The 68,038-nt window shown below is 31.0% G+C and overlaps 11 protein-coding genes, 1 long non-coding RNA gene and 5 other non-coding genes across 20 annotated transcripts in view; 9 read left to right on the top strand and 8 right to left on the bottom strand.

The window, feature by feature from the left end:
* Nucleotides 1–4,032, bottom strand: part of LOC114196326 (CTD small phosphatase-like protein 2) — a 4,376-nt gene extending 344 nt beyond the window's left edge. Inside the window, exons 1-7 of one of the 3 annotated variants that reach the window (XM_028086940.1) lie at nt 3,838–4,032; nt 2,882–3,052; nt 2,475–2,611; nt 2,048–2,144; nt 1,431–1,928; nt 480–817; nt 1–125 (exon numbers count right to left, since the gene is read on the bottom strand). The exon at nt 1–125 is cut by the window's left edge and continues 344 nt beyond it. In XM_028086940.1, the coding sequence (XP_027942741.1) occupies nt 1–125; nt 480–817; nt 1,431–1,928; nt 2,048–2,144; nt 2,475–2,611; nt 2,882–3,047 (1,361 nt within the window). In that variant the 5' untranslated portion in view covers nt 3,048–3,052; nt 3,838–4,032. Of the gene's footprint in view, nt 126–479; nt 818–1,430; nt 1,929–2,047; nt 2,145–2,474; nt 2,612–2,881; nt 3,076–3,837 lie in introns of all 3 variants that reach the window. The other 2 variants (XM_028086947.1, XM_028086954.1) reach the window with 2 other exon arrangements.
* A 3,613-nt stretch (nt 4,033–7,645) lies between these two features.
* LOC114193880 (cytochrome P450 78A5-like) lies at nt 7,646–9,676 on the bottom strand. The gene is made up of 2 exons (XM_028083851.1): nt 8,670–9,676; nt 7,646–8,583 (listed from the first exon to the last, which is right to left on the bottom strand). The coding sequence occupies exons 1-2, from the start codon at nt 9,630–9,632 to the stop codon at nt 7,975–7,977; spliced, it is 1,572 nt and encodes a 523-aa protein (XP_027939652.1). The 5' UTR covers nt 9,633–9,676; the 3' UTR covers nt 7,646–7,974.
* A 6,330-nt stretch (nt 9,677–16,006) lies between these two features.
* Nucleotides 16,007–19,572, bottom strand: LOC114178223 (mitochondrial import receptor subunit TOM20-like). Its single transcript, XM_028064012.1, has 6 exons — nt 19,376–19,572; nt 18,862–18,940; nt 18,574–18,743; nt 18,433–18,480; nt 16,704–16,787; nt 16,007–16,365 (listed from the first exon to the last, which is right to left on the bottom strand). The coding sequence occupies exons 1-6, from the start codon at nt 19,472–19,474 to the stop codon at nt 16,240–16,242; spliced, it is 606 nt and encodes a 201-aa protein (XP_027919813.1). The 5' UTR covers nt 19,475–19,572; the 3' UTR covers nt 16,007–16,239.
* A 141-nt stretch (nt 19,573–19,713) lies between these two features.
* On the top strand, nt 19,714–20,406 carry LOC114164970 (dr1-associated corepressor). Its single transcript, XM_028049657.1, has one exon. The coding sequence runs from the start codon at nt 19,752–19,754 to the stop codon at nt 20,325–20,327; it is 576 nt and encodes a 191-aa protein (XP_027905458.1). The 5' UTR covers nt 19,714–19,751; the 3' UTR covers nt 20,328–20,406.
* Nucleotides 20,407–20,800: 394 nt separating this feature from the next.
* Nucleotides 20,801–25,096, bottom strand: LOC114164835 (65-kDa microtubule-associated protein 8). The gene is made up of 11 exons (XM_028049641.1): nt 24,671–25,096; nt 24,377–24,580; nt 23,747–23,998; nt 23,431–23,643; nt 23,094–23,249; nt 22,860–23,019; nt 22,603–22,754; nt 22,422–22,509; nt 22,258–22,331; nt 21,431–21,505; nt 20,801–21,282 (listed from the first exon to the last, which is right to left on the bottom strand). The coding sequence occupies exons 1-11, from the start codon at nt 24,752–24,754 to the stop codon at nt 21,004–21,006; spliced, it is 1,737 nt and encodes a 578-aa protein (XP_027905442.1). The 5' UTR covers nt 24,755–25,096; the 3' UTR covers nt 20,801–21,003.
* A 3,031-nt stretch (nt 25,097–28,127) lies between these two features.
* LOC114175541 lies at nt 28,128–31,817 on the top strand. The gene is made up of 6 exons (XR_003602862.1): nt 28,128–28,243; nt 28,576–29,035; nt 29,118–29,929; nt 30,002–30,108; nt 30,549–30,622; nt 31,173–31,817. It is a non-coding gene; the product is annotated as an uncharacterized LOC114175541 (long non-coding RNA).
* Nucleotides 28,451–32,392, bottom strand: LOC114175533 (ELMO domain-containing protein A). The gene is made up of 9 exons (XM_028060289.1): nt 32,212–32,392; nt 30,926–31,035; nt 30,082–30,150; nt 29,752–29,867; nt 29,598–29,652; nt 29,328–29,448; nt 29,102–29,149; nt 28,908–29,002; nt 28,451–28,768 (listed from the first exon to the last, which is right to left on the bottom strand). Exons 1-9 carry the CDS (start codon nt 32,285–32,287, stop codon nt 28,670–28,672), a joined length of 789 nt encoding a protein of 262 aa, XP_027916090.1. The 5' UTR covers nt 32,288–32,392; the 3' UTR covers nt 28,451–28,669.
* A 3,159-nt stretch (nt 32,393–35,551) lies between these two features.
* Nucleotides 35,552–38,131, top strand: LOC114165152 (60S ribosomal protein L17-2). Its single transcript, XM_028049836.1, has 7 exons — nt 35,552–35,646; nt 35,738–35,774; nt 35,961–36,001; nt 37,215–37,445; nt 37,530–37,632; nt 37,702–37,769; nt 37,850–38,131. The coding sequence occupies exons 1-7, from the start codon at nt 35,644–35,646 to the stop codon at nt 37,910–37,912; spliced, it is 546 nt and encodes a 181-aa protein (XP_027905637.1). The 5' UTR covers nt 35,552–35,643; the 3' UTR covers nt 37,913–38,131.
* On the top strand, nt 36,107–36,238 carry LOC114165393. Its single transcript, XR_003599700.1, has one exon. It is a non-coding gene; the product is annotated as a small nucleolar RNA snoR74 (small nucleolar RNA).
* LOC114165388 lies at nt 36,336–36,469 on the top strand. The gene has a single exon (XR_003599699.1). It is a non-coding gene; the product is annotated as a small nucleolar RNA snoR74 (small nucleolar RNA).
* LOC114165403 lies at nt 36,567–36,699 on the top strand. The gene has a single exon (XR_003599702.1). It is a non-coding gene; the product is annotated as a small nucleolar RNA snoR74 (small nucleolar RNA).
* LOC114165396 lies at nt 36,797–36,928 on the top strand. Its single transcript, XR_003599701.1, has one exon. It is a non-coding gene; the product is annotated as a small nucleolar RNA snoR74 (small nucleolar RNA).
* A 1,310-nt stretch (nt 38,132–39,441) lies between the features above and the next one.
* On the bottom strand, nt 39,442–42,408 carry LOC114162472 (small ribosomal subunit biogenesis GTPase RsgA 1, mitochondrial). The gene is made up of 5 exons (XM_028046385.1): nt 41,483–42,408; nt 40,674–40,889; nt 40,389–40,583; nt 40,105–40,298; nt 39,442–39,732 (listed from the first exon to the last, which is right to left on the bottom strand). Exons 1-5 carry the CDS (start codon nt 42,116–42,118, stop codon nt 39,549–39,551), a joined length of 1,425 nt encoding a protein of 474 aa, XP_027902186.1. The 5' UTR covers nt 42,119–42,408; the 3' UTR covers nt 39,442–39,548.
* Nucleotides 42,409–47,688: 5,280 nt separating this feature from the next.
* On the top strand, nt 47,689–50,769 carry LOC114191658 (F-box/kelch-repeat protein At1g67480-like). 2 transcript variants are annotated; one of them, XM_028080974.1, is made up of 4 exons: nt 47,689–47,773; nt 48,662–48,730; nt 48,817–49,686; nt 49,847–50,474. In XM_028080974.1, exons 3-4 carry the CDS (start codon nt 49,157–49,159, stop codon nt 50,472–50,474), a joined length of 1,158 nt encoding a protein of 385 aa, XP_027936775.1. In that variant the 5' UTR covers nt 47,689–47,773; nt 48,662–48,730; nt 48,817–49,156. The 2 variants fall into 2 exon arrangements, with proteins under 2 accessions (XP_027936775.1, XP_027936782.1); XM_028080981.1 differs by lacking the exons at nt 47,689–47,773; nt 48,662–48,730 and having other exon boundaries at nt 49,157–49,686; nt 49,847–50,769.
* Nucleotides 50,770–52,951: 2,182 nt separating this feature from the next.
* Nucleotides 52,952–56,446, top strand: LOC114175020 (nuclear pore complex protein NUP54). The gene is made up of 9 exons (XM_028059780.1): nt 52,952–53,552; nt 53,652–53,705; nt 53,992–54,051; nt 54,146–54,256; nt 55,097–55,162; nt 55,273–55,359; nt 55,623–55,724; nt 55,816–55,965; nt 56,122–56,446. The coding sequence occupies exons 1-9, from the start codon at nt 53,121–53,123 to the stop codon at nt 56,242–56,244; spliced, it is 1,185 nt and encodes a 394-aa protein (XP_027915581.1). The 5' UTR covers nt 52,952–53,120; the 3' UTR covers nt 56,245–56,446.
* A 543-nt stretch (nt 56,447–56,989) lies between these two features.
* On the bottom strand, nt 56,990–59,880 carry LOC114177308 (protein kish-like). Its single transcript, XM_028062596.1, has 6 exons — nt 59,708–59,880; nt 59,326–59,373; nt 59,142–59,248; nt 58,497–58,531; nt 57,493–57,577; nt 56,990–57,292 (listed from the first exon to the last, which is right to left on the bottom strand). The coding sequence occupies exons 2-5, from the start codon at nt 59,326–59,328 to the stop codon at nt 57,510–57,512; spliced, it is 213 nt and encodes a 70-aa protein (XP_027918397.1). The 5' UTR covers nt 59,329–59,373; nt 59,708–59,880; the 3' UTR covers nt 56,990–57,292; nt 57,493–57,509.
* Nucleotides 59,881–60,875: 995 nt separating this feature from the next.
* On the bottom strand, nt 60,876–60,958 carry TRNAL-UAA. The gene has a single exon. It is a non-coding gene; the product is annotated as a tRNA-Leu (tRNA).
* Nucleotides 60,959–68,038: the final 7,080 nt, after the last annotated feature.

Here is a 68,038-nt window from a genome sequence, read left to right as displayed (position 1 = left end):
GGCCGGACATCATCAACACCAACCAAGCTCTCCAAAAACGGAAGTAATGAAAGCAATTCTCGATCTGAACGATCTTCAAACCAACTCTCAATCGGTATTCCATTATCCACCTGGAATCCAAATGCCTAGGTGGAAAAAAATTAACAGCAGAAGAAGTAGTAAGTAACCTTTAACATGGTATTTTCAACAACTATGTTCATTACCTTTTTCCTATAAATAAAAGGGTAACAATTTATATTACAAGTCATTACCAAATTTCATGCCATGTTAACAGATATATAAGATATATTAGTGTTTTAAATGATATATAGCGCTACTAAACTAAAAGTTATAACCATTAGTCAGGAGATAATTCTTTTCTATTGAGGTGTTTTAGCATGATTTCACAACAAAGATATATCCGTATGCAACTACCACATTACAAATGTTGATCATAAGAAGAGCAAGTTGGTCTTAGGCAATAGAACGTATAGGCATACCTGTGGGGAATTGTCAATTATTATAACGTGTGCCAAATCACGACCCAGAACTGTTAAATCTTTGAGATAATTCCCCTCGACATAAACACAGGACTCACGGTATACACGGTGACGAAATATCTTCCGCTTTGGATCAAGAACGTTTAGAAGTTGTTCAGCATAAATACTTTGACTGGCTGTAAATATAATAATCTCAAAAAGACCAGAAACTCTCTCAAGGAAATCTTTGAGATGAGGGCGGCAGCGAACATAGACAATGTGCTCCTCACAATTGAAATTAACAGGAAAAGTGAAGTCAACATCCTCACATGGTTCCAGGGTAGAATGCACCAAAGTTTCTGCAGAGTAAAAAATATGGTATTAAATGAGCTTTGACAACAAGTTCTTTTTGCACAACAGAAAAGGAAAATGAAAATAGTTAAATAAACCTGGTACATGGTAGAAGAATAAACCACTTTTAGAATTTCCACTATAAAAAGCATGTTTCTACCTACAGACCCCAGCAAACTTATCAAATAGAATGATAATTTGAGGACAAAAGACTGCTTTAACTGAGGGGAGGACAGTCAGCCAAGAGCAAGAACCAACAAAAAAGTCACTAAACAGCAACCTTAATATGGCACCAAGATGGATGATTCACCCCCACATAACCACTTTAATATAGGTCCAATGAAACTATACTTGCAGATGTTTAGTGTTGACATTAAATTAAAGAATCTGAGTAACAAAACAACATAAAAAAATGAATGATAGTAAAATAAGAAAGCAAAGCCAAAATTAATGACAGACAACCCCAAAAAAGGATAAGAAAAAGGACATTGGAATGGAGGACATCAAAACAGAAATGGACGGAACACTAGCATAGGTTCTGTTGCAACGGACAAACCATCCATAATATATAAACCCAAAAAAAAGGAAGAAGAAAAACTTCTGAAGCACACTTTTTCTTACCATCCAAATCCAGAACAAGAGTAGTAGAAGGGCAACTACGTGTCTGCTTAGGTAACAACAATCGTCTAAAAGTTGGAACCACTGTTGACAGGTCCGGTAAGGTCTTTATGAATAAGTATGGGTCAAAATCATCAAAATCCTCGAACTCATCCTCCTCTGTACATATTTCAGAAGACATGGGATCCTGACCATGCTCATCAACACATTCTAGCTTTGAGTTTTTCATGGCAAGATATATGGCAGAAACCTCCATGGAAAGACCATTTCCATCAAAATCAGAATTGCAACCGTTCACCTTTTCTGTGCCTAAAGCATGCATCTGATTGCCACAGCTCCCTGAATTAGAGAAGTTGGATGAATTGTTCATATCTATTTCCATTGCAGTGTCAAAGTCTTCACTGCCAGGACCATTTACTGTATCTTCCTGTGGTGACTTTATTTCTTGGCATGGAGAAATTCTCTTGTGGTCTTCATTCTGAAAAATTTTGATAAAATCAACTAGATAGAAACAAAAAAAAGGGGATTAAAAATTAATTTCAAAATATAGGAAAATTTCATGGAAAATAGAAAAAGAAATCCAAAGCTAAGAATGATTAAAATGATACAATGCCATTTACCTCTATCAACAACTTTTCCTCCAGGATTTTTCGATAAGTGAAAACCAGGAGAAAATATAGTTCCAGACTCAAGATGTGCAGCTTCATTGTTACAACCCTGAAGCATTATTGCAAAACATTTAGAAAAAGAAAAACAATAATTCACTAACAATACCCAGGTGTACATGAAATCAAATCCCTTCAAATCATCACTTCAATTGTCGGAAAGGATCTATATTAAACATGCTCAGTGTACATGAGAACCTTAAATTCACTATATTTGAGATACATTGCCAAATGACTGAGTCATTGTGCAGTTGAAGTCTAAGAGATTAAAACCAACTATCAAACAAAGAGAGACTTATGTAGTAGTAGCATGCGCACCCAAACACACACAAAGTAAAACAGCAAGACCAAGACAAGTAGAAAGACAGTATAGTTAAAATACCATAAAATCCAGTGAAACACCATCAACTGTATCATTTTCCAAACAAAGATTGGAAGTCCCACTGTCCATAAACTCGTATTCATGATTCAAATCTGTTGAGGGGACAGGTTCTCTAGCTTTATTCTCGAGATTGTTATCTGAAGTTACACCATGAAGATGAGAAGTAAAATCAGATAATTTCACAGTTTCTTAATGCTCAAAGACATATCGTCTTGGACATAACATAATATATTTATACCTGATATTTCAAATTATAAATAAATAAAAAAAGCAACATGGTTATTAGTCATGTATTGCAGAAATCATAGCAAACAAATTAAAAGATAAATTAGACATAAGAAAAAAAAAATTGATGTAGATTATCTTAAAAAACTGAACAGATCTGTCAGACAATCAATGGCACTTACAAGATTTATTCTTTCTAACAGATGATGTAATTAGGTCTGTCACTTTCTTTTCAGCAGCTCGTCCATTTTCAGAAACCTTCCTCTGTGATCTAGAAACCTTAGGACTGCTGCGATCTTGACTGGCATTTCTGGCATTTCGCCTAGAAGTTTTTTTCTTAGTTTGCATATCCACTTCAACAAGAATATGTGGTGAGCTAATTAATTTTTGTGAAAACAATCAAAGCATCAAAAACAGGTTCAGAAAGACTACCCTAATACAGTGCATTTAGGAACCAAATTTCAAAGATCCTTTTTTAGATCCAAAATTCAACACCAAAAAATACTTTTTGTAAGTTTCTTCTGAAAACCAGGATGAATCTTCATAATGACTTAAAAACTTCAGAGCTGCAATTTCAAAATTCACACTCCTAATGGCAAGGGACTATAATTCATCACATTTATATCAGGCAGAATTAAAAGCAGAAAAGAAAAAGCATGATCACACTCAAAATCCGTTCCAATGCAACCAAACCAATTTTCAACAGCTATTGATACATCATCACAATAAATGAATGAATTAGTTATTCTTTATTGAAGTCCCCAGAACTCCATTAAACTATCAAGAAGAAATGACTGGAACCAGTAACATCTACAAGCATATCAAATCCACTACCCAACACAAATTGGATTTTTAGTATCCAAATTCCGAGCATGGAACAGAACAAGGGGCAGATAATTGTGAAGCTTTCCATTGAAATCGCACAAAACCCTAAAAACGCAACAGACCCAAAAACATAACAGTTATGGCAACAGGCATGTGATAACCCAATAAGCTCCAGCTCACACCATATAAACCTGGTACCGAGATCAAATGCTATGAACTCTCGCAGTAAGCAGCCCATGCATTAACAGTGATTTTCCCTTTAACAGGAAAAAACAGATGAAAGAACAAAAAGAAAGAGAAAGAATCAACTCACAGAAAATGAGCTCAAGGAAATGGCTAAAACCCTAGATTTGTTCAGTGGTTGAAGGAGAAGCTATATCCTTCCCTGTCTGAAATTTTCTTTTGGATGTTTTCCCTCCAATGAGAAAGTGAGAGGGAAAACAATCAAGGATGGAAAATTATTTTTTGCAGCACAAAGGGATGTGTTGATAAATAATAATGCAGAACAAAAATGATTAAACAAGGTAATTAAAAATATTTATTCTTGTCCACCGATATTTCAAATGATTCTTTATTCTCTTGTGTCACTTGCCAGATTGATCAAGTGGAAGTCACGCGCTCATCTGGACCAACATGTGTCTTTTCATCAAAAATATCTTTGCAGTTTTGAGAGAGTGAGACTCACATTCTTGCTGTCACGTGGTGGTGACCACATGGCCAGTGCTATTTTGAATTTCAAAACCAGATTCAAGTTTTCCTAGTATGAACCTCTCTTAATTTACTTTCTTTACACGCTCAAATTTCCTAAAATTGCTTACAGATACCTCAATTCTTTGATATTCATATTGTGAAAATTTTCAAAAGTGATTTCAAATTTCATCAAATTTTCAGACGTATTTTCCCTCCATTCACTCAGAAGTTTAAAGAAAATTGAAAACTCCTACATTTTTAACAACTTATCATTGACACAAAAAAAAACCTTTTCATTTTTTTTTACAAGTGAGCAAAAATGAACAGTAATAGTAAGAATAAATATGTTGTATAATCTGTAAAAAATCAATAATATACAATTTATTATAAAATAAAATAACTGATTGTATTTTTTCTTTTAATTTGTCGAATGTATTATTTAATTACTTTTTTTCAACTAAACAATATCTTCTCACCTTTTTTTTGTCTTTTTTTTTTCTCGCACACCTGATTCTTTTATTATTTATCCTTCTATTAAATAGAGCATAAGAGTGAGTCTTAATTCAATTTTAAATAAATCTCAATTTATTGAATTGGTATGGTTTAAATTTATGTATTGTTAGATAATTTAGATAGAACATACTGCATCCTATATTTAATTTGTATGTATGATATTTAAATTAGTATAATTACTTTATGAGAATAGTGGCTTATGCATATATTTAATCTGTTCTTTTTGTCTTTTTTTTATTAGTTTATAAGTTCATTTGATGTTATTACAAAATTTTATTAGTAAGTTAGTCATTAGGTTTCATCTATTTATTCTTTCATATCTTCTCATCCGTGCTTAAATTGATTACTATTGTCTTATGAGGTGAAAATTTACTATATATTTGTGTTTCTTTTAATGGAATTTTTCAATTTTTTTATGTGAGAAAATAGGTTTTAAGTTTATCTTTCTATTAAGTGTTTTTAATTATTTCTTATTACATAAAAAATATTTATACACTGTCTACAATCAATTTTGATATTATTAAATATTAAAATATATTTAATGTGACATGTTGCTGCTTAAATATGTCATCAATATCAAGTATCATGAGAACATAAATGATATTAGGTGGAAAAGGACAATATAACTTTGGGTATTTTTTTTTAAATGATGTTATATTTCTAGTGTAAGAAAATGTAATTACATGGTTAAATTTTAAATAAATATTTATTTATTAACTTTTTTTGTTAAAAAAATAATTTTGTTTTTTTAAACAATAAAATAAAAATTACTTACAAAATAACTTGCATTTAATGTGCTTTAAAATGATATATATAATTTGTTACAAACTTTAAAATGAACTCTTTTTTTCTGTACATGATATTCGATGTTCTGTGACATTTTTTTAATTAAGAGACCAGTTTGTAAATAAAATTAACTGGAATTTCGTATTTCATAATAATCGTTAATAAGATTTTGCAGACTATGTGAAATATATCTTTACAAGCTACAAGTTATCTATTTAGCTTTAAACTTTGACTTTGAAACATATAAATATAAATGAATTATAAGCTTTTCTTTTTATGGAACTAAGTCAATATTTATATATTAAAGTTATTGTGGCTTTTTAGAGTAAATAATAGAATTTTATTGTCAGCTTTTGAAGATGGTATGTTTTTACTTAATTTCGAATTGAAGAGAGTTTAAACGAGTTGATTAATCTTTAAGGGATTATTATTATTATTATTATTTGATTAGTTGTAAATTTGTTATTTCAGATATATTATTCAAGGTATTTGTTTTCATCTAGTGTATTTTATTAGTATAAGATAATTATGATATCGAATTTTTGAATTATGTAAGTTGTTATATTATTTGTTATTCAAATATATAATATTGTTAGAAGTTTTACATTAATTAAAAATAAAATAGTTTCATAATATATAAGTGGACGTATATCTTAAAAAGTTCATCAATAAGAATTGAGTTTGACTTAAAAGTTACAGATATTAAATTTAGAAACTCATCTCTCATTAAACTTATCTATTTTTAACCAAATAGATCAAAGGAAAAAGTCATAATAATGAATCTTCAACGTAAAAGCTAAGCTCGTAAATATGTTATTCCTACTGAACTTTTGCAACAGTCCAAATTTAAAACTCATTTCTCAAAAGTATTTCAAAATTTCCCAATCAGGACTTGAGAATTGCTTTAATAATGAGTATCAAATTTGTTTGTAATGCTTAAAACACTCCGGTGTGTAGAATGCAGTATTTTCCCATTTTAAGCATAATATTGTAAAGTAGAGATTCTTTGGCAGAGGAAAAAACAAAACTATGATGAGGACATTGACAGACAATTACTTAATCCAATCAATATAAAATAGACACATCACATAACTCCAATTAAATGCACACAAATACGTGTGTTATTGTTGAGTCATTAGAAGAAAAAAAAATGTAAAAAAGTTTAATCACAAAGTAGCAAGATTGATAATTTTCTCTATGTTGATCCATTCGATGGCGAGGATCTTAGTTGATTCCCAAAATTTTCTAAAAAGACTACGCATATATATTTATATATATTTATGAAAATTAAATTATGAACATGTTTATTTATTTTATAAATTATAACATTTAATACTAATAAATGATAAAATATAAAATTAAACAAATTTATTGAAATATTTTTTTATGTAATCTTTTATTATCTTTTGAATAATTTTCATATTATATTAATTTTACTTTCATATATTTTCTTTTTGTTTATAAAAGAAAAAAAGAAGTTAGACACAAACTTATTCATTATATTTTGATTTCTTATATGTTCTTTTATTATTAAAAATATAAAAGATAATTTTTTTTGTCTAATTTATTAATGAAATATTAATTTAATAAATAATATCTTTCTATCTTATGAATTTTTTATATATTTATTTTTTTTATTAATATAAAATAAAAAGTAATGTATTATGTATTTTTTATATATGTCATTTTTTAGTTGGTATGTGATTATCATATATTTATTTTTTAATTATTATAATTACATCTATCAATTTTTTGTTATATGTTATTATTTTTTAATATATATATATATATATATATATATATATATATATATAAAATAATAGATACATTATTTAGAAATGATAAGAAAAATTATATAAAAATAAAAATAATGTGATTTACTTCTTTACATATTTTGAATTCTTAATATATTTTAAAAGCATAATACTAAAGATCTAAGCATTAAATTAAAGTAAATATTTTAAGATTTAAAGAATTATAAATAAAAAAGAGGAGTTTGATATTAAATTTTTAAAATATATATAAATTTGGAATATATTATTTTGATTTCTCTCGATCTCATGATACCCAACATTATCCATTACTTATAGTAACGTTTTGATGATAAGTTTTACCACAAAAAACCATCCAAATTTATTGTTATTAAACAACGACACAGAATAATATATACATACATATTTTTTCATTACACATATGGGGTGGTTGGTGTGATTCAACTAGAGATCTACCAAAACCTTCATCCGGTGAGTGATTGGGTGAGTTTTGATATTACTAAAACAACATCCTGTACTTTCAAAATAAGATAACACACGGTTCACGAGTTAGTTTATCTCGAACTTGTACTCTGTACTTATTCATTTTTTTTCATACAGTGTTTCATAACTTCCAACTCCACCTTAATAAAACACATTTTTTTTGGACAACAATATCCTTTATTGTGCATGGATTTACTAAGTTGAGTTCAAGAGCTAGTGGTGTTGTACCTAGGAATCACTTTGAACTGTAACGGCTTTTTCATTTCCATAGAGAGCTTAAGGCATTCTGAAAGATCCACATGCGCCGGAACCAATACGAATCGGTGAAGAAACTCTGCGAGCCACAGATGAACAGTGGCTAAGCCCAATGTTTTGCCCGGGCACACCCTGCGGCCCGCACCGAACGGTGCAAGTCTCATGTCTGAACCCATGATCGACACTTCTTCATCAATGAATCGTTCGGGCTTGAAGGCCCACGGGTCCTTCCAGATGGACGAGTCGTGTGATATGGCCCACATGTTAACCATTGCAGTTGTGCCGGCAGGTATTAAGACCTTGTCAATGTGAACGTCATGGGTTGCGAGACGAGCCCATGAAAGCAACGGGCCCGGTGGGTGCAATCGAAGCACCTCCTTCACTATCGCTTGAAGGTAAGGGAGATTCGGAATGTCGGAGTCTCGCACGTGACTGTTTTGGCCAATGCACGTGTCAATCTCTTGGCGGGCTTTCACCTGAACATCTTGGTGTACCACCATCATGGCCATAATCCATTCCAGAAGAATAGCAACTGTGTCTGTTCCTCGGAACAACATTTCCTGCACAAAACATACCCATGATCAATACGAGACATAAACATTGGAAAATGTTAACGTTAGCACGTGCGGTTGTGAGTACTACTTACCCATAAGATAGCCACTGTATCTGATTCACCTATTTTTTCTTCTTCCGGCAACGATAACAAAGCGCTCAGAAAATCAGTTTTTCCGACCAGCTTTTCACATGTTTTTCTTTCTTCCACGATCTCACCCACCACACTCTTAACCTTACTCGTTAATCTGTGACATCTTCTCTTGACGCCATGAAAGTCCAAAAACCTGAAGGGGAAATAGTCTTCCCAGTTAAACGTTGCAATCAACTCATACCCTTCCTTGATCATATCTCCCAACACCTCTTCTCTTTTTGATTCTATACCATTATCATTGATTCCAAAAACACTCTCCAACATGGTTCTCAGAGACGCTTCATGTAATATCCCTCGAACCTCCACCACCCCTTTCGTCTCCATCTCCGTCCACGTTTTCCTCACCATATCAGCCGCCACTCTTTGCCGGAGGCTCTCCAGATCGGAGATTTTCCTCGGAGAGAACATGTGCGTGGCCGCCACCTTACGGAGGTGGCGCCAGTATGTCCCATACGGAGCAAATCCGATGGCCCGCTCAAACATCAGCGTTCGGGCCGATTCTTTAACGGGTCGGTCCGAGAAGCCTGACCCGCAAAGAATTTCTCTCGCGGTCTCCGGGTGGCTGCTGATAACAACCCGGTTGGTTCCAAGACTGAGTGCCATGAGCCTCTTTGCTTTCAGCGAAGTGGCCATGGAAGCAAGTTTTGCATGGGCCAGAGAGCCCATTTCAGGCAGGGTCCCTAACACGGGCCAGCCCATTGGGCCGGGAGGTTTTGCATGGTGTTTGTAATGGTTCTGATGTTTTCTCCATGCGAACCCCCCCGGGACAAGCCAGTAGTTGAAGGAGATAGCAAGAGCAGTGAGTAGCGTTGAGAGGAAAAGAGTGATGAGGGACCAAGAGTAAGAAGAAGAAGAAGAAAAAGAGAAGGTGCTTTGGAACATTGTTTCAAGTGTTGGAATCATGATTAAGAAGGAGAGATTTTGTTGGGTTGCAATGTGTGTGGATCAATGCATGGTATATATAGACTCCATGGGAAGTGAAGTGAAGTGGTTAAGGTTAAGTTTTATCTATGGTTAATTGGATAATCATGGTTAAGTTAAACCTCTCATATCTAGGGAAGTTAAAAATATCCATAACCACCGGTATCCGCGAATAAAACCTGTAATGGATAGAAAAATAGATATCCAATACATATGAATACGGGTACGAGACGAATATTTATCCAATAAATAGGATACTTGAAGTTATTATCCGTACCCTACCCGTCTCGTTGACATCCCGCTTGGATGCCTTAGCCTAAGGATTAGGACGTAAAATATTTTAATGGCAATTAACGAGAGTTTAATGAAGCACATAATGATTAGATTAGAGCTTAATAAGGTTAATGATGTTTGATTATTTGTGGATGCATGGTTGATATTGAATGCTTTAGAGGGAAAAGATGAGATATATAAAATGTTGAATGGTCTCATACTGCGATTCGCATGTCAGAAAAATAGCATCAAGTCGCATTATCTAGTTTTTTAAAGTTATATACATAGATTTGGGGTGTGTGATATTCTGCAGAAGATCGATTGCTACGAAAAGAATATATGGTTTTGCTTATGATATAGAGCAAGCGTAATCTACGTCAGACAGAACCCAGAAACATCATGGGAAGGATTCTCGTTCCACTATACTTATAAAACTAACTATAATGGAGATATGTATGTGTTTTCTACTTCACTAACCCAAGATTTTCTTCTTCGCCTTCAACACTTGTGCATTATTAATCATCTTGTTGCCCACTCTTTTCATAAGAAAACAAATATTAAGACTTCTATTTTTTTGACTTCTATCGTTTATTTCTTGACGTGGCTCGGTATAAATCATTGATTATTGTATTATTATTATTTTTTTTCATAAAAATCAATGATCGATACTAAATCACGTCAGAAAATAAAAAATAGAAGATAATGAATAATTTTCCAAAAAACAGAAACAGTGTGCAGGTAGAGACATGATGAAATAAAATCAACATTGATAAACAGTGTCCAGGTATATAATATTCATGGCAAAAAAAAAACAGCTTTATCCTTGATGTATCCGAAGATTCTCCTTTTAGCGCAAGCTGTATGGCATATATAATTTGTTTTTCTTTACTTCATAAAGAAATCACACTTTACAATATGCCATATTACATTATTTTCACACACGATCATACGCTGGAATTTAATCTCATCACAGTGATCACATTTAGTTATATCAAGACCAAGAACTTCAAATTTTCAAGACAAATTTCAATTATTTTTATTTGATTCATTCTATTTATGAATTGGAAAAAAATATATAAAATATTTGAATATTAATAAAATTTATTAGCTTGAGACTTAACTTGTTATGAGTTTAATAATGGCATTTCTGATGTCAAATATCTGAAATGGTAATCGTTGATTATATGTGTTGAGGATTTGAGGTAAGTTTGTTGTATATTATAACATTGGTTCCATATCCGTACAATAAAAATTTCCAAAGCTAATAGATACCCTAGTGACCTGGGAAGTATAACAATTTTTTTTTAATTGATGGAAATAACAGTGTTAATTAATTCTTTATTTGGTGGCTTTTGGAGAATATTGAAAGACAGTGCGGCAGTCAGCTATTAATAGTTTAATATTTTGTAGTTTATTTTTGGAGAAATTACTGTGGATATATAACTTTTTCATTTTAATTTGTTAAATATAGTAATCAAACCTAAACATTTTTTTCTCATTTGAATACGTGTGTTGTATATCTTATTAACACGTTATTGATAAACAAAACTTCAAATAAATTCTAAAAATGTTTCTTATATATATAGTGGCTAATTTATTGAATGCTCTTGTTTAAGAGATAAATAAGCTACTAATTAAGCTTGTAAATGTTAATTAAAGATCCTTCAAAGTTATTCTCTATCAGTTTAATGCCATTTATTAAAGTTAGAGGTGACAAAATGGGTTAGACCCAACAGGTTGACTTGTCAGTCCATATTAAAAGGGACAGGTTGTGTTTAAGATTTTAATTCGTCAATCTGTTCTGGTCCATCCCAATCTGTTTTTAAAAAATAAAATTTAAATTGTTAAAAAGATAAATCTTTTATATTATATTTTTAGATGTGTAAATATATAATAGTATTGTAATATAAATCATTAACACTAACAAATTAAATTTTAATTATTAGTTGTAATTGAGTAATTTAACATGTAAATGTAATAATTATGTTATTTTATCTAATTAAAAAGATTAACTAATCAATTAAAATTTTAAAATATATTTTATTTGATTAAATATGTTTTTAATATTAATTTATAAGTATATATAAATAAAAGTATATATAATAAATTTTAAAATTTTGAAAACAAATTAAAAAAGTTAAAAAAAAAAACTAACAGCCCAGCATGATCTAACCCGTTAATCTTCCTACATGATGACGGATCAATCCGATCCAACCATTTTTCCATCCATAATTCAAGTCGAGGAAAACCATAAATTCATGATTTCTCTTATCAAATTTTTATTAGAATCTCTTACTTGAATTCTTTTTTTTTTCTTTTCATCCATAACATCTAAATCCAAAATCTTTCTCACGTTACATAAATTTAAATGATTGAAAAGTACAACTCATGCAATAAAAGAAAAACAACTTGAAAGTTAAGCAAGTAACTTTTACCACCTTTCAACAAAAAAATATAATAATAATGATAAAACATATTGACCCCTCTCTATCTATAAATAAGTTAAAGAAAGCGTGGCTCCGCCCATGCCTATGAATCTAGTCACTCGAGTAATTATTATTAATATTATTGTTCTTGCTGAATTGAAATGGTCATTTTCAAATAGCATAATAAATATAAAAAATTTAGAACACCCACTAACAATAGATACTTTGTGCAACGAAGTGATTATTGGATGAAAGCACCAAATACATATGAATGATCTATGAAGTGATTATAATGATTATTAAATCCCATGGTGAAGGAAAAGAGCATTAACGCAAATCCAATCTCGAAAGAAAAATGTATTAAGTAGTACAAAAAGCAAATAAAGGAGGTTGTCTTTGCAGAATTGCCAAGAGATAGAAGAAAACATTGCTTGCCACAATTTCGAAGAAACTTAGGAGAAGAAAATTAATGTAAGTGGAATCTTTTTTATGCAACTTTTTGATGTTTTAACGTTACATGGTGTATCATAGGGCACACGTTAGACACGTACGTACACCAATTTCGATGTGTGTTAGTGGCCATTATACATAACCAATTAGATTGCTTTCCCTTATGAGTAATTGCATGGTGACCAATGAAAGTTTGCCACCTCAAATTATTCTTACCATTAAAAGAAAGTGGTGGACCTTGAGGCCATGAATGGATGTGTTGTATACCGTTCTTCCTCTTTAAAAAAAGAATTACGGATTGAACGGGGTGGATCGCATGTTTGCAAGAAAAAAACGAGGGATTGATGGAGTATTTTAGGATAATAATTTGTTAAGGTTTGTCTTGTATAATTAGGATGATAAAAAAAATATATGTTTCCGGATATTTACAAAAATAAAATACAGTAGATATGTGTGAGTATTTATTATTTATATATATTTTTTAATATTTGTTCATAAATAGATTGTGTGAGAATATCATATTATCCGTACCTGAGTTTATATTACTTGCTAAAAAAATAAATTTCATTAAGTTACGTTTAGTTAAAATCAAAATTTAATATATATTTTATTACATTAAATTAAATTTATTTTTATATTTATTTTGTAATTTTATTTAAAAAACTTGTAAAATATATATTTTTTAAATATTTGTGGGTATCTGTAGTTTTTCCGCAAGTATTTTTTTAACTGGTAACCTGACAGGTAACATGATGGGTAACAACGGAATTTTTCTATTGTGGGTTGGGTTGTTAATAAGTACTATATGTGTCTGATCCGATCCGTTGTCATCCCTATGCATAACTTGTAGTACTTGTGGGTTAGCAATGATTTATATTTGGTCCGCATCGACTTAAATTTCTACATTCCATTAACACTAACACAGTATGTCATTTGTGTCTCTTATGAGAAATTTATTCATTCACATTTCTTATTCAGTCTATCCAAAAATAGCTTGTTCATTTGTATCCGGTCAATCCAAAAGTAGTTCTCTCATTCACATTTTTTCCCTTGTTTCAATTTAGTTCAAAGTCATTTTTATTTTCAACTGATTTGTACTTAAAAATTAAAAATTATATAATTATGAATATTATTTATTTTAATACGTGAGCATATATAAATTATTAATTTCACTAATTGTTGTTAGAAATGGGTTTTAAGCCTAACTCAACCCATAAAACGGGGGCGATGTGGGACTTCCAACACACCCCCTCACGCCGAGGTATATTCATCTCATGCGTGGGACAAGAAATTAGTGGGTGATTCGTTAGTGGCCCGATATCGGATGAAACAGAATGTCAACAAAAGTTCGCTAGGTTAGGCTTCTAATACCATGTTATAAGTGAGTTTTAAGTCTAACTCAACCCCACAAAAGTGGCTTGTAAGGTTTGCACTTCACTTATATGTTATGAAATTGACTTATCTCTAGTTGATGTGAGCCTTTCAACACTAATTTAATTAAATAAAAATAAATTTATTAATTTTTTTATACCGAACACAGATCAATTTGGAGTGAACTATATAAATCAATTTGTATTTACTTTTACGGATCAAATATGTGACAAGTCAAAATAGGATGGACAGACCTGTGTTACCATACTACACAAAAATACGAACCATAGAGTGATGAACCAATTTAAAATTCGACTGCGAATCAAACAGCTTGAGTCATATTCAGATTTTGTTCTATGTAGTTCTGTAAGGCTTCAGGACTTCAAGTTTTTCTGGAGGTAATTATGGATTAAGTTGGATTATTATTATTTTATTAAGTATAATGTAATCAATTAATTAGGGTTGAGAGATACTTTGCTTGTTGAAGCGGTTGAACAAAAGCAATGTAATCAATTAAAAAAACTAGTACAGTGTTTTTCAACCAGTTGAGCCGAATCAATGATGTGGACACAATCTGAAGTACGATTTGATGAGTACACAATCTGTGTCTGTTTGATAATGGTTCAATTACAAATTTTGTGGATTAATATAACTCAAATATATGAACAGGCTAGTATATTTTTTGTTTAAGTCGAGTATCAGAACAATTACCAATAACGTTAGGTGCATTACCAATAGGGTGTTATGTTCTATAAAAGATTCTGTTTTCTTAAATAAAGTCTTAATAATAAGAAAACGGAAAAGAAATACACAATTAAAAGTGGTCATGGAAGTTGTCTAACAGAACTTAATATACATATCATTTTCCCACCAGTTTTTTTAACGTATTATTTGAAAATTATAAAATGATATTAGTCCGTTTTTGCACAAATATTAGTTTCTATCTACCCTTAACTCACTGACTTATCTCTCCAAAGCTTTATTTCTTCGCAATTTATTTCATAATAAATATAAATGGTAACATAGAACTTTAATCTATTTTTTTTAAATAACTAAAGATAACCCTATATCATAATTAAACTATTCATTATAATCACATTGAATTCTTTTCATTTATAATGGATTTTAATCATAGGTAGTATATTTTAGCATGTACGATGCGCAAGAAAAGTAATCATTCCATATTATTAAACATATTTATAACAGATACATATTAAGTGTATAAATATATATGTTTACCTTTAAATATATAAATTAAAATTATATTATAAAGAACTTACTTTGTGCTACAGTTCTATTTTTAAAGTTAAATTATTCATTCATTTTTTTATTTGAAGTTTTTGGACACCATAAATGTTTTCAATAATTAACGTCCCTATCCGACACCGCAAATCTCAAAGGATAAAAGTTATATAAAATACACTAATATTAAAAAAAAAAAAAAATAGAAAGTTACCCACTTACGAAGTACCAAAACAAACACTATTTGGTATATTATTTAAGAATTTGATGGCTAAAGATGTTTGGATACATGTGAATTGAAACGGCATCATCCGAAATAAAATTCTCTTACCATTATTCAAATTTGGTGAAGTAACGTTTGGGTTTCATTGTTCATAACGTAAATATAAAACCAATGAATTAAAAGTAATAAGTTGGATTCATTTCATTCCACCAACATAGCACATATGTCACATATTTCGAGATTTTGTTGAATTGCAACAATAAAATATATAGGTTATTCCCTCACTACTTTTATGAGGTAAAATAGTCATAAACAAAACTAAAAATTTTTGTACTTGTAAAGTAAAAAAGAAAGTGAAAAGTAATGGATGATAACGTCAAATGGGTATCAATTTTTTTTATTAGGTGTCAAAATACCATTATCAGTATCCAGAGACTTTAACGACATATGCCAAAAAAGCTCATTCTTAAAAAGCCAATCTTTTGGACGGCAAGAAAAAAAGTTGATGGTAAATAAGTCAGTAAGTTGACACCACACAAGTTTCAGTCTAAAATGAAAAACCTATCACCAATTTCTTAGGTAATAATGCATCAAAGAAAAATGTTTATCTAGGAGGTGACGGTGGAATGTTAGATTTGGCCATTCCCACCCATGCTACTATACCCACCGCAAGAATAATCCATCCAAATATGTCATACTTAAAGTCATTGTTCTTCTGCCTTTTAGATTCCTGAGATGAGACAAACAATGAATGATTAAGGTTCATCCATAAACAGGCTAAAGCAGACATGGATCGATTATCGGAAATAACATGCTCCATCCATTATAGATTATTGAATACGTATAATCTCATACAAAATAATCATGAGTAACTTTGTCAAACAAGGCTTTTTCCACAGAACTAAAACAAAAACTCCATTTGAGCTGCTTTGAGCATTTTGAAATTATCAAGAAGCCACTTCAATTAACAAGACAGAGCAGGTTGAAGTTGATTTTAGGTCATCAATCAGCATATGTAATACAAAGACTAAATTTAATTAAATACAATAAAATTTCAATACATACAACCTTTCCTTTTGAAGTAGCAGAGGATCCCGCATTACTCATCGGACCAAGCTCGTTATTATGGATCTCCATGTGTAGTTCTGGGGCCTATGAAGCATGGTTCACAGCAAGCCGTCAGAGTAGAAAATATATAGTTAAACAATGTTATCAGAAAAAAAAAGGAATGAAGAAAGCAATTGCCCTGATTGCATATAGAAAGAATACCTAAGTTGTTCTACCAGTAAGAGTTATTTATCATACATGTGAATAAAGGTTGTGAAATGTCGAATGACAAACATCCACAAGCAAACACAAGGCTTTATCACCGATATAATGGAGGGTGTCAAGACAATAAGTAACTAAGAACTTTTTTTTTTAAAAATTAATATATAGAGTAGGAATCACTTTTTATTAATCAGTTTTCTCTATATATTTTGAAAACTAGCTTATAAAAATAGATATTAAGCTTAAAAGTGTAATTTTCCCAAGGAATGATGAAAAATTATAACATTGTACCCTTAAGATATTCCCGTTTAGAAATGGTTAACCAAAGTTAAATTGTAAAAATAATTAATAAAGCTTAAATATTCGTTTTACTGCTGAAAATAACATAAAACATAGGAAACAAAATAATTATTCGCAAAAGATGCAAATGGTGAAAATAATATATAGCCTAATGAGAAAATTCCTGCATCTACGTATTTTCTAAAGGAATGGAGAACTCACAGTAGGAAATTAAAAAAGCAAACAAGCAAACAAACCAAATTAAAAAAAAAAAAATTAGGTTTGGCTTCTCAAGTTGTCATGTGATTTTTTGTAATTTAGTTACATGCATTGTTTGATTAATTTATTTTATTGTTTTCACCCTAAACACAGATATAATATTCAATTTGTTTATCATTATTTTTCCACAGTAATTTTAAAAGATATGTACCTACCTAAAAACTCAAGTCTCAAAGAAGTCCTGCGATTACAACAAAATCAATAACAAATAAAAGAACCAATATATTAGATAACTAATATTGTTCCCTTAAGTAAACATGTAATGTTAAGTCCAAGATTAAAACCTGATCTCTCCTTTTGACTACTCATACTACGGAAACCCCCAATTCACTAAAATCTTAAAGTTTTTCATACATTGACAAGTAAATAATAAGAATGAATGACATAAAAGGCAATGGATGTTGAGCCTTTCAATGGAATCAAAATTCAAAGCTGAGCATTTTGGGTATAGTGGTGCAGGTAAGGAAGTGTGATGGCTGCTCATGGTGATGGTTCACGACTGGGTCGGTTGACATTTGTGGATAATTCATGGATGTTGCAGTTTGGATAACAGGGGTTATATGAGTTAGTGGCATTTCGGTTTGATTAAAACGAGAAAACAGGGCTGGTTCATGTGGTTTCTCCAGCAATGGCTTAGGGGATATTTGAGGCTTTGTACAATGTGGATTAGTGTATAAGATTGTCTGGTACATGGTTCATAGTGTTTCCACCATGCTGTTGAATGATGTGTTTTCTTTTACAAATGCTTATGGAGTTGAGGAAGGGTATGATGTTTTGAGTTGAAAAAAGGTTAACACAGTTGATGCTACTAAATAAAAATGTTGAGAACATATTTAAACGTTCATTGGGTCACAACAAACATCACAAGGTAGTTTTAGCTGGTTTGATATCTTTATGTAAAGTTTGGAACACGAGAATGAAATCAAGTGCAAATATAATATTGATAAAGTGGTCATAGCAATTCCATTACCTTCACAGCAATTTCCAAGGACTTTCTATAGAGCTCATTTTCAGGATCCTACAATTTCAGAAACCACCATTAAGTATCTACTAGATTTGCAACAGCATGTAATAATAAAGAGGAATGCACATATAGCAATCACATTATTACCACATCCACAGCTTTCTGGAAATACTCATGTGCCCTGCCAAAATAATCCTTTGCCTCACTGATATCCGGCGTTAGAAATCCATATGACGTCTGTGCATTTCCCAAGTACCAAAGAGTGTCGTGCTTCGTTGGATTGATTAGCAAAGCCTCTTCCAGCTTTGAAATGGCATCTGTTTAGATGGTCGGTTTCCACCAAAACCCAAATCAATCAATCATAGTAACTTGCCCCTCACTTTGCGAAAACAAAAATTCACTTCTAAATTTCGCCCAATTTAACACGCGATATACCTGCAATCATCGCCTTGGAATCCTGAGGCTTCTCGAAAGCCGACAACTCGACCAAAGCTGCCCCCAACTTGGTCAGATTCTGTATGAATATTCATATACAAGTTTAGACACATTTACTTTTGTTCCAGCTATCTCTGTAAGAAAAAAAAATAAACCTAAGCTATTCTCTAAACTACAAAATTTCAAAACGCATAACTCCATAAACATAATTTCCAATTACGTGTTATTCAATTGAAGTTTCACCTCACTAATCTGCATAATTCAAAACCAAACATGCATTTCGCTAATCACCGAGATGAAAGTTTAGTTCGAAGAAAATTTCATTATATCTATGTTTTGACGTTCCAATATTACATAATGCAATGTGACATTGCCTAATAACAGAAAAACGACACTACAAACAATTTCATTTCATGCATTACATGCAGAGCTTCTAAAGCACGAGTGTGATCAAAGCAACTCACATGCATAAGTGTAAGGAAGGAATATTAGGTCAGCGAAGAACAATACGTACATCAGCGTCAAGAGGATCCCTAGCGTAGTTTGATTCAGCGGTCTTCCTCGTGTGCTCGAATAACAGTAACCGATCGAAATCATCTTGAGAAAACTCCATTCCGTTCTGTGATCGCCGAATGCCGAACGCGTGACTCTGCAACTGCAAACTCCAGCACTCCACTAAACTAAACGCAGAGAAAGACTTGACCTGGTCAGGGCCTGGGCCAAAAATTCAAAAAGGCCTAATACGGCCCACTTCGCATTTCTTTCACGAATGGCGGGAAAGGGTGGTCCAAAAGACGATAATACCCCTCGTAATTTCTGGTTCCCGCCAATTTGAAAACTCTGTCTATAACTTCACCGTAGAAAGAGAAGAGAGAGTTGAAAAGATTACTATGGCGGAGGAAGAAGAGAACGAGGTGTCGGCTCAACTCGAATTCCCGAAGAGTCGGGTTAAGAAGATCATAACGCTGGACAAGGATGTGAAGAGAGTGAGTTCAGAAGCGTTGTTCCTGGTGTCGCGCTCCACAGAGTTGTTCCTCCAATTTCTGGCTGAAAAATCTGCCAAAGTTGCCATTGAAAAGAAACGGAAGACCGTGAATCTGGAACACCTGAGAATGGCCGTTAAGAGGCACCAGCCAACCAGGGATTTTCTCCTCGACGATCTTCCGCCGCCGTCTCGGCCCGCCAAACCCGACGGGCCTACTCAGCCCGTTGTTCGGCCAAAACTTGATGCACCGCCGCCTGGTACTCGTCGCATCGATCAGTTTTTCCGAAAGCCAGTGCCTCAAAACCCAGCCCAAGTTCAATCGCCTGAAAATCCAGCCCAAGCCCAATCGTCTGAAATTCCTGCCCAAGCTCAAGCGCCCGAAATACCTTCTCAAGCTCAATCGCCTGAAGTTCCTTCTCAGGCTCAATCGCCGGAAGTTCCATCTCAAGTTCAATCGCCAGTACCGGTAGATGAGTCTTAGGGTTACGTTTGTTTATACTCGCAATTAAGATTTTGTATGCGATCATAATCAGATATAACATTTACCATTTAACAATGCGAAAGAGGGATTGTAATTAGTTATGTATCAAGATTGTTCGGTTATTGATATAGTTTTTGTTTGTATTAAATATATTTTTTCTTTTTGTGGTCGAACAGCGCTAAAAAATTCTTCTGACTTCGTATCCAAACAGATCCTTTCCAACTTTGCTTTGCAGTTTTGTAGTTGGCAAAGATTATATAGCGACTGTGCAAGGGAGCAGTTTTACCTTTCAGAACATGTTGAACGAGAATTTTTTTATCACTGTGAAATCATGTTCAATGTGTTGCAACGTGAATACAAGAATAGTTATAATTATTCAAATTTGTAAGATTATTTTTGTGATTAAAGTACATCTACATCAAGAAATGCATCTTGCTATCCTGGGGCTGAAACGGGAATACACGATGCAGAAATTGCAAGATGAAACAATGAAACGGCAACTTAAGATTAGAAACCCAAGTACATTAAAATCTCCATGCTTATTTTTTTTGCAGGTCCACAACAGTGTTCTTGGAAAGGAAGGTTTCTGAAGCAATTTTTGTCAAAATCTAGGTTTATGACAGAGAAATTTTAGGGGAAAATGGGTATATCGTGTGTTGACACTGCAGATGATGCCTCATCGCATATGAGAGGTGAAGGCAGGGTCGCCAAAAATCTTTTTCCTTAAAGCATTGCTTCCATCCTTAATGAAGGACACGCCTTGATTTCCTGAGTTTATGCTGTTGGGTGGCAGCTGGTGGATTCCCATAGAAAGCCTTCTGTTTATGATCACAGAAGTGTCTAGAGCTCCATTCAAGCTTCTACTTGGAAGACGTCTACTGCTGGTGCTGGGTCTTGACGTATAAGTATTTTCTCGCTCAACTACTTGGCTTTGGATCCTCTTTTTTTCCCAAGGCTGAAAAACAAACATGAAAAACGAGGTGGGGATAAGGTTGTTAGGGCATAGCAATTCACGTGGCAAGAACCTTTTCACAAACAACTTAATTTAAACCAGAATTTGATGTTCAAACTGATGTATGAAGCTGTCTGTCACTGTACTACACCTGCTGTCTTTTCATATCCTCCTCTTTTTCTCGTCGTAGCACATTATATTCTTCCAATATAGCCATCAGTGGTACCTACGTAGATATCATTTGTTTATGCTGTTATCAAATCAACAAACCACAGCATCATACTATTAAAAGGGAATTCACAAACGCATATGCTGGACCAAGAGTAAAGAAATTGATACATTTTCTGAAACCATTTCAGGTCAACATAAATAAATCTAGTAGTTTAGAAGTTTTCTGCATGATTTGCATCTTGCTTAGTTTTTTTTTTTTTTTTATCATTTTTGTGAGGTTCTGAGGTCTAACTCTGCTATATAAGATGGTTTATGGAGTTACTTGTTTGACTGAGTTTGTGATGCGGCACATTTCATGATAGTAGATGCTAGAATTTCATTAATTGCTCGTATGACAAAATATTTACCGCCATTAGTTGAAAATTTGACATTGGCTGTATAAGGAGTTCCCATGTGTATCCGTATGCTAATTGTTTTTATTAAGGGAAAGTTCAATCTTTAATATTAAATGGCTTGATTATATGATAAAGGTAAACTGTTCATAGAATGGCACCGGCAAGTTTTCTGTTTTAATACTTGATATCAATCAGGTTATCTGAGACACTAACAGTGTGTACGACTATAACATCATGGAATATATTATAGATGAGATTCATTACGCACACTTATTTAGCCTCGCATAAATGCTGGATGTTTTTTGAATATTCAAAATGTCACGTATTCTCTTATAAGAATTATTTAGACTGTTTCTTCTATACCTTTTGAGCATAAATATTCTAAAGTGTTGCTGAGTGTAAGATATCTTACCTGATCATACAAGAAAACTTTGTTTCTTTCTTCTTCCCAACTTCTAGTCATTTTTATTAGCATATCTACCAAAGCTGGAATCGCAATCATGGTTTGTAAGTAAGTACATGGGGTTTTGCAGCTTTTTGGTCTAAATTATGTTTTTTAATCGTATATAAATTTACCTGGTATTCTGCTGACCATTATACGGGCTCGTTCAGCACGCCTCAAGTTTTTATGAGCTCCTCTACTGACTGAGTATCGATTCTCATCCTGATAGCACATTTGGATTATGAAATATACTATAGATAACTTATCCTTTAATTAAACCTATATATAAAGATAGGTTCAAATGAAAATTCTAACCCTGCTATATTCTTCTAACCAGCGCTCCTCATCACGTGCCAGCATCCACTTCTCCACTTTCTCCATGATAGCCTTCCTGCTAGAAGCCTCTTCTTTTGCTCTGGATATCTGTTCATCCATGCTCAAGAGGAGATCAGAATGATCAATCTCACCTGTGGTAAATGTAAGTCAATTTCAAGTCTGATGTTTTAAAGTACATAAGCATGTACAGTTTTTGAAAGGGAATTGACACACATTACTTAGTTTCTTAGATTCACCTGAGTTTATGAGTTTAATTATATTGTTCATCTCTTCCCTTGAAGGAATCTCCACATGTGATTTCTTGCATATCAACTCCAGCTCCTCCTGCTTCTTCTGGAATAGCTCCTTCATCTTGCTTGCTTTTAGTTGATCCAGTCTCTTGACTTCAGCTTCAGTCTTGTAAAAAGTTACGGGTTTCTTAAACAATTTAGTTTCTGATATTTTGTGGATCATTTAAGTTAGATACCTACCTGCTGGACTATTTCTAGAGTAAGACTTCCCGGGTCTGTTACTTCTGCTGATGAAAGTGACAACAGATGGATTACATGAGAAAATGGGTGTCGCTCACTATATGGTGTGTCCATAAGGTTCCATAGATTTGACAGTGCTTTGCCTAAATGGTGAAGCTGTAAAATATAATATATCAAGAATATGACAAAGTAGCGAAATGGAAAGCACATGAGTGAAGGGAAAAATACTGAAATACTTGAAGCCTCTCACGTAGTTATTTTACAATAGCCACCCACCAGGTTAGTATTCTCATAATAATAACAGAAAAGCTTTAAAAAAAAAATAGTAGTATTCTACCTTGTCCAGCCGATTTTTCTTTTCTTCAAAGAGGGACTCCACTGTGATATTGAGTTTATCTAAGATAGTGTCACTTATATTTTTTGTTATTCCACACAAATCATTTAAGCTTGGATGAACTTCCATGATGATTGCAGAAGAATCCTTTCCCAAGATCGTGGACAAGCTGTGTATCATGTCTATGTATTTCTCTACTTGCTGAAGTCGTTCATTCTTCAAATGAAATCACAAGAAATTATTTGAAATGTCACAATTTTGAAGGATACCACCCCTCTCAATCAATGATGGGTAAAAAACATAAATGGCGTCAAGGTACCTTCTCATTGTAAAGTCTTTGCAACTCATTCTGATACTCCTCAAGTCTTTTTAGTGAAAGATCATTCTCATTTACAACAATGGTTGAAGGTTCATTGTCTGAGTTACCAGCAATTTCTGCAGAAATTTTTTGAATTTGACCTTGCACACCTCGGAACTGGTTTAGCCTCTCTTCTTTCCTCAACCGCATTTCCTGGAGTGCTGGGGTGATTGAATCTAGCTGCTCTTTTAGTGAACCTGCTCTTTTCTCCGGCTGTTCAGTAAGTACTGCCATCAGTCCACACTGATTCATGATGTCTTGTGGAAAGCATAAATATTATTATGGAAGTCACATTTAAGAAGATTCTCTTGCAAATATTGTATTGCTTCCTTAAGGTTGGGTCAGCAACTTATCTATTTTCTAATATTTTTTTTTTTTCAAAATTATCTCATAATAGAAGATGGTGTCGAATTTGAACAGTAAGAGGTACTTAAAAGCATAAATGCTATTCAATCAATAATTTGTAACTGACACTAATTAACTAGAACATGTTCATTTTAGATGGTGTCAAATAGGATCCTATTTGCTTATCATTGCTATTAGTTGTGATTGTTTAACTACCAACTGCAGGTTATTAAAAGGAATAAATACCCGTCCAGGTAGAGATCGTTCACCAAGGGACAAAAGAAGGTGAGTAAATTCAGCCTCTGCCTCGGCCACTTCCTGATGCAGACGAGCTCTAGATATATTTGCTCTATCAACTTTTCTTCTGTAAACCTCTAGGCACTCCTGCTCCAAATCCAGAAGAACCTTCTCCCTTTCGAACTTATCTTCTCCAACTTCATCCCATATGATCTAAATTCATTCAAGATAAGAAAAACATGATATGTAAGAGGAGTTATAAAAACACAGACATAATACATATGAAATAAATATGCCTCTTGCCTGCAGTTCCTGTAACAGGAACCCACACGAAGTTTCCAGCAATGTGGAACTTCTCATTCCAATCGGTGTCTGGAATGAACCCATTTGATCTGAATATACCTTTCAGTATAGATCAAACTAGTTAGAGACTACTGAGGAAAGAGAGTCCTGGATAATAAACTGAATGAAGAAGCAAAATTCATGAATGTTGAGAAAGAAGTTTTGGTGTGAGTGGGGATAGTATTTGCATTTGGTATTAGTTTTTGCTTAAAAGACAAGGATGGCAGAAGTGGGTAATGTAAGCTTTGGGTTCAAGAATCAACCAGTCATTTGATCCTTCAGGCTTTACCTTTATCCCTCCTTCTCCACCTGTTTTATTTATTTCTTCAATTGTATTACATATTACATTTATGTCTCTGTCTTTAGAACCTAAAATTGATGGACTTCCTTATTCAGTGATGTTAGATGTGAAATGTGTTTTGCACCAGGCTCCGTCAAGTGGAGCACTTTTTATATTTTAGGACTTGATTCCTACGTTATCTTTCGCAAATATATGATGCTGATCTTGATTGGGATAGATAAGTGTGAAATAATTATTTTTTGCCTTTTCTAATGGATTTAAAGATGATTGTTTTTCTTGCAAGCTTTCAGAAGTGAGATTGAATTTAGTACGCCATCATTATCACGTATATTGTGAGTTCTAATAAAAACTCTGAATAAAACGTTCTAACCCATTCAGCAACAAAGTAAAGCTGAGCTGTATCTTGTCAAGGACGAAAGGCATAAAGATGAAATTATTAAACCAGAATATTGCATTCATGAATGACAATACAACCCTTAAGATTCGTCATCCCTTGGAGTTACTCTTAATCAAATTAAGGAGAAAAAATATATTAATAATGCATTTTCCAGTACACTTTTTGTATTTGTTAAAATTATTAAAAATTATATAAATTCGTGGTTCTTGCTCTTTTATATAACAAGTTAGAAGGATGTACATTATGGATTATAAAACATAGAAGCCACCTTCTACATAATTGAATAATTGGTGAATTTCATTTGAAGAAGCACCGAACTTTAGTCACGTTATTTTATTGGAAATATTATGTTAATCTGCATGAACCAATCAACAGAAATATGGATTTTGAATAATATTATGTCAATCATTGTATAGTGACAACATTTGACGAATAATAGCAGAGATCAATTCTGTCTTTTACCCAAAAATAAGGTTTAAGGAAGACAAGAGTTTGCTTTAACACACTGATGGGCTAATAAAGAAACAAATATGAGTACAAATCATGATGATGTCATTTAAGCAATATCATTTGCATGCGACGGCTGCACGTATACATGTGTTGTACACATTACAGATTGACCTATGTACAGTATAAACCTGTGAACAAATTGTTTGCATGTGCAAAATTTTTATTGTAGAGATTTGTTGGTGTTTCTTTTTCATTTTCTGTTATACACATAAATACGATTAACTAAAGATTCTGATTGTTGAGTTCTTTTTGGGTAATACTATAGAATCTTTACTATTATGTACATTTCCTTTTAAGTTGTTTATTTAATCCCTGCTAAAGAGGGTACAAGAAAATGAAAAGGTGAAAGAAATATAATATTCCTACTTTGTCCTTGGTTTAGCATCACAATTCACAACATATATATCCAAAAATAAACATCAATGTCTTAAAACTTGGGTTTTAAATTTTAATTTAAAAGATGGTTATTAATTTTGTGATTGGTGGAATGTGTACTTTTCTGAAATATTTACACTCTTGATAACATATCAGAGATGAAGAACACAAGTTGCTGGTAAATGATAATGACAGAAATCTCCCATGTACTGGTAGCGAGCTAAGCTGAATTTTACGCTACACTTTGGTTCCACTTCCTCAAGCATGGGAACACAGCAATCATTAACACTCATTCTCTACCTTTTTTTTTTTTTTTTTAAGTTACGTATATTATTTACAAACACAATCATGTTTGAGTCATAAAAATTCTAGAAATAACAAAATACTATCTTTCTAAATCTCGACAATTAGATGAAAAAGTTGTACATCTTAAAAAATATTAATAAATTTATTATTATAATATTTCAAGTTAGAAGTGTTTTAAATTTTTTATGAATTAGACTTATATTTTATTTTATTGACATGTTGTTGAATATTTTGAGAGAGGATTATTGGGAGATTTAACACCAATAGACATGAGTCCAACTCACATATAAGAAATTGATATTGTTCTTAACCTAAAATTTTAAAACAATAAATTTATAAACCTTAATTTTTATATGATGTTCAACTTTTTTATTTTTATTTAATGAAAAACTTAGACTCACACGACGATTGTTTCATAGCACGTGCATTGTCATGGCACTTGAATAACATGCTTCAATAACACCATGTTCTAATATCAAATGTTGAATGTTCTTTCTGAGTTGAAAAACTAACAGGGTGCACAAATTATGTGATGATTAAATAACCACACTCTGTGTGACTCAGTTATTGGTAGAGTCTTGATTCCAGAAGATACTGCTGTATTTTTGCAGAGAAAAATTCGTTTTTATATTAAGGGTCAAAGAAAAAATCACTCATTGTCTTGGAGGATAGAAATTATTTAGGGAAAGAGATGTTATAGCTAATCAAATAACCTGTTGACTTATCAGCACTAAACGGTTGAATTCAATGAAAAACCCTTGACTTTTAAGATATGATTCCCTTCATCAGTATACAATTCGTGTTATAAAAATTAAAATAAGGTTCTTAACCATAAGAAAATGAACAAATATTTTATAGAAATAATCATGGGTATATTTTTTTAGGGTATTCAAGATATTATGGAAAGAAAAAACTATAGATAACAAAAGGAAACCAAGCAAGAAAAAGTGAAGTTCACGAAGTAAAAACTCCATGTATTTTTCTGTCCAATGAAATATTACGTGTATCTCATCATTCATTATTCACGGAGAATTTAAAACACAAATTTTACAGGATAATTTTCCAATGATATAAATATCATTACTTGATTTAATATATATATATATATATATATATATATATATATATATATATATATATATATATATATATATATATATTGAAATGGTTGAATGTCATAGTAATCATTTTGAAATTTATTTATTAAATTATTTCAAATCATTAAACCTATTATTTATGACAATTAAATTCTATCAAAATCCATTTGGGAAACTTTTGTATGTCGGCAAGAGTGCATTAATTAAGCTCTTGTCCAGTTTCAAGTTGGACTTTTTTAAATCATGTTCAAATATCAGTAAAAATATATTAATTTTAGTCCAAAGTCTATTCTGAATTAAAACAATTTAGAATTACTTGTGCTGAGTAAAAAAATATACCGAATTTTCCTACTAAATTGCTTTCATAATGAAAATATTCAAACATAAATGACATCGTTTCAACATTAACTTTTAACTGGAATCAAAGTTTTAAATTTAAATTTTATCAAGAATAAATTTTGTTTACACACACTCTAACATTTCCAGAATACCAGAATAAGAAAGGACCTGTGTGCACATGGAGGAGCTCTTGAAGAATTGGCAGCAAGGTACAACAAAACTCTAAAATTGTAGGTTTAGCATGCAATGAACTTGTTTGATTCAATAAAATTCTAGGTTTTGATTCAATTGCGACAAAAGAAAACTAGCTACAGTGATTGATTCAATTGATAGATGACCATAATCTAGGGTTCCAATCACTTATTAGCCAAAACCTCAAAGAGAAATCTCGTAGAATCAACTTGAAGATTCAAATCTTTCCCGAAATGTGCAAAATTCTTCAGCACTTCTCATTACTCATTAGTCAAGAAGTAGTGTTCATTTTGATTTAGAGCTATCGTGTGAGGAATGACGAGAATAAATTACGAGTTAATGGTCACAGATTAAAGGGAAGGGATTCATAAAGAGAACGTGAACAGGGATGCATGTACACAAACTGTGCTTCGGTGAAAGAGAATAACCAATTGAGTCACTTGTCAACAAAGAAGATTGTAAGAAGGCATGTCTTCAATCCGCAGAACATCATCCATCAGCAACTCTCTCTCTAGCTGAACTCGCGTGGATTTCAGTACATCCTGCAATAATAATAGAAACCCCTTTGAATATAATCTACACAGGTTATGTATCATACTGATAACACATTGCATTTTACTGTTAACTATTCAAAAACTATGCTTTCTTTTATAGATTAACAAGTGCATGATGGAGTCTTACATTAAATTCCATGTATGTAGCATTTTTCTCCTGCCATTGTTTGTCCATGACAACGAATGCCACGCAATAAAGCAGATCAAATGCCCATTCATTCTCTGCAAATGTATGATAACAGTTTGAACTTTGAGGTAAATACCATAACAGATCAGATAATATCTCAAAACAGTTGCTGATTGCTGATTGCTGATTCTAACCTGAAAGCATTTGTAGAAAAACTGCTCTTACAAAAGTCCTTGGTTTGGCTGCAAGTGAAGAAACAGTTTGGTATTAGAGATATTGTTGTAATTAAGATGGCAATTTCTGTTTAGTTTAGTTTTCTTGGAGACTTAGGCCACAAGACTCGTGTAACTCTAACTGGGTGAGTGTTACTATAACAAGTTAAGAACTACATCTAGGTTCAAAATAGTTTTGATGACGTACTGGCATCAAGGTCCAGCATTTGCATAATCATAAATGTGATATTAACGCCAGCAACAGCAAAGGGATACTCCCAAACAGCTTCTTTTCCTCCTTGCCCCTTCAATAGGCGCTGAAAAGAAGTCTGCAACATGTAGAGGGACATAAGAGCATAAGCAAATAAATCAATTTTTGGCAGAAGTTGGGCAAAAACACTTGCATGATGCGGAGTATTTGTTAATTTGGGAGTCTGAGATTGAAATGGTGTCACCAAGAGATAGTTCAGAATCTTACTGAGAATGTCTTTGCAAAGAAAAGTAGGTTCTCCAATGAAATGAAACCAGCTCCTCTGTTCACAAAATTGGTCCAAAAGAAATGAACATGTCAAGAGCAGAAACAGCAGAGAAAAATTAAAAGAGGGTGATAACTTGACAAACACAAATATAACCTGAAATCAGTGGACGGATCTCTACCCTGCCATCCCATTTCTTTCCATTGATCAGAAATCAAGCTTTGAAGCTCCTGTCCAGGGAATGAAGCAGACCACAGAGCTCTCAACGCTTCCTGTTCTTGAAAGAAATTCCGGATGAGTATCTTGCAGAAGAAGGCTAAAAATATGTGAATAGGTAAGATTTCAATAGTGATTAATTTGGTTTTGACCATCAATTTCAGATGCAATTTGCTCGTATAAATTTCAGAGAAAATAGGATTGCAGCAAGTTCTTCAAGCAATCAATGCTTACACCAATACAGAGGAGAATAATACAACTACGTTATACCTGGTGATCAAGCCTGGAACCATCAAAGTAAACTTTCATTCTGCGCTGTAGTCTTTTTAGCCTTTCCTCCTACAAAATTTTGTACAGATTGATGCTTAATGAATTAGTTTTTCAATTTCATTTTCTTGTTTTCCTCACCGCTCTCGGTCTTCAATGAATTCATGACAAGAAAATATAGAAGGGAAAAAAATATTGAATCATTTATGAGAAGTAAAAAAAAGACAGAGACACTGAGGGAACAAATGTCCAATGCATTTTCAGCAATTGTTTCTGCAGTTATTCTCAAATACAAAACAAGATTTCAATAACTATAAATTTTATCTATGATCAAATTTTAAATTAGCTTTGAAAATTATTAACAGTTTGCTTGTTTCCAATGTTTCCTGTTATTCTCAAATTGTCTTGAAAAATATTTCCACAGACACCACAAGTTGTCATTGACACAGTTGCACGATTGTAAATTGCAGTCTTTGAGAAGTGTACGAAAAGGGACAATATGCAAACAGTTCAACTTCTTGAACTCACACAGAAACACAATTTGGTAAAAACCCAACTTTGATAACTTCAATTGTAACTTAAGAAAGGAGGATTTCTAATTTAAATGAACATTTACATCAGCACAAAATAAAGCAGAAAGCTAGCATTCAAGCTTGTTCAGTGACAAAACAGAAAAACATGTTCAAGTAAATCTAACAATGCTCTGACTATGAGAGTAATTTTATAGAGGAATGTGTCTCATGAACTAAAACTGAACTAACCCAGAAACTGAAAGAAAAACTTAAAAATGATACAGCAGTTACTTAAGTAGAAAACCACAACCAGTGAATGGAGTAAAACCACGAACCTGTAAGGGGGTCAAACTGATGCAGAATCGTTGACAGTTTCCCTTTCGCTTGAAGCAAACACAAGTGAGTCCTTTACCAATCCATGCAGGAGAGCCACACGTTGCATTATCTGTATACAACCAATCAGGAGATTTCCCCATTCAACCCTTTCTTCTTTTAACCTTTCTCAAACAAGACCACAATGCACTTGGTTGAGGAAAAGAACTAAAAATATCTTAACTTTATCTTCTTTTATTTTTTTTTCAGAGGCAGTGCATGACCAAATCAAATGCACTAATCAATAAGGCAGAGATGTGGCAGAATGTTGTGTTTTGGGTGGAACCAAACCGTATAACTTTGGAGGGGACATAATCGATGGGAGTTGCGTATGGCGAAGAAGGAAGAGTGGTAATTGGAACAGTGCAAATTGTCGTGTTTTGCCCCGACCAAGAAAAAAGCAAAATGACTTAGACAAACCGTGAGCTGTGATGTTGGGCCTACAGGGCCCTATACGACCACGTGGGAAGATCAAGATTCATTACATAGTCATACATTTTATTATCCTTTCCATGTGACCAATAAAATAACTCATTTTTTGTTTTCCTTTTGTCTTTGGCCTATACTGTTTTTTTATTTTCTGTGTTTGTATTCGTGACCGGTTATTAGTTCAGTTCTTTTGGTTTGGTAACTTCCCACCCCCACCATTCCCACTATCTTGTTTGTTACATCAGACCAGACCTCACTCACTGTAACAACTAACAACTCCATAGCAATCTTAATTCCTATCCTATGTAGTTTGGTTTAACTAGTTTCACACATGTTCCCCTCTCAGTGGACCCTCACGATTGTTGACGTGACGAAACAAACAAACCGTGTCCTCTTCAAAACACCGAATTCGACTCAGATTTTCATTTATTACCACCTCTTTATATTCATTTCTTTTTGGTTTGGTAACATTGGATTCTTCAAATTTTAGAAACATTGTTTTTTTATTATTTTAATCTCAAAACCCAATGTTATCCCCAATGCATGGCTCCTAACTTACATGGTTTATAATGGGGGAAATCCGACAAATTAGCTTAACTGAAATCTATTCTGAAAATAAAATTATACATCACAAAATCTAAAATTTATGCTTTACTGCAACACTAGTCTATTTATTATTGAAATAAAGCTCTGATCAAATATTATACAATGGAATAAAGACAGTAATGAAACTGCATGAATGATTTCTTGTTACAGGATGACAATAACCAGACATAATCAAATCATTGAAATAATATTGAACAATGGTGAATGAGAAAACCTGAAGTCTGAGCAAGAGAGGAAGGAGAAGAAACACAAAGGGGAATGAAGGTGGCATTGAACCTAAGGAGACCCATATTATGTGATTCTTGGTAGTGAAACTAATATAACAATGCTCTGGTTTCTGGGATCTGAGAAATGGTATTGATTTAGATGATGATGGTGGTACTCTAGTACTTGTTCTAGGAAGTAAGAACAAAAGTGTTCTTGTATTACTCTACCTGTCTTTTTCGAACTCAACTTTGTCTCTTCTGCCTCTCGATTTTACCAAATTAGACACGAGTCATTTGCGCTATTCACACACTGTGTTCCAGCTTTTTTACTTTTTTATTTTCTAAATGTTTTATATCTGTAGACCCATAATCAAGATAAAGATTAATATCTTAATCTAATTTAAATTCATCTAAGTAACATGATAGTCATCCCCTAGCACCTAATTAGTTAATATTTTTAGAGAAAAATTCAACTGTGTGCAAATATGTACCATATTCTCATCTCGAAAACAAAGCTAAAAAAAATATAATTTATCCTTTAAAAGACAAGGTGCAAAACTAACACGAGGGAGAAGAAAAAATTTGTTACATTGGTGTTTGGTGTGTACAAGGGATTCACGTACATAGTTTATGTTGACATATTTTAGGTTAATACTGTTTTTATTAAATAAATACAGATAAATAAAATAGAATAAGAGAATATTTAGTAAGACGAATAAATTAGTTTTCTCAATATAAAAAATGTTTTAATATTATATTAATTTTCAGTTTAAAGTTTATTAAATTGTAAAATATTTTTAAATATAATGGCTAAAGATGAATCAAAATGCAAATGTTAATTACTTTTTCAAAAAATGTATTTATTCAAGGTATAAAAAATATATCTATATATTTAATTTTTTAATATATTTGAATTGAAAACCAGAGTATCTTTTTCTCGTTAATCACTCAATATCATTTCAGGTTTTATTTTTGCGTGCAGGAGTGGTCGTTATCAGTAGAAAAAAACATCTTTTGACAGTCATTAATTTTTTATTTTTTTTAACACTACTTACTATGACATTATAAACAATGAGTTGAAGATATTAAAAGTATTCCTAGCAATATTGTATTAATGTTAGTTCAAGTGACAGGGAAGGATGAACTTGGAGAGACACCAGACCTGTTATTCTGAGGAGGAAGATTTGTATTAACCAATATTGTTGCATGTATATGAACATAGTTATCAAGGTGTCTTTACTACTAAAATTTTACGAATGGAAATTTTCTTCCAAATTTATTAGTAGAATTTGTAAGAAATACTATTTTTTCTGTTATTTTTTTTAATATTTAAATTAACATGTAATTTTTTTGAATAATTATTTTTTATAAAATTATAAAATTCGAAATTATTTTTATAAAATTTGGTATTGAAAATATTTTATATAAAATATTTTGTAAAGAATTTAGCAGCAATTTTCTGAAAAAAAAATTTCATAACAAAATTTATAAATAATTTAAAAAAAAATTAAAACAAAATTGACAAAAAATATAAGTCTTTTTAGTAATGTTTGCCTTTTAAGATGAAAAATATATGGTATTTAAATAAAAATATATACTCTTACCTTGTTGAACAATGATTAAAAGAGTAATATAATCCACATTGTGATTGATATATTGTGAAATTATATGTTATGAATATTATACCATATGATATCTTATTGAATAAATAATATATTTATACATTTGTAATATTATTCTATTATACTCAAATTATACAAAAATAATAATTATAAATTGTGTGAGAATGATTATCAACTTCTAAATTAAAATTTATCAAGAAAATACAATTTAGAAACTAACAACTATAAAAAAAACTAAAGAATTGTCATACAAAAAAATAGCAAAAAAAAAAAATCTTGTTGTATGTTTTTTGTTAAGTCACGATGATGTCTAAAATAGCAATAGAACAATTAAACTACTTTTAAATTTATAACTATTACTTAGTTATTTAAAAAAAAAAAAAGTTGCATTACCATGTGAGTTGATACTTATGGTCATTTTACTGCTAGAATATATTTGAAGATGGTATATGTAACTTTTATTATACATACCTTTATAATAGTGATGTTTTTAATAGAGTATTGAAATAATAGTTTGTTAAATATATGTTGAGTATTAGAGCTGTCAAAATGGGTTGGAATTTGTGAGTCAACTCGGCTCACCACGGATTTAGGTCGGGTTGGGTTAAATTTTTTTTACAAATTTCAATACGGATTTTTTACCCGGCTCATCTGGGTTGAATCCGTGGTGAGTCGGATTAGCTCACCAATCCGCAGATAAAATGGTCACACAAGTGTTTTTTTATCAAGTTGGACTTTACATTTGGGTCATGTTAGGTTGTTTTTTTAGTTAACACAAAAATAATTTGTACTATTTTGATTTTGGTTTGTATTTAAATTGTATTAAAGTTTATGTAGATTTTAATTAGAATTATAATTTGGTTTTAACTGAAAAAAAATAAATTGTATTTTTTTTAATTAAGTGAATCCGTGAGTCAACTCGTTTAACCCGCCAACCCGTGATGGGTCGGGCCGGGTTCGATCTTTCTTGACTCGCTAAAAAGTAAACCGGGTTAGATTGACTCACTAAATCATCAATCCGTGATGGATTGAACCGGATTATCCGTTTTACCAGCTCTACTGAATATATTAATCTATAACGTAAAGAGATTTTTCTTTTCCACTTTATGAAATCTCATCATACAAGCATGTTATATTTTAAATCAGATGTGTTTGTGTTGTTTGTTTACATTATCAATGAAATTATAATAATTATAGATTCTTTTTATTCCACTGCGTTAAAAAAAGTGAAATTAGTGTTTTGAGTTCCAAAAATTAAATAATTTTTATTTACAAATAGTTTATTTTGCGTTATGAATTTAATTTGATATTATATCTAATAACTATAAGGTCACAAATACAACATTTTGACTATTTTGTAAGTTGTGATTTTGTTAATGGTAATTTAATTTCTTAATCTGGACTTGAATAGGTTCGGCCCAAGAGATAAATTATTTGTGAAAATGTTTAAACACTCTATTATGAGTTTATTTTGAGTTATAATTTTAATTTTACATTATATCTATTACTTTCCAATAACTATAAGGTCGCAAATACAACATTTTTACTATTTTGTAAGTTATAATTTTGTTAATAGTAATTTAATTTCTTATTCTGGACTTGAATAGGTTCGGCCCAAGAGACAAATTATTTTACATATTATCGTAGTTAATTTGGGCCGGATCTGGTTGCAGTCCATAATCAGGCCTACTAGTTCCGATACAGTTATCCATTATATATAAAGCGATTCAGCACTAAACTTTACCCTAGTTTGCTTCGTCCTTCAGCAGTTGCTCTTCTTCAATCGCGGAAGAAGTAGAAGAAGAAGGCAGAGCCGTCATGGTAAGTGACCAATGTTTCTCAGGTTTTTCTTACGAGTTTCATTGTCAGATCTCATTATTTTCTCTTTCTGTGTATTTTTTATTTTTCTCAGGTGAAGTACTCCAGAGAACCTGAAAATCCCACCAAGTGTAAGTTCCTTTTCATTTTCATTATTTTGCAAAATTGTGATTTTCATTCTATTTGAGTTTTGCCCTAGTTATTTATTTTATTTTTTACGTGCTTGTTCCCTCGAACAAGAATGATTTTTTCTGTTAGTGTTGATTTTTAGGTTAATTAAACTAATAATATGCTTTTGTGCGATGATTTTTTTGCAGCTTGCAAGGCAAGGGGCGCAGACCTCAGAGTGCATTTCAAGGTACTTTGATTTGTTACCCTTGCACTACCCCTAATATCTGTAATTGAATGTAATATTCATGTGCATATGCATTATGTTGTGTGTTGTATGTGAACAACCTGATGAAAAAAAGCAGGGGTTTGGCAGTTGTGTTGACTGACCTCTCGTAAACTTCAGGGATATAAATGTCTCCATTGTTATTGGGTGAACCTATGTCTTTTTGTTGTGACTAAAGGTTCAGTAAATGATGGAACATACTCTTTTAATATTCAATAAATGATGTAACATTGTTATTGAATGTAAGATTCATGTGCATATGCATTATGTTGTGTGCCGTATGTGAAAAACCTGATGAAAAAAAGCAGGGGTTTGGCAGTTGTGTTGACTGACCTCTCGTAAACTTCAGGGATATAATAGTCTCCATTGTTATTGGGTGAACCTATGTTTTTTTTTGTTGTGACTAAAGGTTCAGTAAATGATGGAACATATTCTTTTAATATTCAGTAAATGATGCAACATTGTTATTGAATGTAAGATTCATGGGCATATGCATTATGTTGTGTGCCGTATGTGAAAAACCTGATGAAAAAAAGCTGGGGTTTGGCAGTTGTGTTGGCTGACCTCTCGTAAACTTCAGGGATATAACAATCTCCCTTGTTATTGGGTGAACCTATGTTTTTTTTGTTGTGACTAAAGGTTCAGTAAATGATGGAACATATTATTTTAATATTCAGTAAATGATGTAACATTGGTATTGAATGTAATATTCATGTGCATATCCATTATGTTGTGTGCCGTATGTGAAAAACCTGATGAAAAAAAGCAGGGGTTTGGCAGTTGTGTTGACTGACCTCTCGTAAACTTCAGGGATATAATATTCTCCATTGTTATTGGGTGAACCTATGTCTTTTTGTTGTGACTAAAGGTTCAGTAAATGATGGAACATACTCTTTTAATAATGCTTATATTACGCCTTGAATATGCTCTAAAATAAAACTTTCCCCAATATAGATTTTGTAAAATTTATTTGAAAGTATATTGTTATACTTTGAAGGAAATTCCCTTGAATGAGTAGGTTCCTTTGAACATTATAGCATATGAACACCTTTGCTTTTGATTTATATGTTTTACATTCTAGTTTATCAATGTTAAATATTAGTGATTGACTTCATTTGCCATCAGCAAGTAGTTGTATAATTTAATTTATTCTCATGTTTCTCTGTTTCATTTACAGAACACTAGGGAGACTGCATTTGCCATCAGGAAGTTGCCTCTGGTTAAAGCTAAAAGATACTTGGAGGATGTGTTGGCCCACAAACAAGCTATCCCTTTCCGACGGTTTTGCAGAGGTGTTGGGAGGACAGCTCAGGCCAAAAACAGACACTCCAATGGACAAGGACGCTGGCCCGTCAAATCAGCTAAATTCATCCTGGATTTGCTGAAGAATGCCGAGAGTAATGCTGAAGTATGTCTTTTTTGTTATTATATTTGATTTACCATGTAAATAAATGTTAACTTTTATGGTCGTTAACTTATTGCTTTGCCACAGGTGAAAGGTTTGGATGTAGATGCTCTCTATATTTCTCATATCCAGGTTAATCAAGCACAGAAGCAAAGACGCCGCACCTACAGAGCCCATGGAAGAATCAACCGTATGTTTCTGAACTTATTTATAGATGTTTTTGTTCTAATGGATTTCTAACACACTTGGTTTTTTACAGCTTATATGTCATCTCCCTGCCATATTGAGCTGATATTATCTGAGAAGGAAGAGCCTGTGAAGAAAGAGGTAACAGTGCCCATCTCTCTGTTGACATTATCTTGATTTCCTTCTTTGTATTAAAATATTATTTACTTTTGGTATTGTAGCCGGAGACACAATTGGCAACTAGCAAGAAGAAGGGTGCTCTTCGTAGTGGGGCTTCATCTTAAATTGCTCTTGATGCTAGTTATTGAGGGATTCACCTTCTTAGATTATGTCAGTTTTGAAGATCGTTTTCATTTTTTAAATTTGAATATTTGTGATGAGCCGCATTTGAATGTTGAACAGCACTTTTTGTTGAGCATACTATGTTTTTAGTTAATTGACCATGCAAAAATTGAGTACTTAAAATTCAAAAGGTATTTTTATTTGGGATTTTATTTCGTTAATGCTGATCTTCTGTCTAATCTGTTATTTCTGTTTGTGACGAACCGTCATCCCTTCTCATTGGTGTAATTTTTATATTCTTGTAATTAAATATATTTTAAAGAGTTTTGTATGGATTTTGTTCTTCTAAAATCTCTTCAGTATTATGTTTTTCTGAAGTTTAGACATCATATTTCTAGCTGAGTTCTTAGGGAATTTAATAAAGATTACATTTTACTATTATAGAATGTGAATAATTGAGGTGTTGTATTAGAAGGATTTGAAAACAAGTCTACATTTTAGGAGTGCAGACAACTTCATTTGTGGATATATTGTCATATCCACTAATGTTGAGGGGATCAATGATCAAATCAACCAGTGAGTATTTTATTTTTTTTTAAATGTCAAATCGGCCGAAGTTGTTTGTAAAAGTTGAAGACCGTAGTTATTGACGTATACTTTTGATTTGAGCGTTCGAGTTCTATGTAAATGTTATGGCATTGTTTGTGATAAATAATTGTTACCAATGTTTAAAAATTACGCTTACTTAAACTGTGTTACAAATTATTTTTCAGAGAAATATCATTTGAAGATGAATTTATATACTATATTCTAGTTAAAATTTCATTTTAAACAAGCCTTTTATTAAAAACAATTTGTCCAGTTTTCTATTTGTAACCATTATTTTCTTGTACCTCACTTTTTCATATTATAATCATTTCATTTATTCCTTTGTAGTTTATGTTTTTATTATTTTGAAAATTAAAAAGGAAAAGAAATACTTAATTCAGATAATTATTATTGAAAAATGGGATTTTGACTCGTGTTAGAATTTGGCTCTTTAAAAGTCGAAGTTTATTTAAAAATAGATAAAAACTATTATACGAATAAATATTGGATAGAATGTTATTGAGAGCTTGTGTTATTTTTGTGAAAAAATATCGATGTTTTATTTGTGAAAAATTCTCCAACGTTCAAGCTTAAATTCAAAGCGTGACGAGATATTGTTAATTTTGAATTTAAATTAGTAAGTAATTAGACAAGAGATACATTTTGTATTCTTGAAGCAGGGGCCATGGTGGTGACCGTTGTGGGTATTAAAGTATGATGCAAATGCATGAATTTCCTACATGTTTACAAATGCATGAACCCACAACAATATCTAAGGGTATCGCATTTAGTATTACCGGTGTCTCGAATAATCGTAACTGTATCTTCAACTCCGATTTGTGGATAGATTCAACATTTTCCGTTATCAGAATTCGAAAGTGTATTATCGGTGACATTTTTATGGACTATAAACAAAATTGAACCAACCTGATAGAGATCTGGGTCAAGCAAAACACAAATGAACTTCATTGATAGGAACTTAGCTCACTCCGAGATACATCGTATGGAAAGGGACTATTTACAATGAGAAGTTTGGGGGCTAACCAAATTCTAAGAGTTTTCATCCCTTAGCGCCCTTAAAATGGGATCATTTTCCTCATAAATGTCGTCGTCGTCATCATCATCTAAGTCGTCTAAAATTGACTGGTTAATCCTCTTCCGAGATTGTCTCCTGTGCTTTTTAGGTTCCAACCGTGGTTCCGCTTGCTGAACACCCATATCTCCCATTTTCAACCTGCAAAAGATTATAGGGTGCTTGTAAGGAATATCATACCAATAATCCGTGGGAGATCCTTTTTGCATTACTACATGTTACAGGAAAAATACTTATTGGTATTTCCACAAATTTATTGTTTTCCCCACAATCTTCAATAAGGAAATGCAATTTGTTAGCTTCTTTCATGTCTGTATCTATATACATTAACATGTAAAAGTATAAGAATCAGCTTTTAAAAATGAGTAAAACCCTCATAATCACAATAACTGCAAAAAAAAATGTTAATTTTACTAAAGGATAAAAATCCCAGAATTGAACTCTTTGATCAAAGCATCATACTTTCCAATTAACTGATAGCGTTGGTTTGCAATCAACAAAGGCTCATCATACCTTACATCCCCTTCTCTTTTAGTTCCAAATGTCCTAAGTTGGAACTCTTCCCTGATTCTGATTTCATCCAGAAGTTGAAAATAGAATGAATATCTTTCCCAGTCTCCCTTCACAATGCACCCAGGTTCTCCCAGATGCAAGCAATTTTTAAATGAGCATTTCTCAGTCTCCTTTGCACTGAGCATTTTCCTGATCTGAATAAGAAGAAAGATGATAAGATCAATCAAACAGGAAAAGCATTGTTATCCCTGGATTTATTAAAATACAAGTTATGCATCACTGACTTCAGGAAAAGTCTGTGCAAGAGACTGCTTTGTCACTTTCAATAAACTGGGTTGGTTAAATCCAGGAGTATCAGCCAGAAACCCCCCTCCAGATATTGGAAGCAAAGAGACATGGCGAGTAGTATGTTTTCCTCTACCACTTCTCGTGGAAACCTCCCCAACGCGTTGATCCTCAAGCCACTTGCTTCCAGAAATCTGAAAAGTAAAGCGCATCCAGGGGTGACACAAACATCAAAGTCTCGTAGGTAGAGGTAAAAAAAAGAGAATAAAACAAAGAAAACCCACAGGCTCAAACCAATTTTCCCCTTCCGCAGCATCAGAAGGATTGCTTCTAAGGGCATTTATCAAACTAGACTTCCCAACTCCACTAGGCCCCACAATCACTGTCGTTTGATCCCTCAGCTTGAATGCAAGAAGATCAAGTCCATGTCCAGATTCAACGCTGCAAAAAACCGGCTCATACCCCCAGCTGCGCAGCCTGGCCTTCCACGAACTAATGATCTATGAAGAACATAAGCAAAATCAAGCAATTGCTTTAGACCATAATGTAGTAAAAGTTGGATTGCGAGTTTGAAACAACTGAAATCTTGGGCAAAAAATGCTTTCTTCCATCAGGTGGATTCTATTAATGAGGATTCAAAAGCACATTTCCTCCAAAAAAACAATAAATTCTTTCTTCTTCATTTTGTGACTTTAAATTCAAGAATGTGCATTCCAATTCCTGTTAGTGTTTTTTCTCAACTTCTATCCAGACTCAGTCCAAACATTCAGCAAAGCTTTCCATCCACTATACACAAAAGACTATTAGCGTGTTTGGATAGCCAAAAAAGATCAATTTTTCCCCCCAAACAAAATCACATTGAAATTTTGAAAAAAGTGGCTACTATTTGTTGCTTGGGCATTCAACATGGAATTGGAATTGATAATGGGAAATTGAATCCAAACACAGTATATAGTAAATTGATTTTAGCTTGCAAGAAGCTTAATTCATTTTAATTCTTGTGGATTTGGGGGAAATTTATTCAAACACTGCCTACAAGTCATAGTTATGACGGCAGAACAAACAACGACAATGCATAGCGCGTGAACCTCACCTCTTTATCCACAAGCTCGGTCTTGTTGAGTGCCAGCGTGAGAGGAATTCCGGTGGATTCAGCTTCAACAAGAAAGCGTGTGAGGGTAAACGGTTCAGGCCTGGGTTGTTCGAGCGAGAACAGAACGAGAAGGTGGTCGACGTTGGCAACGGGAGGGTCAAGAATCTCAGAAGATCGGTGGAAAACGTTCTCAATCCATCCCCTGCGATCCACCCAATCCACGGAACCGACAAGAACCTTGTCCCCGACCATGACCCTGCGCTTAATCTTCTTTAACAGCGCCCTCACCACGCAGAGAAGCTCCACCCCGCGGAAGCTTCCAGAAGAAGAAGGAGGCTGGTCGCTTTCGGGAACGATGACGCGCATGAAATTCGCCTGCGACGCCGCCACGACGCCGATGGCCTGTGATTCCGTGAGCGGAGGACTGTCTTCCAGGGAGAGGACAGGGGCGAGAGAGGAAAACTCCTTCAACGTTTTTTTCGCCTTCAGAAGGTTGCGGCTCGGAGCGGCTTGCTTGTTAGGGTTCTGCTGCTGCCGGGCGGCAATTGGGAGTGACCGGAAGCGGCGCAGGAGGAGAGGAGCGGCGGAAGCCACCGCGCGGTGCCGGAGCATCGAGAATGATGATGCCAACGACATAGAAATGGAACGGAACAAACGAATCTATCAGTGTAGCTACTGAGTGAGTGTAGAATCGGAAGTGGTTCTGTGTTACAGAGTTTTAGTCACAGTTTTGAGCTCACAGTGTTATCGACTCTGTTCTCGTGGAAACGGAGAGAGAGGAAGGTCATCAGCGTCACCGTTTTGGGCACTCTTTATCGAAACGACGTTTAAAAACCACACTAACAAGACAAAACGACGGTACCTCTTCTGCTATCTTCTAGGCATGTCTATCAACTACGCTTTTTGTCTCTTAAACGACGTCGAGTTTTCTACTGCCAGTATGGCTACCTCTTTTTCTTTATTCTTTCTTGAGAAGGTGATGTAATGAAAAAGTAATATTGATTTAGTGTAAATTACAACCGTGATATTTTGATAAGTTTTTTAATAAAATTTGACGAAATTTATTTTTTAACACAGACTATATTTTATTTTATTTTTATTCAAATCATATCAAATATTTTTTTAAATCGTATCAAATCTTTTTTCATACATTGAAGTTTCGTTATTATCAAAAAAATTTCAACAAAACTTTGTTAAAAAAAATATAAAAATAAATAGTTAGCATGAATTTTAGTGATGTATGTAGGATATAAAATAAAACAAGATACTGATGATAAGGCAAAAAATGTAAAAATGTGAGATAAGTGTTTTTCATTTGGAAGAAAGATATTTTGACGGCCAAAAACTTTTTATATTAAAATTTTTTTACGACCATTTTACATCTTTATGTAATTTTCACTTTTTTTTTCAAATAAGTTTTTTTTAATATTATTCTATCCTTATACAAATGTTAAATAATTGTCCAATATTATCAATTTTTTTACGATATGGGACAGTGATATTTTTATACCTAAAATATTTTTACATTCATTTGACATCATCCTTTGTTAATTTTAAAATTATTTTTGTAGTTACAAAATTTTTACCTTTTTACTAACCATCTCATCCACACATAGGTGTTTGTAAAATATAATCAAATAACTATTTTTCATTTGAGACAATGACATCTTGATATCCAAGCTATTTTTACATTATTCTTACGTCCATTTGACATCACTATTAATTGTATTTAACTTTTTTGTTTTATTTTTGAAATGAAAAAAATTACATTTTTATGACATGCTTACCCTTGCATAAGTGTCAAATGGTGTAAGATAAAATCTTTTTCATTTGGAACAAATATATTTTAACACCTACAAATTTTTTTATATAAAAATATTTTGTGCACCTATTTGACTCATTTGTGTAATATTTACCTTTTTCTTTTTTTTATACAAATAAAAAACATTTTTTTTATTAATATTCTACCCCTAAATAGATGTCAAATGGATGTCCAATGTTATCAATTATTTTTGTGTTAATTTGAGATAACGGTGTTTTGATATCCAAATCATATTTTTACATTCGTTTAACATCACCCTTTATTACTTTTCAATTTATCTCTGCAACTATAAAAATTTAAGTTTTTACTTACCATCTTACCTGCACATAGGTGTTCAATTGTTGTAAAATGATGTTTAATAACAATTTTTCATTTAGGACAGTTACATTTTGACAACAAAATTACTTTTACACTTTTACACCACTATTAACTACATTTCACTTTTTTTTGTCTAATTTTGAAATACAAAAATTTATGTTTTTTGACACGTTTACTCTTTCATAAGTGTCAAATAGTGTGAGATAAATTTTGTTTCCACTTGAAACATATGTTTTGACACCCATAAGTTTTTTACACAAAAAATGTTGTTATTTGACACCTTAAAAAAAATTATACTTTTTTTTAAATAAAAAATATTACTTTTATTATTGTTCTACTTTTTGATAAATATCAAATGGTTATTTAATGTTATCCAATTTTTTTTTTTAATTTTTAAAACAATACAACAATATTTTGATATCCAAAATATTTTTACACTCATATTTATATCATCTTTCTTTACCTTTTAATTACAAAAATTTAACTTTTTTGATGATCATCTTATCCATACATAAATGTTTAATGATTGTAAAATAGTGTCAATAAATTATTTTTTATTTGAGACAAAAATAGTTTTACACCGAAAATATTTTTTTCACTTGTATCAGTAGCCAGGTAAAAAAAAAGTGTATGAACTAAAACAAGTTAAAATAAGTGTTTATAAGAATTGGGGCAATTAAGTTCCAGTTAAAACTAAAACATATAAACTTTATAAATATAATCATTAGTGATTAAAGCTTTACAAAAAGATGATAGGATTTGATGTGAACGCTGCACCTTTTTGCTCTAGCTTTTTGTGAATTTGAAAGAAATAAATATATATTATCTCTTGATTAATTTGCAAAATTATTATTTTAAAAATATTTAACAAGATGACAAATCACAATGTTGCGATCATTTCTCGCAGGTTACATGATTGTTCCATAATAAAGGTGATTTGTGGCGAATCACAGTTCAAAAAAAAAAAATCTTTAGTAGGACAATTAATTAGAAAAATTATTTCAAATGATATTTAATCGTTTTACTATAAAAGTTAAGTAGGTCCATTCTCAATTAAATCTTGACATGTGAACTATTATGCTTTTAATAAGTAAAACAAAATTGTATTCTTAGTTGATGATTAAAAAATAATATTATAGTTTTTATTTTTTATTTTTTTATTTTGATTCTTTATTTTTTTTAATGTGATTTAGTATAAATTATTAATTAAAAAAATAATAATACATTAATTAATAATACATATTAAACCACATCAAAAATAAAAATTATAATATTATTTTTCTTATTGACTAATAATAATAATAATAATAAGTACTCCCATATCAATTTGTCTTTCAAAAGAACCAAAGTGATCTTGCACAAAGTGCTTGATTAATAATCCCAGTTAGCTTTCACAAAACTGCAACACGTGTGGTGTTCTGTTCCGTAGAATCAGTGACAGGCCTAGGTTGCTCTCCAATTACTCAAACCCTAACCTGGGAAACATTGAAATTCGAACATTGTTCCGATTCTTGGAGCCACTGGTTTTGATTTAGTGGCACGTCCCAATAACACACCAAATATCTTTGATTCTTTATTTGTTTTGGTTCTGTTTCTGGTATAACTTATAATCACAGAATATGTTATTTGTCAGAATTGAACATCAAAATGGATTGTCTTAATCATATCAATGGTTTTATGGAAATTTCGAGTATGATTAAATAAGAGGTTCTCATGTGTTGTGTTTCTTTTCACCATAGAAACACCTAACAAATAATTGTGGTGAAACAAAATTTATAGTATTAAGTAAACTCCATTCGTGTATTTTAAATAAAAAGGAGAGAAACAAATTACATTAAAAAAATCATTAACTAATTATTTTAAACTTTTTGATTGAATTAGAAAACAAACAATTAAAAGATAGATTCAGACAGTATTGTCTTTAACACTTTCTTTTTAAAGCATTTTATATTTATTAATTTTAATTTATTGTGATCCACTAAAATTGGCGGGTTTTAATCAATTTAATTTGTAACAGAAAAAAATATTAAAAGAAAAAGTTTAGGTGTGTGTTTCACAGAAAATAATCCTCATAAAGAAATCTCTATTTTGTGTAGTTGAAATGGTAGGGAGTTTCTATTAATACAAACACACCTTAAAAGCATTCTTAGTATTCCTCTAAATATGGAAATTATAAAAATAAAAAGTAATATAAACTAATTAATAGATATATATTTTTTTTGTTTGGTGTAAAAAGATATGAAATTAAGAATTTCCTTTTTCTTTTTAAAATAAGTTTGTGTTTGTGTATAGTTGTAAAGCATCTGCAAGAGATCCAGATTAGTAAAGAATAATTGCAGTTCTTGGAATTCTGAATTCTTAATGTTTAGGTAAGCCATGTTTTAATATACAAAGCTACTCTTATTTTAGTTTTAATGGTGCAATAATTGGAATTAAAAAAAATAAGAGCACGTTTAAGTCTCATTTCTCACTTTCTTTTTGTCTGATTCGATTGCCATTTATTTAACCAAATGAATTAATTAAACATTACCCAAAACATTCGTCCTCCTCCGTCACTGATATTTTGGAACTGGAAGTTCGTGTTAAGATTTTATATTATTAATCCATTCTTCTTTTTCTTCAAAAATAGTTAGAATCTAAATTATTTAAAATGGTTTTTATTTTAACAACTTTACCTATTTAATTAAATATTAAGATAACGTTTATATAAATTACAATATAGTTTAAATCAGACTTTAAAAAGGTAACATTGCATCATAATACTAATCAAACCTGTGTATTTTTATCCTCTAGTAAAAATATATTTTTTCTTATTAACTCATCACTCTACTAGATTTATATCTCTAACAAATCATACAACCTAACTCCTTCTATTTCTCACTTTCTTTATTTCTTTCTTCTTTACAAATAATGCACTGTTATTACTATTTGAATGTTACATAAACTATTACACGAGTTTTTAAATTAGAAAATAAAATTTTAACAACTAAAATTTGACAACTTTCACTTATAATTTAATATGTTATTTTTAAGTGGTCTTCCATATTTTATTTTCTCATTTTTTTATATTTTTAAACTATTTAAAATATGTCACCTTAAATTATAAAAAAAAAATTGTCAAAATTTAATTTTCAATGTATCATTGTCCTTCTAAATCCAATAAAATAACCCTACGTGAGTCAATCATATAAGCATATACTTGTCCATTCAAGTTGCATAAAATGATTCATTTTAATTTAATAAAAGTTTTGTAAATGTTAAAAAAGAACACGACATTGATTAAGAGATTAAAAATAAAACTCCAATAGATACATAAAAAATGTTCTTATAATATTTTTCAATACGCTCGTAAATTTTAACAATTCTTCTAGTAAAAATAAGTAAAGAGCATTAGTTAGAAAAAAATATTTCTACGAAAAACTAACTTGAATGATGAATTACACATTCAAGGATATCTTTCACGTTTGTTAACTATTTAATAATTAAAGAATAATTCTCATAACGTTTTCTTATAAATATGACCCACACAATATTTTAAGATCACGATGACTTTTTTTACTGCATTTCACAACTATTTTGGGAAGTTTCTAAAAAGATAAAGACAACGAATCGTGCATATCACCAACAATGTAACAGGTCAGCAAATCAATTATATTATATACAATTTTATTTTTTTATACTCATAAATAAATAGAAAATGACATTTTGACTACTAAATTTTGACAACTTTATCTTATAACATGAGATGTCATTTTTAAATGATTTTGAAATATTAAAAATAAAAAATAAAGAAATGAAAAAATCACTTAAAAATAAATTTATAAAAAAAATTTGTCAAAATTTAATAATAAAAAATTTATTTTTCTAAATATAATTATTAACAAAAATAAAATCAAAGACATTGACCTAAAGAGTAACAATTTGTCAACAGAACATTTACCACCATTGATTGATCAATTACCGCAACAATATCTTGACCAAAAATGTTACCACACGAGGTTATTGTTCGTTTGGCACTATAAAATAATCTATTTTCCTCTAACTCCGGAACACAACCACAACACAACACAACCTCTTACCAACACAAACAGACTAAGCTTGGTTTGGTTTAATTACGTTGCCATTTTCTGGTCTTGACTTGGTCGCATTATGTGAGTGTCTTTCTCTCCTACAGTTTTGCTCCTAATCCTATAAATATTCTTTGTTTCTTCTTAGCACCTTCTCCATACACTCTATCTGTTTGTTTCTATGTATTCACCTTCACAACTTCTCTTCTTCTGAATCTCGATCTTCTATTTTTGTTAGTTCCTCTCTTTCTTTCTTTTTATTTTGTTCTGTTCTAGTTTTCTGCTTTCATTTCTCTACTACAGATCTACGAACATTTGAATCTCTTCCTTGTTATTGTATTCGAAACCTTGCTACAAACTTTTCAGCTTCCGAGCGCTGCTATTTGTTTATGTTATTTATTTATGTTGTTTATCTGAAATGAAACATGCGTGTATTCATAATTTTTTAGGCTCTGGAGTTTTGTGATGCTTCATTTTATAAATCAAATCGAATTTCCGAATAGATTGTAATATTTCCCCTTCCAGATTGTTACCTGCTGTGTTTATTGTCAAACAATCTGAATTACTTCATTAGCTGCTGGTTAATTCCAGATCTGGTGGTTGTCTGTGCTTCTGGATTTTTCTTTTTTCAGGTATAGGATATTTGATTCCTCTTATTCATTTTAGAAAGTTAACAGGTGCTGGTAAATTTATCATTATTGTATTTTTTTATCGTTAGTTTAAATATTAATTGGTAGGTAATTAATTGTATGCTGAGATTTGTAGAAAACACTGGAAGCTTGTCTTTGTTTGTTGTTTAACTTCGGTTTTTTTTTTTTTTAGATCAAGTGTTATGCTAATATCTGATATGCATTTTTGTCCATTAAATCTGCAGATTTTGAACCTTTTTCTCTCACTTTGATATTTATATCTCAATTTTTTCTTACTCTTATGTGAACTTTTCTTATTATAAATCCTATTTGTTTCCTTCAGACTATATGAACTTGAAGAAAATGGAAGTTTGCGGTGGCTAAGTCTCGGCAACTTCTATGGCCTACTCTGGTATGCCTTTCTAATTTTGTTGATTAGCTTTAATTAGGTTTTGCATTTGACTTCAAAATATGATCATCTTTGCCATATTTGGATAGGTGTCTGGGCAATGTGTGAGGGAGGATACAGCGTAGGCAATTTAATAAACAATTTGCAGAAGACAATTAAGAAGAATCACAGTGGGAGCAGAATAATAACTGTTATGGAATTTGAATCAGACTGGACAAAGCATAGAAAATCATCTGCTCATACTGCTCAAGTGATTAGTTCTGCAACATCGTTCATGCCTTGGTCTCGTAGAATCCCAATTGTTGAAGGATTTTATGAATTTCTTTAGTTACATGCTTCTCAGTAACACATTTGCACACTATTTGGTTGAAAGATCTCTACTAAAAACTTTCTAGATATTTAGTGTATAATTGCTGGTTTAAAAAAAAAATGCCTGATCTTGCTGTTGGAAAGAAGAGATTTATCCAGCCAAATATGTGTTTCACCAATTTGACCAATCAAGATAAATCAACTCTTTCACAAAGTGATAATTGTTTCTTCTCCGAAGCACTGAGTGAAGATTATAGCCCAATTCTACCTGGGCTGCCTGATGATGTGGCCGAGTATTGTCTGGCACTTGTGCCTCGTTCCAATTTCCCTGCTATGGGGGGTGTCTGTAAGAGATGGAGATCGTTTATTCAAAGCAAAGCATTCACCACAGTGCGAAAATTGGCTGGGATGCTTGAGGAATGGCTCTATTTCTTAACAACAGACTGTGAAGAAAAGGAAAGTCATTGGGAGGTTGTGGATTGTCTCGGTCGTAAATGCCGATCTCTCCCACCAATGCCGGGTCCAGGAAAGGCTGGGTTTGGAGTGGTGGTTCTTAATGGAAAGCTTCTTGTTATGGCTGGTTATTCAGCTCTTGAAGGAACTGCCTCTGCCTCAGCAGAGGTTCACCAATATGATTCTTGCCTCAATAGGTATGGTTTCCTTAAGCACTCTACCTAGAAATTGTTTCATGTGATGGACCTATTCTTCCTAACTTGTGAAACATAAATGTTTGTTATGTCATAGGTATATTTGTGTGTGTGTGTTTTAATTTTGTTTTGACTTGCTCCATTCTCTACTATGCTATTGCAGCTGGAGCAGTTTGTCGAACATGAATGTGGCTCGTTATGACTTTGCTTGTGCTGAAGTGAATGGTCTGGTTTATGCTGTTGGAGGGTATGGGGAGAATGGAGACAGTTTGTCCAGTGCTGAGGTGTATGATCCAGATACTGACGAATGGACACTGATAGAGAGTCTTCGCCGTCCGAGATGGGGTTGTTTTGCTTGTGGATTTGAGGGTAAGCTCTATGTGATGGGTGGAAGGTCAAGCTTCACCATTGGAAACTCCAAGTTTGTTGATATATACAACCCTGAGAGACACACCTGGTGTGAGATTAAGAATGGCTGTGTTATGGTCACAGCTCATGCAGTAGTGGGAAAAAAGTTGTTCTGCATAGAGTGGAAGAACCAGCGGAAGCTGGCTATATTCAGTCCAGAGGACAATTCATGGGAAATGGTACCGGTTCCTTTGACAGGGAGCACTAGTGTTGGCTTTCGGTTTGGGATGCTGGATGGCAAGTTGCTGCTCTTCCCTCTGCTCGCAGAACATGCTCATCAAACATTGTTGTATGATCCGAATGCAGCTCTGGGGTCAGAGTGGCGAACTTGTGACATAAGACCATCTGGTTTGTGCTTGTACTGTGTAACAATCAAGGCATGAAACCATAGCAGCATTTTACTAAGATTGATTCGGATGTCACATGGTGCAAAACAATCTTTGCACAACACATGACCTCGTACATGTAATAACTTCTCTTATTGAGGTGAGTGTCCCTCACATTTTATGTAGTTTTTTTCTTGTCTGTGGCTGTTAGATACTTGGCTCTGGCATTTTCATGAATGCCCTTTGTGTGTATGATGGAGTGTGAGGGATTAATTCCCTTGGTCTTGTGATGATGAATGAACTTTTGTTAGCAGTATTTAAAACTGTGGTGGGTGAGCTACTCTCTTTTGGACTTTTTAGTTTGATAAAAGTGACAGCTTTAGAATTTTTTATCCAATACTAAGAGGTTGGTGCACTTGGTTGGTTGGTTTTCAAACTTTATGACTGAGACGGAAATAAGTTGAGCATATTGGGTGAAATATCAGACATGACAGCGACAGCCCAATGAATTTCAACCATACAATTCACTTCACATGAATTGTTCAATTGATTGAGACAAATTTATAAATATTTACTGTCCATATAAAAACGTGTTACATCAATCAATAAGAAATCATTTTTGGTAATTTTCTTAGAAGTTAGTAAATTTTATATAATGATTTTTGTGATGGCAAAATGAACAATATAAACTGGCTTTACACCGACTTATACCTTAATGAAAAAATTGAAAATGTATAAACACCAAATTATATAAATATGAAATTCCTTAGTTTTTATCTAATAAAATGAATCCATAAAGGAGTAAAGTAGAAATAAAAATTATGCAGGTGCAAATTATATTTTTTTTCGTGATGTTTCTTTATTCTTATCCAAGAGGAAATAATAATGTAAAGAACATTTTCATCCAAATCTGACCTAACAACCCTTGACTATTTTGTGGCTTATGCTCCCAGTCATATAAAATAAAAAGGTTAAAAGCAATGATATATATATATATATATATATATATATATATATATATATATATATATATATTTCTCCTCCCCTCTATATATAAATAAATAGAAATAACTAATTGCACTCTCTTCCTCCATCTCATCCTACGGTTGGCACCCATAACTATAGTGTCTTTGTTAAAATATCCTTGTTTACTTATAAAGTATCTCATTTTAGTCATTAAAAATTTATTCAAAGTCAACTTTATTTGGTCTATTATGTCGGGTTCCGTCAAACCTATTCACTAAATTATGTTATAATATTATATTATAAGACAGCACATTTTAGTATAGCTTAACCTCATCTTATAAAGTAAAATTCTTCACTTATATTTTGATTTTATGTTCAATCAATTTAGAATCTTTATTATTTTTAGTATGTCAAGAATATCGGATGTGAGAATCAGCAAGAATTTAATAGTAGATGATATAATAAATTTAAGTCTTGATTATGAATATTTTCGATATCATATTAAAAATTGAATTTCTAACTTATTGTTTCAAGACTTAAGGCACTAGACAAAATTCATATTATTAAATGAGTTTAGTAGGATTGAGTTATGCTAAATTGTACTACTTAAATAAAATTATTTGAATATCTCTTGAATTACACGTTTCCCGTAAGTCACTTATATATTTATCTATAAATTAGATAATCTATAATAGTTTTTTTAAATCGTATTTTAGATTAGACAATTTAAAATATTTTCGAAATATTTCTTCAAATTGTATTCCGTAATTGAAATTATGTAATTTGAAATAGTTTTAGATTACTTTGAAACGTTGGTTGCAATCTCTAAAATATAGTTTTTAACTGCTTATTGAGATGTTATTTCATAAATACTTTGATATTTTTCATATTACAGAGGATGGTAGAAGAAAGTACGAGATATAAAAGGAAGATAAATTGTCTGGACTAACCAAATTCGGCCCAAACGTGATTGCTCCGGTCTGATGTGATGTTGGGCCAACTTATTCTTTAACCTAGATATCCATACTCTTACTAAATTTTCTTTTACATATCGCATGTTCCGTATTTTTAATTTAATTTAAATTTTAAAATATACGTAAATTAAAAAGCATCGATCCTACTTGTTAGACTTTTTTTAACTCCATATGTTTTTTCTTAACTTCTAGTATATTTTTGAATTAATTTATTTTAAAATTTTGAATTAATTTAGTCATTTATTTTTCAAAATATATAAATTTAGTCATTTTAATTAAATTTTATTAAATTTATTTAACATTTCAAACACTTTTCATAATAATATTTAATTTAACATTAAAGCAAAAATGTGTCAAATAATATAAATAACTTAAATACAATCTTGAAATACATACAAAACATCAAATAAATCTACTTTGATTAAAATGATTAAATTCACATATTTTGAGGATAAAGGTGTAAATTGGTCTAAAATTTCAAAATAGATTAATTTTAAATTCACTGAAAGTTAAGGGACTAAAAACATATTTAATTATATATATATATATATATATATTCATAAATATTATTTTATTTGTCAATACACTATCACTATCAGTGGTAGAAGAAAAAGAAAAAAAACCTTTCGTCGAACACCTTCTGTGCACTGCATCACGCACTCGACCGCGCTTTTTTCTTTGAACTTGGGAGGGACAAATCAACACCAATCTCATCTTCCATTTTGCTCTTTCCACAATCTATCGTCGCTCTCACAACAACACCATGTTTGGCTCCGCGCAACCTTCTTCATCTCCCTTTGGCACCCCTTCTTCAACCCCTGCATTCGGAACCCCTTCTTCTACCCCAGCCTTCGGAACCCCTTCTTCCACCCCCGCCTTCGGAACCCCTTCTTTCGCTACCCCTTCTTCTACTCCAGCATTCGGAACCCCGTCTTCGACACCGGCGTTTGGCGCTTCTTCTACCCCTGCCTTCGGTTCCTCCCTTCTGTCCACGCCTTTTTCTTCTCAACCACAACAGCAGCAGCAACAACAACAACTAACTCCACTGTTTCAACAACAACCAACTTCTTCTCCTTTCGGCTTTCAAAGTTCCCTCGCAGCGCCGCAACCCTCGCCTTTCCCAAATGCGCAATTAACCACTCAGATGGCTAACGTGGCACCTGTTCCTTTCTCTCTCGCCGATCGCGATGTTCAAGTATCTTTTTCTCTTTTTCCTTCCAGAATCCAGTTTTCGAATTTTCGCTATTGCATTTTTTTCGTTGATTAATTTTGTGTTTGCATGTTGTGCCACAAGACAATCGTTGATGCTTACAAGGAAGATCCTGGAAACCCCAAGTACGCTTTCAAGGTATCGTCCTCACTGTCAAATTAAAATAAATAAATACAAAATATATCCTTTGTCAAGTTATTATTCTGTTTAGTGTTTGCCCCGTTTGTGCAATGAGCATAGTTAATGTATACTTGGGTTTGTATTTCATGCTATGTGCATCTTTTTTTCTTCCTAATTTTGAAATTAGGGTTCAAGTCCAAGTCTGCGTTATCAGTAGTATTTTCTGATACCATGTGGTGAATTCTAGAATTGCACTTGTTGGTCTTCATTTTTTTTCTCACATTGGTGTGTTTGTGTTGTTCAGCATTTGTTGTTCAGTGTAACGGAACCACAGTTTAGAGTGAAGCCTGCTGGTGTATCAGACGTAAGTTTTTTTTTTCTAGTAAACATTGTAGTTGGGAGTTTCTTTTACCATTTTCTAGCACTGGCTAATTGTGGGAATAGTTTATGGTTGGTAGATCATGTGGGCGGAGGCAATGGGGAAGCTTGAAGGTATGGACAGTGCAGATAGAGAACGTCTGTGGCCACAGCTTGTCCAGGGTTTTAAGGATCTTTCGCAACGCCTTAAGGTAAGAAGCTTTATTAAGCTATGATTGAATTGAATTGATAGAAAGGAATAGAATAAAGGAGAGTGGAATGACATGACATTAGTTGCAATTGTTTTAATTGTTTAAACTTGGAAGCTATACCAAGTTCCTATTCATTCCATCTAATGCCAGGTTTTAATCCTTCCAAATTTGGGGTGTGGGATGAAACTTGTTTCCTGGTCTCCTTACCCTGTTTTTACACTTCCCAAACAATTAAATGATAACTTTCTTCCATCCCACCACATAATATTGAAACACTAATGACAAATTTATTTCATTTTATGTACTTAGGTCCATTTTGCATGCCATTGGATATCCAAACAAAACATAAACTTCTAATGATTGTATATTGTAGAAATGATTAGATTTTGATAGGTTAACTGCTAGAATAGTATCAGTAACTTAAATATATGATCTTTCTATTAAATGAAGGTTTATCTGGAACTTTTTGACCAGTTTCTGTAATTCAGTGTTTAGATATCTCGTGTAAATGATCATCAATTTCAAAATTTAGTGCACATGATTAGCATTGATGATACCTGACAAGTGAACATCGTTTTATATACAAAAGTTGTTTATAAGATTAGCTGGGGACCAAGATTTTGACAAAGAATAAGTGTTTCTTAATCAAATGTGTCAAACATTTTTTGTAGACATTATTAAGTTATGCTTTGAGTATTGAATTTTTGGATGTATCCACCAGTCAATATTTGATGTGAGGAAGGGAGAATAGTTCAATATTTGTTATAAAAGTTGTTGAATTACGTGGATTGGATATAATCTTAGCCTTGAGAATACATTTTTTCTGACATTGTCATGTAGATACAAGATGAAGTCATTGTTTCTGATGCAGAGAGATTGCGTATAACCCAAAGCAATGTTAAAATGGTACTGCTCTCCCCTTTGCTTGGACTCGGAGCAGTGATAATGTGTGATACTGGTTTTTCTATCATGCATTGTTGTTGATTTTTCTTTCCATTTGTTTGATGCTTTTGCAGCTCCAAAGACATTTTCAGGCTGATACTCTTCCTTGGATTCAAAGACTAAAACAAAAGGAACAAATTCTCCAGCAACGTCTTTTAAGAGTAGGGACAACTGCTATGTGTTTGTGAATGAAACTGCTTTCCCGATTGTAGTATGAATTGGTTCGCCCTGCACGGAATTAGCTACTGTAATAAGCAGTTATATAAAGTTTTTACATATCTTATTTTTTCTACTGTTCCCCTCCAATTATATGCCCCGACTCTACATCTATATTCTGCAAGTCAAATTGATGAATTAGCTTCTCTTGAGCTTTAGATTTTTATTTGTTGCTCCTTAAGTATATCTGCCTATGTTGTGTTTGAAGGTAATGAGAGTAGTGGAGGCATTGGAGGGAAAAGGCTGCCGCATACCTTTGACGAAAGGGGAAGCTGAACTTGCTGAGAAATTAGCCACAGTAACTAGACAGGTAAAATTTTTATCCAAGACCATTTTCTGCCCTTTTGCTTTGGTTCTGGAGATAGAACTTATATGATGGAAATATGTTCTGTATCTCACAGCTGAAAGGATCTGGAGCGGAACTGTCTAGAAGGGTACAAAATCTACTAACTGTATCTCGTGTTAAAGCTAATAGCAATGGATTTGGTGGCTCCGTTTACCTTCCAGGCTCAACCAAAATTCATGATCAAAGTCTTGCTGACCTACAGGAGGTGAGATGAAAACAATTTGAGAGAGATTTATTATTTAACATCTTGATTCTTGATTTTCCTTTTTTGTTTTTTTAAAAAGTATTATTTTTTGTATGAGATAGTGCTCATGATACATTCAAAGAATTCAATATAACATGCCCTATTTTGTGCGAACAGGTTTTACAACAGCAAATGGAGGCCATTGCAAGACTTGGTGGTGTTCTGAAACGAGATATACGGGATATGGAGATTATGATCACTGATGACACAGGAAGAATTGAAAATGAGAATTTGATTTGAATTTTATCTAGAAAACCTAGACCATTCTTGCGCTGTATCACATTTTATTATATATTTTTTTCTAACGAATCATGATTTGGTAACTAGTGGGAACTAATGTAACGAGAGTTCATTAAAATATAATGTACTACTTCCGCTGCTCTGGTGGAACTTCCCATCGGCAGAGAAAACTTATGCAAGTGGAAGTGGATTGGGCCTTTTCTTCCTGCGCTCCCATCATTTTTTGGTACACTCATAATTTTTGTAATGGTTATTTTATTTTCATAAAAGTGATTTTCAGATTACTTGCTTGAAAGCTTTCTGTAACAAACTTTCGGAAATTAATGAAACATAATTTCGAAATGAGATTTCTGAAATAAGATTTTTAATATTTTTCTATTAGTGTAAAAGTACAGTTAGTGATGATTTACATCGAAACTTTTACCTGCGGTGATGACAAGAAATCCACAAATATGAAAATGGTGGGTACTTTTGAGTTGGTCCAGATTATAAAATATTATTTAATTATACTATTTATCATGCTTAATCAAACTATATCCTTAAAACTCTCAGTTTTTAGTTAACGTGTGACACTAATCATTCTTAATTTAGAATTTTCGAAAAAACTACAATTTTTTTCTAATATCTATAATTTTCTAAACAAAATAATGCACCATCATTTCAATTCTGTTGAAAGTGTTCAACTATTCATCATTAAAAGTATTCACGCCGTCAATGTGTAGCTGCTATATGCAATCTATATATATTTAGTATAATATTGGCAGCGTAATTCAGATTCGAAGGCATCATATTCATAAAATTTGGACAAAGCTATCGGCATTAGCACGATCCCCCATCATAAGTAGCATTTTGAATTTCATGTAGTGATGCTACTATGGGGATTAATGGCAAAAACTCCACTTAGTTTCAACAACAAAGAAAAAATAATTAACAATATGGTGGAACAAATTTGTGTCAAGGGCTCCGATGAAATCGTAAGTACAAACTCTCATGTCGTAGATCTGCAATTTGCGAATAAAACTGCAGTAGACCCATAGAATGGACGCCCCTGCAATCCATCAAATTTCAAAATTGTTAATGTTGACGACAATTACCAATGAAAGGAGGTGTCATTTCTATATACGGCTTAGAAACTGTTCTTAATATTTTGATGTACGCCAGAAAATTCCTCATTACGCATATTTATTCCTCATCATTAGCTTCTGACAGATATCATATTTGGGCACACGAAAAAGAATAATAACTTACTATTGAGTAAACAAAGCTTAGAAGAAGATTATTGAAACACCCATCATAAAGCAACCCACAGCTACCCACGGGCTTAACCGTTCACCTGTGTTAGCAACCACGTGTACAATCAAGATAATATCAGTGATTAAATTCCACATCTCATGAAATATATGATTCTAAAGGGGCCATACACCTAGACAGAAAGTGTTACATGTAGACAACACAAGGAGTAAAAATTCCACAGTAGGTCATAATGAGCAACTGATTTGAATATGTTTTTGTTCTCACTTACTTTGTTGCATATTTTCTATTCCACAACATACCAAACGTGCTGGTACCGGACTAAATGTGAAGCAACAAATTGAAGAACTATATGGCCAAGCTAGAAATCTAGTAGCCCATGCCACAAACAGCTTTGGAATGACACTGTAATATAGCATCTTAAAACTCACAAAGAATCGAGGACCTATAACTATTGAGAATGAGTGTTCCATCACAACCAAAAGAAGATTTATGAAAATTACAAGTAGCATCAAAATGATGAATTTTGAAATAATATTTGAGAATAATTTTTCATAATAACTAAAGGAACGATAAAAATGACAGACATATAAAGCATACTAACAAAAAAGGTTGAGATTGTAAAAGGCATGATCACGATGTAGTACATAAGTAAATTGAGGATAGAACCGTAACCCAAATTTTTTCTATTTGCATTACTCATCCTTTACCCCAAGTTTTCCGCTGCCAGTGGGCAAGTCATCAACACAAGTATGTTCTTTGGTCCAATTAATTCAATATGTTAAACTTGAAAAATCTGGTGCCGTTAAGGTATTAATCACATGGGGGAAAAGAAAAAAACCATCATAGAAGATATCAAACGAAAATTTCTAGGGTTCTATTCTTCTTTTCCAATGCTTAAATAATAATAATAATAATAATAAAAAAGGTATTTAAAAGTGCATTCAAAAGCATATGTAAACAATAACAATGTAGTAGCAAATCAAAGAAGGGATATCTACCTATTCTCGCCGCCTTCCAGAAGAAACCACGAAACCTGTCAGGAAAAGCATATATGTCTTGTCAGCAAGTTCTAAATATCTGATATAGAGGATGAAAAAAACTATTGCAAGTTGCACGTCTAATGGAACAAGGGTAAAAACGTTATGAAACATTGAATTTTGAACATGTAAAATTCAGATGTACAAATTACCAAACACTTGAGAATAAAAAGGAAGGGAGAGGGAAAAGAATGCATGTTAACAAAAATTTTCCATCCCGGATGTTCAAAATTACTTTTGGAGGAACTTTAAAACGTTCATAAAAATTAGCAAGGGCGAGGATTTTTCGTGGGTGAAATGAAAATCCCCCGTTTTCTTTTAATCATTTCATAAACTCCCAAACAAGAGGAAGGTTCGAGGTAAACTTTTATTTCCTTTCCCTTCCCTTCATCTCCCTTTATTGTCTTCAATCCAAACATGCACAACAACATGGCATATGATGGTATTGCTCACCAGAAACAACAGTACACCAAAACCAATATTGAAAATAAGACCTACTCTGCCCCACAGCTATGCTACTCGAATGAAGCATTGTCAACATACGCTTAAATTGTATATGCATTACAGCTCATATTTACTCATGGCAAGAGATGAAAACATACATACCCAGTTTTCTGATCTAGGATTGCCGGAAACTGCATCTTGAAATAAGTGCAGGCACATATCCCCAGAAGTATCACAGTTAGAAATGAGTGGAAATTGAAAAGCGCGGACTGAAACATAACACAACGCAATGAGCAAACATTCCACGGATTAAATCACAACGATTCAAAACTTTCAGTTTCCTCACCATCTCAACGTATTCTTACAATTTACCAATCTTCACCGTCCTCCCTCCCTACAGAAGATTCCATTAACAATCACATTAGGCCTCTAATCCAAAACAATATGCAATAGTGCAAGTAACTGAACAGTGTCTAAATCAAGTTCAATCACGAAACTTAATTAAAAAGCAAACCCTAAAAATAAGAACAATAACGAAACGAGTAGATCCTTAATAGCTAAAGGATTGAGAGTTTAAGAATTTAGGATACAATAGGTCAAAGCTGAATCAAACATGGATCTACGTAAAATGAGTTATAGATGGAAAAAACGATGAAGCAGCGTAAACAGTGAAAAAACAGTGATTTGAATTAAAAGCAGAGAAAGAAAAAAACGAATCAATCAATTACCCGAGTCGAAGTTGTGAGTTCCGGTGGCAGAAGAAATGTGAGCGTTAGAATTTCCGGTGACAAAATCGTTGTTCTTCGCCGGAAGAATACCCTTATGGTTCTGTTAGTCTTTAGTCCTTTTCTTTACTTCGTGGCTTCCCTTAATTTTTCTCAGAGGTTATTTTCATTTTGTGAAAGAATAAAGTTTTATAAAAAAAATTAAAATAAATACAATAATCTTTCTATCTTCTAATTATATTTTTAATATCTTCTTTTTTTTTAAGGACATGTAATGTTTGAACTTGGGTTATTTAGAATTTGAGAGAATACTGTCCAAACCACAAAATCGTAATTTATGTTTATTCATCTTATAATCATTTTATATTGAGTATATATTAAATGAATATTACATTTATAAAATTTATATTAATATGACTCTTTTAAACATATTTGTCCATCATATTTTAATTTTGTAAAGTTAAATGTTAGTAAATATGTATTTTAACCGCATAAACAAGGTCAAAATAAAATATTAATTCATCGTTTTATTTATATTTTTTAAAACTTGGTCTCAATATTTTAAAAACTTCATTTTAGTCTATATTTTTTTAAGCCCCCACTGGTTATTTTTCTTTTGCTTTATATAAATACTAATTCAATCTATCAAAACAATTTTAATGAAATAAAGAAAAATAAATAAAATACGAGCCATAATTCATTCCTTTATTTTATGGCTTATTTCTTCCTTTTATTTTCTTGAAAAGTAGCCTATTGTAATAAAATCATTCTAAAAGAATAAAGTGGAATTGAAAAAAAAATTAATTTTGAGTTATTTTCTTTATTTCGTACTTCATATCTTTTATTTTTTTCAAGGGTTTATTTTCACTTCGTAAAGGTAAAAGCATGTTGACTAAATTTTATAAAACATTATTAAATAACCATAATAAATCAATATAAATAACAAGTATATGTTAATTAAATTATTTTCTTTATGTCAGGTGTTTAAACCTATATTTTGATACTTTTAGAAATGTCATCAAACCACAAAATAAAGAGAGGTTAGTGATGAAAAAGAAAGAAAGAAAATATAGATAATATTTGACTTAATGCATTAAACTACTTTAACTCCTCATTAATTGAGTGATTATTATTAGATAGCATTATTAGACATCTGAAAAAAAAATTAAAATGCTGGCTATGGGGTTCGAACCCATGCGCAGTTGACTGCAGAAGATCTTAAGTCTTCCCCCTTAACCTCTCGGGCAAACCAGCTTGTTTATTGAAGTTACTAATTGAAGCTATTAGACTATTTATTATTATTTAGTCCTTCATCAATTAAACAAATCAATTAATAAATAGGTTTCAATGATAGTTAAATTTCTTTATTTTATAACATATACATTATATTTAAACAGAACGCGGATTATTTATTATTTTATTTGTTTAATTTATTACTTCTCTCATTAATTATATTTTCTATATATAACTAGTTTTATATGAACTTATGTTTGTTTGAGTTTTTATTAAAAGAAAAAATAGAAACCGAGAAAAGGCATGATAAATATTTTAAAGTTTATAATTAAGTTTTGAATAAAATTGATCTAAAAAATTATTTATCAATTTAAAAATTTATCATGTTTATAAAAATATAAATAGTAGAATTTGTAAAAATATAAAGAATGAAACATATGTAAAATTATAAAGTAGACTATCTAAAAATATAAAAGATATGAAAAAATATACAATAAAATTATAAAGTAGACTCTCTAAAAATATAAAAGATATGAAAAAATATGTAGTGTAGACCCACTAAAAATATAAATCAGTATATGAATAGGTTGGTATAATTTGTATGTTAAACAATAAGTGCATTGACAAATTCATAATATGTATTGTTAGAGTCTTATAATTTGTGAAATAACTTTGTAGATAAACAATTTTCTATATAATAGTATAAACAATTAGTATTATTAATAAATATGTATTTTTTAAAATAATATTATCTTAAGGAATAAAAGTAAAATACATTTTACTAAATTTTATTTCATTAAATAATCACGTAAATAAAAATCGCTAAAGAAATCAAAAATAAAAAAATAGTATATGAACACATTTGTCTAATGTGTATTGTAAGACTCGTTTAATCAAATAGTAGATAGAGTTGTAATGTGTATTAATAGACACATCTAAAATGTGTATGAACAAACTCATACTCATCTAACGTATATTCGTATATTGCTAAAGTCATTCAATCAGTGTATGCACAAATTTATCTAGTGTGTGTTATAAGACTAGTTTAATCAATATATGAGAATATTGGTTTAATGTGCATTTTTAGACTCGTGAAATTACTCATATAATATTTTTTGCTATACTCATTTAATCGATATATATGAAAAAAATTGTCTAATATGTATTGCTAGACCTGTCTAATATTTTTGTTATACTCATCTAATCAATGTATGAATATACTCGGCTAATGTGTATTGCAATATTTATCTAATAAGTTAATAAAGAGACTTATATAATATATATTAATAAACTCATCTAATTTGTGTGTAGAAAAACTTGTCTAATATATATTATTAAAATCGTTATAATGAATATATGAATAATTAATATAATGTATCTTGCTAAATTATTGTATGTCAAAAGAATGTTTAAGTGGAATGTTTGGCAGACGCTCTGGTACTATTAGTAGCCACTTAAAGATATCTAAATATCGTTTTCCATTTATTAGCAATATAAATATATTTGCATTAAAAATATTAATAGAATATCATAACAAAAAATTGGTTAAAATTTCCTAAGCTTAAAGCATCTGTACTAACAATATCACATTCATTAAAGAAACATTAATCATAGCATTTAACATATTTTATCTAATAGCAATGGTGATTTTTATGTTTATATATAGTGTTTGGACGAAGTTGGATTTTCTGTTGAGTTTTTTTTTATTGTTTATCTATTGTGTCTTCATAATACACTGATTATCACTAATTTTTAAATTTTAAAATATATTAAAAAAATATTTAAAATACCAACATAATATATATTTAATGCTCAGCAAAAGACAACACCAAAAAAATCAATAAATAATTTGGACTCTGAACGAACTCATGTATATGTCACAACTTTCTTGAACCGATAAGTCTTCTTTTAACACTTGAATCTAAACAAGGCTTCTGGTGTATAAGTTTTTTAAAATAAATTAATGACTATAACTATTTTTTATAAAATTAATTTCATCTGAAATTATTTTTGTGAATTTTTAATACAAGCATGTTGTTTATATCCATATCCTGAGGCATGGATTCCGGTGTGTGCATATGCTTATTGAAAAGACATTCAAATGCCATCTAACGTTAGATAAAGAAAGTTATATGGATCTAGATGAGATCATAAGTTTAAAAAGTTAATACTTTAAGATGATAATCGAAATCCTGTATTATAGACAATAACAGTTGTTAAAAGCTACACACTAAAATTTAACTCTCGAAAAAATACTAGTAGTAAAAGTTAACCTCATCATAAAATTCTCACATAATAACTTTATTTAGTTTATTACTATAAGATATCTTAATTTATATGAGATGAAATAATTATGTTTGCTAATAAGTTTCATGTTTAATGTTATACAATCATTCCGAGTACTTTTATTATATATTCAAAAATTGCTACAATATCATACTTGGTATGCACACATAACATACATGTATATTATAAAACCGCATATATGTGTTCAACCATACATTTTAAAATGCTCAGATTACCACTTATCACAAAATATGCATCATAAAATAAGATCCACACTATGTTTATTAATTACATAAATATATAATTCTCATTTATACAAAATTTCATCATTAAGAGTGTCACTTAAGTGAACATTGTCTAGAGAAAGAGGTTTGTTTTATCGGTCTCTGTTGTTCAAATAAAAAAAGCTTCAAAACAACCTCAAGATGAATGAAAAGTCAAAAGTCAAAAGACATAAGAACAAATTTACTCAATAGACTTAGGCAAAAATAGAGATTTTGTTTTATTTTTTATGTTTTAAAAAATTGAAATTATAAAATAAAAAATAAAACAAATTTATAATATATAAATAAACATGAATTTTATATTACTAAATTTATTTTAAATAATTAAATTAGACTTAAATTTACTATCATATCAAATAATGAGAAAAATAAAAGCATTTTATTGACTTCATCATAACCACAAACTTTTTATTCTTTTAAAAATTTAAAAAATATAATATCCAAAGTTAACCAAACTTATTTTTAAATATGTTTAAAAAATAATCAGTGACGATTTTTCAAACAAAATTTTGAAAATATCACGATAAAAAATTAAGTATATTTTTAATTTTTGGAATTTAATGTCAAATTAAAAAACATTAGATTAAAATGTTTTTAAAAAAAGTATAATTAGATTAAAATGATCTATATCCATTATTTTTAAGATCGAAGAACACAAATATATTAAAATTTTAAATATTAACAAATTTCAATTGTGTATGAAATTTCATCTACTAAAGACATACTTATACCAAAGATAAAATTACAAATATTTTTAAAATATTAAATACATAAAATACATTAAAATTTAAAAATAATATTATATATATATATATATATATATATATATATATATATATATATATATATATATATATATATATATGAAAAAAAATTGGGAAACATGACCCGGTTAATACACTAAGATTCGCCCCCGATTGTAGTTGTAATATTTCTTAATATGTTATTCTCATATTACAACGTGATCATTTGAAATAAAAAGAATCATTAAAAGTGTTGCATTTTACATCAATTCCAAGTTAAACTCTTTTTATATTTTAGATTTTAATACTTAAAATATTATAAACATTTACACATTCTCATATTAAAATTTAATGGTTTAACTTTTAATGGTATAGGATAAATCACTAATTTTATAAATTAAGTTTCAATTATAATAAAATAATTTAATATGTAAATATAATAATTATTGTAATTTATCTGATTAAAAATATTAACTGATCAATTAAAATTTTAAATAAATTTTAAAAGTAAACAAATTAAAAAATTGAAAACAAATTAAAAAAAAAATTATGGACCAGTATAATTTAACATGTTAATCCATGAGTTCTTATTAGTGATCTATTTTTGTTTGACAAGTCAATGTGATCCAACCTATTTTTGACGGGTCAAATTAAAACATGTTAGACTAATCCATTTTGTCATCTCTATATTAGAGATCACATGCCAATTATAAAAACAAAATTCATTTAATTAATAACTTATAAAATTATTAAAAATATATCTTAGTCAATATAACTTATGAGAATTTTTTATTTTTACATTCCGTATTTTTCTGTGTGAAAAATAATTCTTTATATTAATTAAAATAGTTAAATTATAGTATATAAACAAGGGAAAATATCATTATAATATAAGGTAATTTTGTAATATTAAATTAAATTTAAATTTCCTATAACCATTGAACCTAGTAATTATTTATGTTCAAATTATAGGTATGTGATGAGTCGATTATTGGGTAGGAGAAATGATGATTTGAAAGTTTTACCTCTCAAAGTTCATGAATGTAAAGACAAACGCACCATCCGTACGGATTCGTGTGATATTTGTGGTTAAAATCACTGCAATGTGGTATGGTCTGTGCCCACATTTGGAATATATAGACACTAATTTCTGCTCACTTTGCTCTTTCATGCTCCTACGTGGGAAATTTGCTGCCATTAAAAAGATCCACTTCACTGTTTCAGACATAAGAAAGAGAGAAAAAAAAAACGAATGAGGGCGTAAAATTATAAAATCAAACAAATGACGATTTTTTTATACTGTTTAATATAATAAAAAAAATATTGGGGTAAAAATTATTGTTCTTCTCCATTTATTTTCTGTTCGATCAAACGATCTTTATTTTATTTATTTTGTTTGTTTTATCTTTGTTTATTTTCTTTATTTTTTTTTACCACACGAAAATGGAGTTTCTTTAATATCCTCGCAGATGAGTTTGAAACGTGCGACGGTATTGAAGATTAAACCTTAATTTGTGAAACAGTAAATAGAAAATTTACAGAAGATGTGAGTATTATTGGTTAGTTTGGTAAATTAATAAAATTTTGAACCTAAGACATCTGGGACTATAACAAGGACAAAAAAATAAAAAATAAAAAACAGAACAAGTGAAAAATGAAAATGATGAAGAAAACATATAACCCAAAAATATAAAAATATATATTCGATTGAAAAAAAATATTACATTATCCGATAATGTACTGTTATTTTTAAAGACATTATTTTAATAGTATATATTTTTTGATATTTTAAATAATAGATTATCATGTATAAAAACATAATTATTGTTAATGATATTACATAGGCGCTATCGTACTTGTGTGTATGATTTTTTAAATATGCGTGATATTATATTAGTAATAATAATATTGTAATGTTATTAAGTTAATGTTTTAATATTGTAATGTTATTAAGCTAATGTTTAAATTAAAATTATATATATTAAAAATAAAGTGAAATATATGATAACAAATAAAAGAATAACTATTAATAAATAAAGACGAAGAGAAAAAGCAAAAACATTCGATTTTATATATTTGGTTTAATTAGTCGAATGATATCCACTTTTGTTCAGATGTATCAGTTCGATACCCGTTTTTAAAAAGATGTCAATCGAGTCCCAACTTTTGAAAAAATATTTCAATTAGGTCCCTTTCAGAACAAAATTATTAACTCTGTTAACTTTATTAATGACTTTTACCACTAAATTTTAATATAAATATCAATACTTAAATTTGTAAATTATTCTAAATATCAATATTGTTAACAACATCAATAATTTTTTTTCCCGAAAAGATCAATTTTATGCATTTTTTTAAAAATTAGGACTTAATTGACGCATTTTTAAAAGTGAGTACCAAAGTGATATATCTGAACAAAATAGATACCATCCGACTAGTTAAACTTATTTATTTTGTCCGTAGTATATATTAAATACACTAGCGAACACACAGGCGTTGTCGCGCCTGTGTATCTGCATGTTTTAATTTTTATAAGATCAATAATATTTATTTTTAAAATATATATAATAAATTTTAAAATAGTTGTTAAATAAAATAACTGTTAAAAAAGGTTTTTAGAATAACGGTCAAAATGAAAAAATAAAAAATATTAAAGATAAACTAATTATAAAATAATTAATTTTTAAAATAATAATTAAGGATAAAATTGGAAAATAAAAAATAGCGCCTGTGTATTTGCATTTTTTAATTTTATAAAAAGTTAAGATCAACAACAAATATATAATTTTTAATATAGTTGCTAAATATAAAATTATAAAAAAATAAGATATGTAAAAAGAAAATTTAAATGATAATTTAAGACAAAAGAGATTTATAGAAAAATAATTAAAAATAAATTATTTATAAAACAATTAATTTTTAAAATTATTAAGGATAAAATGGATATTATGAAATGTGAATAAAAAAGAGAAATCCCTTTTTATTATTATAGATAGATAGATTATAAATTAAGCTATTTTAAGACATTACATCAGCGATCGTGATGGTTAGAGATTAGACTTTCTTAGATATTGAAGAACATTTCCTCACCACAAAGTACTTGATAAACTAATCCAACAACAGTTAAAAGAAAAAAATGGCTTAATTAAATACCAAAAAACTTGAGTGAAATTTAATAGAAGAAGCACATGAAAATGCTTATTTTTTAATTGAATTCACAAGTTTCCATGCGACGGTGGAGACAAATTTTGCTCACCGCCTTATCACGTTGGAGTGCAAAACAAGGGCGAATTAGGAACGTAGTATTGACATTACAAACAGTTAAACGATATTACAAGAATAAACATAAGGAGATATTTTTTTGATCCATTATTTGTGTACTCAACGTCTTAAAAAAAGTAGTTGTCGGATAGATCCTGAAGATTTTGGTTATTTTTGAAAAGAAAAAAGCAACGAAAGGGACAATTTTGTTACCGAGCAACTATCACGACAAATGACAGGTTCACTACGCGACAAACATGGAGGTCGGCAAGTGTCGGCCGGTGAAGCGGGAGAGAGAAACAACATTATTTTCATTCCTAAAAAGCCAAATTTTGTCCCCAACTTATGTTTATCTTAATTATATTTAATTAAAAAATTTAGTTATGCTGGTTCGTAAATATTGAATAAATTAAATTATTATCTTAGTTGTTTTTTTTTAAATATGATTTTTGTTTCTTAATTTTTAATAAAAATAAAAATTAATTTTTTTTAATTTTAAATTTGCTTAATCTCTTATCTTTAAAAAT

This window comes from Vigna unguiculata, chromosome 1 (genome assembly GCF_004118075.2).
Source record: "Vigna unguiculata cultivar IT97K-499-35 chromosome 1, ASM411807v1, whole genome shotgun sequence".
NCBI classification, from domain to species: Eukaryota; Viridiplantae; Streptophyta; class Magnoliopsida; order Fabales; family Fabaceae; genus Vigna; species Vigna unguiculata.
Note: the sequence above shows the minus strand (reverse complement) of the source record. Positions and strands in the feature narration are given on the sequence as shown.

Bases quoted from the DNA above. Each gene is read 5' to 3' on its own strand.
- LOC114193880 (XM_028083851.1), bottom strand. From the start codon at position 9,632: ATGATTCCAACACTTGAAACAATGTTCCAAAGCACCTTCTCTTTTTCT. The intron at 8,584-8,669 runs GTAAGTAGTACT...TGTTTTGTGCAG, and splicing joins ATACAGTGGCTATCTTATGG to GAAATGTTGTTCCGAGGAAC.
- LOC114191658 (XM_028080981.1), top strand. From the start codon at position 49,157: ATGCCTGATCTTGCTGTTGGAAAGAAGAGATTTATCCAGCCAAATATG. The intron at 49,687-49,846 runs GTATGGTTTCCT...ATGCTATTGCAG, and splicing joins TATGATTCTTGCCTCAATAG to CTGGAGCAGTTTGTCGAACA.
- LOC114164835 (XM_028049641.1), bottom strand. From the start codon at position 24,754: ATGGGTTCATTCCAGACACCGATTGGAATGAGAAGTTCCACATTGCTG. The intron at 23,644-23,746 runs GTACCTTGACGC...TTTCATTTGAAG, and splicing joins AAAGACTTTACAATGAGAAG to AATGAACGACTTCAGCAAGT. The intron at 22,510-22,602 runs GTTAGAATTTTC...ATGTGCTATCAG, and splicing joins GGTTAGAAGAATATAGCAGG to GATGAGAATCGATACTCAGT.
- LOC114164970 (XM_028049657.1), top strand. From the start codon at position 19,752: ATGGCGGAGGAAGAAGAGAACGAGGTGTCGGCTCAACTCGAATTCCCG.
- LOC114165152 (XM_028049836.1), top strand. The intron at 35,775-35,960 runs GTAAGTTCCTTT...ATTTTTTTGCAG, and splicing joins ACCTGAAAATCCCACCAAGT to CTTGCAAGGCAAGGGGCGCA. The intron at 37,633-37,701 runs GTATGTTTCTGA...GGTTTTTTACAG, and splicing joins AGCCCATGGAAGAATCAACC to CTTATATGTCATCTCCCTGC.
- LOC114175533 (XM_028060289.1), bottom strand. From the start codon at position 32,287: ATGGGTCTCCTTAGGTTCAATGCCACCTTCATTCCCCTTTGTGTTTCT. The intron at 30,151-30,925 runs GTTCGTGGTTTT...AAAATTTTGTAG, and splicing joins TCAGTTTGACCCCCTTACAG to GAGGAAAGGCTAAAAAGACT. The intron at 29,653-29,751 runs GTTATATTTGTG...TTTTGTGAACAG, and splicing joins GATCCGTCCACTGATTTCAG to AGGAGCTGGTTTCATTTCAT.
- LOC114178223 (XM_028064012.1), bottom strand. From the start codon at position 19,474: ATGGAGTTTTCTCAAGATGATTTCGATCGGTTACTGTTATTCGAGCAC. The intron at 18,481-18,573 runs GTAATAATGTGA...CTGAAATTGTAG, and splicing joins TCCAGAAAGCTGTGGATGTG to GATCCTGAAAATGAGCTCTA. The intron at 16,788-18,432 runs GTAATGGAATTG...CATGCTTCATAG, and splicing joins CCTTGGAAATTGCTGTGAAG to GCCCCAGAACTACACATGGA.
- LOC114162472 (XM_028046385.1), bottom strand. From the start codon at position 42,118: ATGTCGTTGGCATCATCATTCTCGATGCTCCGGCACCGCGCGGTGGCT. The intron at 40,584-40,673 runs GTGGGTTTTCTT...TTTACTTTTCAG, and splicing joins GGGAAAATTGGTTTGAGCCT to ATTTCTGGAAGCAAGTGGCT. The intron at 40,299-40,388 runs GTCAGTGATGCA...CTTCTTATTCAG, and splicing joins TTGCACAGACTTTTCCTGAA to ATCAGGAAAATGCTCAGTGC.
- LOC114177308 (XM_028062596.1), bottom strand. The intron at 58,532-59,141 runs GTATGTATGTTT...TTTTCCTGACAG, and splicing joins ATCCTAGATCAGAAAACTGG to GTTTCGTGGTTTCTTCTGGA. The intron at 57,578-58,496 runs GTAGATATCCCT...TTGCTAACACAG, and splicing joins CTGGAAGGCGGCGAGAATAG to GTGAACGGTTAAGCCCGTGG.
- LOC114175020 (XM_028059780.1), top strand. From the start codon at position 53,121: ATGTTTGGCTCCGCGCAACCTTCTTCATCTCCCTTTGGCACCCCTTCT. The intron at 53,553-53,651 runs GTATCTTTTTCT...TTGTGCCACAAG, and splicing joins TCGCCGATCGCGATGTTCAA to ACAATCGTTGATGCTTACAA. The intron at 55,360-55,622 runs GTAGGGACAACT...TTGTGTTTGAAG, and splicing joins TCCAGCAACGTCTTTTAAGA to GTAATGAGAGTAGTGGAGGC.